This window comes from Amblyomma maculatum, chromosome 6, assembly GCF_055883805.1.
Source record: "Amblyomma maculatum isolate TAMU_Amacu chromosome 6, ASM5588380v1, whole genome shotgun sequence".
In the NCBI taxonomy this organism is placed as follows: domain Eukaryota; kingdom Metazoa; phylum Arthropoda; class Arachnida; order Ixodida; family Ixodidae; genus Amblyomma; species Amblyomma maculatum.
Window position 1 is genome coordinate 84,097,516 of NC_139349.1, and position 71,943 is coordinate 84,169,458.

Below are 71,943 nucleotides of genomic sequence, written 5' to 3' on the forward strand. Positions count from 1 at the left end.
GTTCGAGAGGCTTCGCGAGATGATGGAGAAACGAAAGCAGCGAGGAGGGAGAAATCCCCTTCCATTCGCAGGGGAGGAAGCTGAGGGCGTGTTAGACCACGTGGCTCGAGATCTGGCCTCTCATTGGCTCATGGGATGCATAAAGAATGGCGGACCCTAGAGATTCCTTCAAACCAAGTTGAACTACAGTGCTGAGCTGACCACCCCATACATGAAAAGTTGGCAGAGCGAACTCTTGCAACCATGGAAGGTGAGTAGACGTGCTCATGCACTTTCACCTTTGACCCCTTATCGACCGCAACGTCAGCGAGGCTTTTCGGCTTTGACTTTCAAACTTAAACAGTGATGTGTGAAGCTTTGTAAACGCGAGCTGATAACGTGCCACCAGCACATCTCCAGGCGGGTCAATGGCCGGCGGATCAGCGAAATGCATGCACAATAACCACGGGTTTTCGGTAAATTTTTGATGCGAGTTTGCAATATGGTTATCGTCTTATGCAATTACCGAATATTTTGCTAAACACTTACGTATACACTTGTCAGTGGCTTTAGACGAGAAATTTTGACTTAGTTGGACAGGCCCGGCACATTCAAGCTGTGTTTTAACTCAATGCAAGGTTACCGAAGTATGCGTGGTTATAAATGGACGTGTAAGCTTTTATAAGGTTTAACGTCTCAAAGGTGACATCGGCTATCAGGGACGGCGTAGTAGAAGATTGCGGTGACTTTACCCATCTGGAATGTTTAGCATGCATTGACACTGCACTGGAGAAAGGCGCAGCAGTCTCAGCAGTCGCGTCCCTTGACCACAAAACCATCCCGGCGGACTAATGAACAGGTGAAAGCAAGTTTGAGTGTTTGCGTAATAAGTCTAGAAATATAATGCAGTGACATGGTAAAGAAATTCAAGGTTGATTTGTGGCTGACATTGTCGTCTAGTGTATTGCCTTCTTCCTATGGGTTGGTGATTTTTTTTTTTCATGTGCGATGCACTTTTTGTTCTGTTCAAAAGCAGCTGCGCATGGGAGCATCACTATTCCCATCCTCATTGGGCAAGAAGAATGCCCAATATTAGATAAAGTATTTATCCTCTGAGTAACTGTTACAAAATTCGGTAGACACTGTGAGGAATTGCGCTACAGTCGCCCTTGCAGGATCGGGATTCCATACATGAGGCTCGCCTCAGAGAATTCTACACGTGCCCGCAGCATTACGACTGGGTTGTTCTGGGCTCGACTTGAGCATAATCGCAAACGACTTAACTCTCATCACAGAATCCAATATTGCCAGGGGCGTTTTCGAAAAACAGGCTTGTGCCCGACCGTCACGAACGCTTCATATGCTTACTTTTTCTTTTTTCTTCTTTCTTCGGTAGACTATAAGGCGCCCTGCCAAGTGCTTTCTATAAAGCGTCTCCACTGGACTCATTCCAAGCTATCGAGTCTGATAGGAAGTGATCCCAGAGCATGACTGCGCACAATTGTTTTGCAAGCGCTGACTTTTTCGCAAGCTCCTAGATAGCGAGTCGGGATACTCGAAAAAAATTAGGGCCCAACGTTGCCTTTCGCCGGCTGAGGAAAAACGTCCACTCAACACGGGCACAGCGGAGGGGCTGGCGCACCGCCAGCAACGTTCTTCGTTTTTGCTTCTCTCAACTGCAAGATTGTATACAGCTGCAGAGACCCGAGACTATGCGTTATCGCGTATCTTGCGCGCACGGCTAAGACGATACGCGCTTTCGGCCAACTATTCGCCGTTGGCTTTACGACTTCTAAATCCCAGTTACAAGACAAGGGAAACCGGACAGCTCGCGAGCGATAAGACAGGCCTCGAGAGAGTTTCCGCGGAACGTCAAAGTTGATACAGATGACGCCCCTTCACCGCTTAAATGGCTAGCCTCGAGTCAGTTCGTAGAACGGTAGGGCGGCTCCTTTGTAACTGAGACTTTGTAACAAACGCTGTGCGCTTGTTAGTACCTTTCACTTTCATAAGAGATGCGGTGACAATACTACGAAAGCTGCTGAACATTTGATTGTGAACGTTATGCTAGAGTTTTCGAAACAGGCAAGGGATATATGTAACAATTTCCTCTATGCTATAGAATGACGGCCTGTGGGGCGCGTTGGGTTATAGCTTGAAAACATTACGGCGAAAAGACAACACAAGAAAGAATAGGACACCACATGATCACAGTGTTTTCGCTCTGTATGCCATTACAGCGTTGCTAGAATTAAAGAAAGTCGAAGCAGCCACCGGTATGCATATTTCTCACTGCGACTGGGTCATTTTTGTTTCATTGCAATAATTTAAATTTGTAAAAACGTTGCATGCTTACGAGATCTCCTGTTTGCGTGTTTTCGCCCCAAGAGTTCGAAAACGTGAAACAATGTGCATAACAAGATCCAGTTCGAGCCTGACCGTGCACGATAACGAAATAGCTAAGAGCTTATCGTACCGTTTACACTGCACTCGAGTGTCATTCCTGCCGCCGTGCACTCAGAAGTGGCGTTTGCTATTTATTTTTCTTTCGATAATTTGTCTTTTTAATATCAAGCTGTGCTTGCTTTACGATAACCAGCACAATTATTGATGTTTTCACCGCGGCTTATCGAGCTCGTGTCAGAATCTTTGCTGCACTTTTACCTGATACTCTCTCAAACAGCCATTAGTCCCACGGCAATGATAACTGTTTGGCGCCTGGGAAACACTACGCTGAGGACCGCTGCCCAATCTCGCACTGCCACACGGCGTACGTGACATACGAGACCATATCAGTTTATCTAGCGCGACCTTCTTGTTTATCAGTTTTTGGTCTGAGAAGTGCACATCAAAAGCCGTTCAAAGGGCACGCGACCTGGAACGTAACAATGCGTTGAGTGGCAGGTGCAGAGTTTGAAAGTGCACACAAAGGCTGGCTGGTATAGGCTGTTAGTGGGTCGTCGATGCCCGATGTGCTAATAAATCAGAGAGACTGGAGCTGCCTGTGGCTATAAACTTTGTTCCGGCATATCGCGCCCCATGGGCTAGCTCTTCAGGATGTTGGTACGGGTCAGGAGTGAAGAGGGAGGGAAGGGCGGTGTGGGTCATCATGTGATGCTGCCTACGTGCGGATCTGGAAAGCATTCGTGGCATTTATCTATGTGTCCTTCGCGGCTCACATCACAGCCTGCGAATTGTCAAAGGTGATCGAAGGATCGATGCAAGTGCCGCTGTCGTCCCCGGAAACGAATAGTGGAGCGACCATACGCCAGAGGGGTATAATGGGAATATTGACAATGACATAATATTACAATCAATAAAGAACAGAAGTAAAATAAGGTTGTTTTCTTTTTCTACTTTCAGTTTGCAGAAAAATCTTTCTTTCTGGAACCGGGAGGCACATCCTGCAATGCTGCCCCTCCAGAATCGCTGTTATCCAGTCTGCAGGTAGGTGCTGAGTTTTGAGGAAGTTTAGTAGAGCTAGGTTATTCACAAACGTGTTTTAGACACTTACATTACTGATCCCTTGACTAAAGTTGAAACAAAATATTGAAATTAGTTCGCTGGCATGTTCAACTTTCCGATTTATTCGTGTTCATTATAAGCGTTACTGTTTTATTTATGAGAAGGCATCCGTTCAGTGGCGAATTTGGTAAAACCATATCATCCGAGCTGAAGAGCGGGATCTTTGGAGCTATTCTTCCATCTATAAATCTGTTTTATCGCAGACATACATCCACATTCTTATGAAGGTCACACGTGGTGTCGTTTGAATAAAGATCAATTTGATGGTCCTCTTTATAGAGTTTACCATCCCAAAGTGACTCGGGCTATGAGAAACGCTGTAGTGAAGCGATAAGGACAATTTTGACCACCTGGGGCTCTTTAATGTGGACTGACATAGCGCAGTACACGGCCGCCTGACCTTTCGCCTCCATATGGATTACTTCAGGATTACTTGCAAAGGTTGTTAGATGTGTACTATCTGGTGTGCTTATTATTCTTTTTACCTTTTTTTCTTTTCCCAGCAGCAAAGTCATCCCGTCCGATGAGCACGGTTCTCGCCGAAGAACTTGAAGAAATCTCACTTCCTCCACCAAAGATCAAAGATGTGTACAAATCCAGCGAAAACACCCTCTGCGTCACCTTCTCTGACAACAGCAAGTGCCAGTTTAGCAGCACCTGGGTATGTACCATGACAGCCTACTCAATAGCAAAACAACTGAAAGTAAAACAATACGCAGAGTATGAAATGTAAAGAACTCTTTTTACATTGCCCTTAACTTGAAGCTTCTTCTTTATTTCAAATATAGAAGGCACTACAAAACATGCGACTGAACGGATGCGCTAAATGCTCGAAGTACAGAGTGCTCATCATCAGCATCATCACCATACTGTTACGTCCGCTATAAATAAAAAACCTCTCTTAGCTCTGAAGTGGCCCTTAGTATATATTATTCTTCCTAATTTTATATGGACTGTCATGAACTTGGTTGAATTTTTCGGCGGATGTTCCCGTCTAGCGATACAAAACGAACCACTCATTAACCTCTTGTTGCGTGCAGACGCTTTTTTTCCGCAACTTATTTCGTTTCCCCAAATATTGTCTTCACCGGCGTAGTTGCTTGTTATTTGTACATGTTCAGAACATAGCCTAATAGGGGGAGATGAACACAAGAAAGCATATTAAAGAAGGCGCCGGTGCTTCCGCTTTTATGTGCCTTCTTTGTCTCATTATTTTGCACCCTCTCCAGAATGCGTTGATCTATTTTCCTTACGACTGCTCGCTGTGCTGTCATTATACCTGCCTGCACCTTCTGTGCCCCCTGCACAGTGCAGTAGCTGAATGTCGGCTGAGCGCAAGTGTCACTGGTCTTTTCAGCTCCGGGACAGCTGCAGATGCCAGGCTTGCGTGCACCCACCCACGCAAGAGAAGCAGCTCAACAGCGCTCAGATCGACCCAAAGATCCAGCCGCTCTCATGGGACGTCGAGAACAACGCGCAACTCCTAGAGGTCTTCTGGCCTCAGTCAGCGCGCCGGCCACCCCATGCAAGCACCTACTCGGCCGAGTGGTTGCATCAGTTCACGCAGGTCTTCCAGCCCAAGGATCGAGAAGCGTACGTATACATGCCGTATCTTACAGCTAATCAACACAAGGCGTACGACAGCCGCTTTGAACTTTATTCGCATCGATACTTACACCACGCTACATAGCAGGTGCTAGAGGCATGAACAGATGAAACTGGGAATACATAAACCAGCAGGTCTCTGAATCAATTCTTGCGGGATATTAGTGGCAGTTAGCTTTGACTTGAAGTTGTCGCCACCTTCGGCTCCACTTTCGTTGCTTTAAATCAGGGGTCTCAAACAAGCTGTCGTCTTTCGCGGGCCAGGATCGCAAAAAATAAAAAAACAAAACAAGATCATTGGACCCAATATAAACTAATAAAGTAACAGTTAAATAGCAATAAAGCAAATAACAATCAACCAACACACCTTGTTCTGAAACAATATCCTCCGATTCTTTTTGGAAAAGGAAAGCGGCATATGCTCTGTTCCGCGTTATTCCCGAAAGGGCGCCACTTCAAGATGGCCCAGAAAGAGCTACAAAAAGGGCACCGTGACCCTCAAAAGGAGCAATATAAACTTGGAGATGAAAGGGAGGGCGGGTTTCTCCCTTTGTCCTCTTGGAGGCAGCTGACGTCCGTCTGAAGTTAAGGCAGATTATTTACCCAGTGCCTCTTTTTACTTTTACGAAGAACGTGCGCAGCCTCGAGAAGTAGCTTTTGAGTTGATTTGCGTGGCGAAATGAATCTGGGGGTAAAGCCGACTCTTGAACCTGGTATATTCTTTTTTGAATCAAAGGCTGAAATTTTTGGAGCTGGCGGTTGAGACCCTTGCTTTAAACGCTCCAAAACAAGACCGTAGTGCACTCAATATTGAAACAGCGCTTCATAAAGAAACAACGAAGACGTGGATGTCAAGCTCTTTACGGAAATGCGATGCCTTGTAAAAAAAAGTGCATTATGCTAATGCACCCACCTCGTATTGGTAGGCACTCGCTGGCTTTCTAATCGGTACAAGTTTGCCTTGCCTGATGTTCGATTGGGTTTAAATGCTTGAAAAGCAGTATTGGGCGAACCTCACTCTTTCCTCAATAAACAAAATATGCACCCCCCATGTCGTTTGGCTGTAAGTGTCTTGAATCCTTGGAAGTCCTAAGTGCCGGAAGGGTGAGGACAATTGTTATTTTCATTTTCCTAAGATCTGATCTGGAACGTTGACAAATTAAGATGGGCCTCATTCTAGGGTTTCTTCGCTCGTCTGACTAAGAGACTAGCTTTAGGTTTCGCGTTTTTAAGTATGACTGCTGTAACAAACACGCTGCTCGAGGAACAGCGCTGCTTAATTGCGACACATTTAGCGCTGCTATAACTAATGAATGATTACAGCTTAAGACTGGTGGACGAAACGTTTATAGTAATGCGTGTACCTTTAATACCCGAGGCGTACAACTTCATTCAATGACCATAGCTTGTCTGTGGATTTGGCATGTGGAACAATATTTGTCTTTGTCACACGCAGAGAGCGCACCGCACCTGCTGTGGCACCTGCTGCTTCCGCCGTTGACGCTGAACCCATGGCTGTGCCACAGCCACACGACGAGATCACAGATGAGGCATACATCAACAAGAAGTCGTCCGTGATCCTGTGGAACCGAGATGAAATCGAGGAGAACCCGCCTGAGTTGGAATACGAGGACTTCATGGGCACCAGAGCAGGCCTCAAGAAAATGCTGAAGAATGTCTGCAAGTACGGAATCTCCATCCTCAAAGGTAAATTAATCCCATCTTCTTTGTCTAAGGGGCCTCAAATGCAAATGACGGAGATGTGAATATATGCAATATTAATGAGAAACTTGCGTACAGCACGCTGAATTAATATATGACGCGCAGAGGGAACGGAATATTTCTGAGAGCTATGACAGAACACTGGATCCTGAACAAGGTCACTAGAAGGTAGTGCACAAAGGTATAGGATCGAACCTATGCTATAAGGCATGTCTTTAGCGTAAAGAAAGGATTATTTTACCTGCGTGAGTTGGCCAATGTGCAAAGGAAAATTACATCTTTGGGCACAAAAGGCTGGCAAAAATTTGTCCATGAAATACAGAGGGAATGTAGGCTTTTTAGCTTCGCTAATTGTTGTTAGGGCTGCTAACGCAATATGCTGGATTTGAAATACTTGGTATAATTTTGTAACCGCTTTAAAACGGATTATTCTGCTGAGCGTAAGACAATTTCTTCTGCCAGTGCAGCAGGGAAGTTTTTGAAAAGTACATTCGAATCGTTTGTCAAGTCGTATGGAGCTCATGGCAGCAGGTTTCACTTAGGACACAGTTCTTCTGGGACACAAACTAGCAGAGATGTTCTACATCACACACGTGCTCAAAACATCTATGAGTGGACCCACTAGACAGGTTTTATGGTCGTTTTTAAGAAGGTGGCCACTTGCTTTAAATGTAAATGTATGTCCTTCTTGTCTTCCAGGAGTGCCGCTTCACGAGCACGAGATCATCAGCGTCGCACGGCGCATGGGCTACATCCGGGAGACCGGCTACGGCCAGACCTTTGACGTACGCTACAACGCCGACCCCAAGACGCACCTGTCGTACACCGGAGTGGAGTTCAGCCATCACACCGACCTAGCGTACCGGGAGCGAGCCCCCGGCGTTCAGCTGCTGCACTGTCTCAAGGCCGCTGACCCGGCAAAGTGCGGCCAAGAGGCCGGTGGCAAGTCTTTCTTCGTGGACGGCTTCTACGCTGCGCAGTGGCTGCGCTACAACTACCCCGAGCACTTCAAGATCCTCTCCACGACCCCCGTTATGTTCTCGTTCCTGGACGCCGAACGAGACGTGAGTGTTTATTTAGAAGATGATATAATTAATGCAGATTGTATTATATATTCATTAATTACACATACCATAGTATTTATCCTAATTGTTATTATTTATTTATAATAAGTCTAATAATTTACATCATTGATTTATATTAATTTAACACAGGTTGTATTAAATAATACCGCTGAGGAATTCTCAATGACGGTCCAAGCTTAGCAGAGTTCTGTATACTGACAGGTTATCTCCACACAAAGCATTTGCAGCCAGTGGTGTAGAATCGACTTTTCTTTGACAACTTGCCTCGTTAGATTATTATTATACCTACAAGCATCATTTAAGAATTCGTGTGGCTATGCACTGAGCTGATTTATTCACTAACATGATAGGCAACTTTAAGGAACTACTAAATACTTCGTTATAATTATCACTGAATGTTGTATTCCGTTGCCTACGGTTAAGTAATACACGTACGAATGCATTACCGCACGCAGAGGTGGTTCCGCGAAGCGTGGCCGGTGATCAGCGTCGACTACATGGGCAAGCTAAAGGACATACACTACAGCCTATTCTCCATGAGGCCACCACTGCTGCCCCAGGACAAAGTAGCCACCTACTACGAAGCGCTGCGACTGTTCGCCCAGCGCATAGAACGGACGACGCTCCAGTACTCTTTCTACCTCTCTCCCGGTGACCTCGTCGTGATGAACAACCGCAGGATTCTGCACGGAAGAACCGCATACGATCCCACCAAGGTCGACAGGTGAGCAAACCAGCAATCAGAGAATGAATGTTACAAATATCGCAGTTAATGCTAGAGAGGCTTTAAGAATACATTCAAAGTTGTCAGTAAGATTTCATTCTTCACTTCTCGTATTCTCAGGAATGCAGCCTGGTCCTCAGTGCCAATTAAAATCGAGCACGCCTTGTTTAGGTCACTGGGATTTATGTGCCTACATTACATCCATGTACACGCTTTATCAAAAGTTTACAGCCCAGAGGGTTTGCTTTTAAGCAGTATAGTATGACTTCCGTATTAATCGTGGAAGTCCTAACCACTGGAGAGGGTAGGACGAACAATCTTCTTGCCTTCAGCAAGTATGGAAACCTGGGAATGCATTACGAGCCACATAGTAACGCTCAGAAGTAGACCCCGTAAACTTTTGATAAAGGCTGTACTTTAAGCTGTAATGCATTTGGCCCTGAGAGCAGATAGATAGAGTCGTTCACTGTGTATTTGACATGTAAACCGGCGCTGCCCTGTGCCGTTCGATATGCACGTCAGAGCGAGAACCGCGAGAGACAGAACCAAACGATTACCTTAAACAACTCGTCATATTTAAAACGTTTAGCACTATGGTACCGGTTATTGTCGTGATCGTGCTGAAAGCATTTTGCTGCTTAGATATTTGCAAAATTATCATCGTCACTTTTCTTTGCTTTCCAGGCACCTGAAAGGCTGCTACATGGACCTCGATGAGCTGAAATCCCTTTACGAGAAGATGCGGAAAGATGACGCTTTGTAAATAGCCATCCATTCACCCATGTAAATACAATCATCATCCTATTTACGCGCTAGGAGTTCCAATTAAAAAAAAAAAAACAGAAAAGAAGAACATGGTAGTGGGACTGGGTCAATAAAAAAAAAACTTATCCCCCAACAAAATTCGTCGTCTTCATTTGCCTTGAAAGAATGCTCAAGGAGACACGTATCTGGGGTCACAGGGAGGTGTTTGTAGTGATCGTCACATTTTCAGCTTCTATGTTGCAAGCAGCCACCGTAACAACTTCCCATCATGCCCAGCAGCCCTTTTCGCGCTTCCTTCGCTTAGCAGTAGTTTTGAGCACGGCAAGTGTGCCGGTAAATTAACGCGGTAACTGACGTAAAGCCAGCAGTGTGAACTAAATTTAATAAATACGGCACATCCGTGACGAGCGAAAGTGTGAAAGAAGCAGGGTTCCGCGCCTAACAAGTGCAACACTTGCTTCGAGTAGTTTCACGGCTTAATTGCAGTAAATAAATAAATGCACAAGAGGTAACTTATTACTGTTTTTAACTCTTTAACTTACAAATTATGAATCAATAAAAGAAAAAAATCACTTTCACAATACGCCAGCTAGTAGGAACAAACTTAAAAGTGAATATTAAAAATTTATTACTCTCGCTGAAATGTCAGGACTCCGTTTACGCTACGAAGTCTAAACAAAGCTAACTTGCTGCTCTTTATGCAGCCAGTCCGAGGTCTGTCAAGGACTGCTTCGGGCGCCCAGCTAAAAGCGACATCTTTTTACCCAACAAATGTCCTCTATACTCATCTGGCACAAGTAGTAAATGAAGGACGAGATGTTCTTCAAAGCCGACCAAAATTCATGTTTTCACGAACCTTCTTTTATTTTTCACACACCTTCCTCACAGAGACGCTAAACATTGATTAGAAATAATGGATAATGAGAACCATTTGAAATTAAACTTCGTAGTTCCAGTGCACGGCATACCAACGGTATGTCTCATATTCGCGACAATGGGCTTCAAAAAAGTTACATGCAGCACTCCCCAAACGCCCAACTCAAGCAGCCTTTATGGGGCTTGCTTGGGCATGCGTACAATCAGCTCACGTTGCTGGTTTTTATCAGGTCACCGCTTCTAGAATCCGGATATTAAACTAAAGGTAAAGGCTAGATTCCATCGAAAACTGTGGTCTGACGAAAGCTACATTGCTTCGAAGTACGAAGAAAAAAGGGGTTATGAGGATGTTCGCTCATTAGGGCTGAGGGCAGACTACATGTTTCCAAATGACGTTTTTAAGCATTTGCGATTCCTGCACCTACAGAGCAACGAGGAAAAGTCGAGGCCTTCTCTCTACGCTATAAGGAACTTAAGTATTTCAAGATGCCATTATAAAATGCAGGAAAGAACCTTCACGTTCAACTGGGTGTGTTTTGGACTGCGACGAGCAACGCGTGTTTAAGGCGCGGTGGTTCTCATCACGAAAGAAAAGCAACAAAACAAGACGCGCTGTAGTGTACGCCCTGTTGCTTGCCCTCTCATGCCCAACCGCGCTATCATCTGGCAAGGTTAAGCTGCTCGCTCCACTGAGCTGCTGTGCTCACGGTAAACACTTGGAGTCACTCCAGGTAGCTAGGGTATCCTCAAGCCTTTTTCATAGCGTGGTCAATAACTTGATAGTACGGCGAGCTTCTTTTGGCGGCGCCGCGTTCCTCTGTTGAAAGCACATACCCTTTTTAAATGACTGATCGAAAATAGGTAAACCTATTATAAATATATTTCAAACCGCATTCCTGCAACTATTCCACCTTTCTCGCTTGGGTGTTCATTTTTTCGCGCAGTAAGCTGTTACAGCTTTCCTCTGTTTTATTTGCATATTCAGTGTACCTGATCTCGTATGCCTCATTTGTTCTGAAGCGTAGATAGGGTTTTGGAGCAGGTTTCACAGCAAATATATGATTTAGCTGATGTCTGAAGCCATTTCTTTGTTTTTTCTTTCTTTACGCTGCATGATATTCAATCTGCTCTTCAGGCGGCTCCTTTTAAATATTGCTTGCTGCATACTCCTGACTATGTTCTGTTGATGCAGAGGAAGGGAAAAATGTATTTACTGTACACCTCCAGTCTGAAAGAAACTAAGGCTTAACAATAAGAATGACATGGAAAGCAGTCGAGCCGGTCCAACTATTGAAACTCCGATCAATTCATCATTTGGATGACTTCTATGACTTTTTCGATGTATTCTATAAAAGGTGCATGTAAGAGCCTTGACAATACTTCATCATAAACAATAATAGCTGTAGAGGGTAACTTAGGCTCAGTATAACGTCGGTATGACATATTAGCCGTAGAGTTATGATTAGAAAGTTGGACTCTTCACACATTTATATAATCTCAGTGTATACTCCAAAATTTTAAGAGTCATTCGCAGATTTGCGCGGACAATTTCCGTTTACAAAGGTGTAACCAGTGAACGTACACGCAGGACAACACAGGTGACAGAGGACGCGCACACACCACACGGCTGGGTTTACAACTGATCTATCCTGAAGGAGAAACAGAAGAAATAACATGTATACGTTGTCCATGCGCAGGCATGTGCTCCCCGAACGACGAGAAAGAAGGTACTCGTAACAGAAAGCGAAACGTTTTTTCAGTAATAACTGAAGGTTCACTGGTGAATGTCTACATATTCTTGTTGATTAAAAACGCTTCCAGGAGCCCACGCTCACGTCTTGATTTCCCCCTAACAAGAATACTGGCACTGACCATCAGAGATCTGGGCGCATAGACTAAAAAGTTTGCGAGGGTCAGAAAACACTAAACACCGTATTTTTGCACAATTTTTTTTAGCCAATAAGAGGTCTTGTCGTAGTAAGGGACAATTGGAATATTTTTCTGCTCTCTTCCATTGGATTTAAAGTTCCTGCAAAAATCTTTTTAATTTTTTCGCCGCAAGGGAAATCCGGGAGCCGCTTCCACCGCTCAGCCTTCTCTGCGAGGCTCCAGTGTATAACATGAGGACATTTCTTTAAAGCATTAAAAAAAAAAAAAAAACAAATTCGCTACACTGGGCTCCACCAAACTTCGAATGTGCCAATACGACAAAACCGTGTTTTAGACCTATGGGCATAGCTTCAACACATGTGCCAGTTTGGTAAAAACAAAAAAAAAAAAAAAAAACTAAAAAAAATCCAATTCTATGAAGCTGATGGTCTTGTCAGACGGAATTTCTTTGGTAAAGGCCATGTTCTTATAGCACAAGCTCTAAAATCACTTAAAATCTAACCTGAAGCAGGAGCAAGTTGGTCACTATCCATTAAATCTAAAAATTACTTAAAATTTTCGTCATATATAAAAACCTTAACTACACGTTTGTCTTGAAGTGAGTCCTGTAGCGTTGAGTTGAACATCGCTACGAATACGTTACATAGAACCGACACCACACAAGGTCCGATACAGTTATCTGGTTTTGTGCCACGAAGTTATCACTGTGTTTTGCAGTAGTTGAATTCAGATACGTCTTCCACAGGAAAGATTCCAGAGTAAAGCTGCACTTATTCTATAATATTGAGAACAAACTATCACATCCATTAAGACTTTCCGTTTCGCTCGGGAACGTATCAGCAGCCACGCCAGTTATCTTATCAAAAGCTCTTAACGCTTAGAAGTGGTTTTCTGAACTGTTTCGTTGTCAGCAGCATCACTTCTCAGTTAGAGGTGTTACGACAAACGAAAAAACGTCAATTAATCAGAGCCTCAGTACCTAATATGTATACGTATTGTCCTATTCTCCTCTCAGGAACGTACTATCCTTTATCGTATATGTGCTCGTACATTAATCGATGTTTGCGTTTACAGCTCCGTCGCATCGACCATCGTAGTTTGTACTCCTGCATGGCTGAGCAATAAAAGAACAGCAACAAAAAGGCACTGACGTAAAGCATCACCGTGCCCTAATGTCGGTATTCGAATCAGTAGAAACATATTATTCACCCGTCAAGTCGACTCTGGTCACTGGGACAAGCGACTTCGTATGCACTAAAATTGCTTAGGGGCCGCGTTGGAATAAAGACGAATACTATAAAAGTGAACACGCTTACAACGTACAAGAAAAGATTACTCGAATATTAGCACGGTTGTTGATTCGGCTCCCTGATTTTTCTTGCGTTCAATTTCTATTTATTATCCCCTTTACACACAGAGAAATAAACTAAACAAACTTGGTTACTTATTGTAATCACTGTACGCGTGCTATTGAGTGTACAGTGCACTACATTTAGGAGAAGACAGCCGCGCTCGAAAACAATTACCGTCGGTGTTTCATACGCACAGGAAGGAAAGAAAAGTCAGTGATTGTATTGCGACCCTTTTTACCATTCACCTTGGACAGTATACGTCACGGTCCACCTCAGGAACGTGCCGGTGACAGGTGGTATTTGGCAGATGGCACGACCGCACATTGATTGGCTGGCGGTTTCTGTGAGGTTACAAATTATAAGCGAGAACCCTGCGTCGCCGCCCAATCCGGCCATCCGACTTTTCCAAAACTAAGGGGACAAATGCTGCTCATAGATGCCTGTCGAACCGTACAATAAAAACAATGCAACAGCAAGGGCAGCAAGGGACATCGTGTAAGGAGACGCGCGCCAGACGATGGGTCCTGTGGGTCGTGCTCGTCGCGAATTGTTTGCGGACAGTTTATGGCCTATTTCGAGTTGCCTGCTCTTGGGCGGAGTGTGACGTGTGACTCGTTGCGCTCAAATGAGATGGTTTATTATTATTTTTTTACACCTCGTCAATGGCAAATAGGATTCAGACACCGCGTGTATCTATCTGCCCAGTGAGTATGGCTGGTGGAGGCGACCTTTGAAAATGTAGCTTATTTCACAGTTGTTTTTGGGGACATTGAATCTGTATTTCGGCTCTTAAAAAAAAGAGCCAGAATGACTTCCTGGAATGCACGCTTTGTTCGCGAGGAAATTCTGGCGCATATAAGCACAAGGAAAACTCTCCGAATGGCTCTGGTGGGCGTATTTCCCATTGGTCACTGAGCTGATGGTTAAAGTGATTAAGAAACTGCTTTGGCGCCAAAAGAGCACACTTCGGCAGGGACTCTCGGCGGAGAGTCAAAGGAGAGAGCTCGGAGTAACTCAAGATTTGCGCTGGCTGTGCGCGGAATGAGTAACCCCTACGCACAGCGCAAGTTAAGTCGGTCAGGCAGAACGTGTTCTCGCAGCGGACGAACTGTGGCCTGACGTTCCCGATCATTCTGTATGGTAGCGACTGACCTAGTCGTAGTGTGAGACGGTATATAGTGCAATAAATTCATCTTTACATTTGCACCAATAACTGAGGGCATCCTGATCATCCTTCAATAGTGTGTCACACCAAAACGAACCCCCTCTCGCTGAAGACGTGATATATTGCGAAACTGCAATAACATCAAGAAGAGAGAGGGGAGGGGGAGTTTGTAAGAAATCTAACTTAACCTCCCTTAAACTTACTTGTCTTTGTGCTTGCTTACAAGTGCGTGGCGTCAGCAGTGATGCATTTGTCACGGGGTTTGACCGAATAAGCTTCCCTGCTGAGCCGACTGAATGCATTGTGCGTTGTAACGGAGAGAGAGCCTGCGTCCTTTCGTGTCCACCATCTACCAAAATGAACTGAGCCAAACTAATGCCTTCACATATTACTATACTAGTTTTAGCCATGTTATATTTCAGTCTTTTCTTTATTTTAAAACGTAGTTACTCTCCACACTGAGGCTCGACCAATTTTCTCCATTTGCGATCGAATTTGAAAATCGCGAGCGGGCTGATCTCCGACCGAGGCGTGGCATAAAAGAACACGAGGCACGTGCTTCACAGTATGAAGGGTTTTGATCATGGGCATCCCTGAACAATTTCCAGATTGAGGAATAAATGTGCAAAATTCTTGAAGTATAGAAGTTTACGTAATTACTTTGTCTATATTCTTACAACTTGTCTGGCTATTACTACTGACCAGATTCAATATGTAAACGCAGCTAGGTACATATCTGTGATGATAGAAAGCTAAATAGTAGTATCTAGCTAACTAGCCGAGTAGTCAACGTGATTGCTTGAATTTCGTTGTCCGCCAGCACTTATATTAGTGCACCTCGCAAGTGCAAGGATGTGCAGCTGCAGTAACCATCGAGAGTGACAGGAAGCTCTTAAGAAGGGTCACTAAATGAGCATAATACCGCTCTCCGTCTATTGTACACGTTTGGGTTGGAAAATTAGCAGCAGAGTTGTGTTCAAAAAGCACGGTTTAGCGTGTCACATCACGGCATGCACTCTGGCGCGAATGTCAGTACACACCATCCCGCTTTGCTAATGAGCACGGAAAAAAAATATGGGAGAGTTAAGCTCCGCTTTTACGTTTATGGCTCAGAAGTGTTAATGACTCCGTCCTGGGTCTCCCACTGACAATCCTATTTCACACAACCCGCTGACGTCACATAACACGCCGGCCAATCAGTTCCCGGAGATGTCGCCTGCCAACTACGACCTTCTAGACAGAGTTCTTCATACTACCAGTTGCGAAACTTGACATAGGGCCCAGACATCAAAAAACGGCGGTTTTGATTGATCAAAATTAGGTAGTAAACGAATAGTGATGGCGCCCGCGGCCATTAAATGAAACTGCGTCTATGTTGAAAAATTTGAGATTGTTGATAAGTGCACCGTGGAAAATAAAATGAGTTGAATGCTTGCAGTAGAAAAAGTGCTCAAATATAACAGCCATATAGTTAATTGAGATGGAAAAGAAGACAGGAAAATCTGATTTTCAAAAGGCAAAGACGACGAGACCAAAAAGCTTCCATTGACCACTTTCAGATGGCGCGCCAATTTGTAAGCACTCGAGTTTCGCAACTGGTAGTGTTTCGCAACTGGCTTCCAGAGACATGCCAATGATTTTTCACTCACAACGCCGATAATGCCAATACCGGATTTGCTGGAGAGCGGGATGTTTAGCGCTGTCACAATAAGGAGCGAACGACGAGGACGAGTGCCAAGCCATCGGCAGCCTTGTTTACCCCTGCGCTGATGCTCAAACAACCTTGAGCCGCAGCTGGTGGTGGGCCGAGCTGTCGTCTCGCATTTCTACGCTATGTTCGTGTTACGGGTCTCGGGCTAGACAGTTGCGCGTTCGGTTAGGAAATGAGCCGCAGTGGTACAACCAGTGAGTCATTCCGATTTCATTAATTTATTGGGTCACCAACAGCAGAGAGTGCAAAAATCTACATGGTGTCCCGGTGGTGTCACGATTGGGCTCCTGAGCAGGTGCTTCTCCAGGGAACATTATGGATTCGGTAAGGTGCATATATTGGGAACAACCTTGGACGAACGAGATCGGTATTTTGTCAATCTACGTTCCATCAAGTCCCCTAGACTTTTTCCTTTTGCGCGGAAACACTAAGCGCTGTTGGGGCGGTATTAACCCCTTTACTGAGCAGCACTCCGTAAGGAATTATCCTATAATGCTCTGAGCTATAGTTTACCCAAAAGTAAGAGCAGCAAAAGAGGAACAAAAGTTTTCTTCAGGGTGAGCAGCGCAAGGAGTACGGTGCGACACCCAGTCGCCGAGTCCATAGCTCCAAGTGGAACTGATATGTCGGACGCACAGCTACGTCAACGCTTCGCCGTCAGTGAGATGGGGAACATATCAATATCCTTTCGTGAGCCCCACTGACGGCTGAAAAAGTACTTTGGGAGCAAAAAATATCTACGGCGGCTGCAATTGGACTCTCTAATGATTACGATCGAGATGGAAGAGCAAGTGAAAACCTCAGCAATCACTTCGTTGTCAAAAGGCTACAGCCATGGAACAATAAACTTCATCATCGTTGTCGCACTTGGTATTGACTTAATCTTAGTCGCGCCATCAGTTTAGAGGCAGGGATCGGCCGCCAAGTCTTGGCGAGCAATAGACAGGTGCCATGGTGCTGCCATCTATGAGATCCTGAGTACACCCTTTGGTTGAATGCCATTTGAAGGCATGCTTGCGCTTTCTAGTTGGTACTTATTCCTGTTTACGATACAAAAAAGAAAAAAAAAATAGGGAAGAGGCAGAGACGCATACAGGCACGAGCACTATCGATATAAAAAATGCCAACTCCGAAAGGCATCGAATAGTCTTCGTTAAATGAAATTTATGAATATTTCCCTCCTAGGGATCTCAAGCATTTAAATAAATGTAGACCGTCTCCCTCTTTTCCAGTGTAAAACGAGTCGTCTCAAATCGATGCCCAGAGCTGTTAAGCTTTGGTGATATATGTAATAAAAATATGATATTTTTTTTTTTTTACGCGCCTGCGTTGAAGGCACCGCTGCCCAGAAAATGTGGTGTCGGTGTCGCTGTGAGCGAAAAATCACCGGTGTAATTCTCACACGTTCAAGTTGGAATTTCACATTGCTAATCGACTCGGACGCTCAGCATGAGCTCATGCTGGTGCAGCGAGCCAGAGCCGCTGCTGAGGCCAACGGAGTCCTGGACCAAAGACTGCCGACCATTGCTCTTTAATAATCCACTAACCCTAACCGCCAATTTCCCCCAAAAAGTTAATCAATCAATCAATCAATCAATCAACCAAACAATCAATCAATAAGCATTTGTATTCATTCAAACGAATTCCAAGGGAGTGCCATCTAGGATGGAATGTGCAACGCGCTCTGATCCCTCATTGCGAATTCGCAGTATAAAAACGGAACAGCTCACAGGAAGCTCATATGCATACGTGAAGTGGCAGGGAAATAAATGCACGAGCTCTACAGTTTTCATGTCAGAATGCGCAAATATATTGAAAAATGAGTGGAGAATTTCTTTACTCAGAACCATGATGACCTAAATGCAGCATTGGCGGCAGTGTTTGGGAACCACCGACAACAATTTTAACGAGGTTCGTGCCGAGGAGAACTGCGTGCAATATTCCGTCATGGGAGTCACGTACACAACAGTGACAAGACATACTAATCATGCCGCAGTAACCAAACTGCTGTATATGTTTGGTAATGCTAATGAAGTGCCGACTTTTAGGTTTCTAGCAGTCACTCCATTGTTGGTACTGCTTACATCATGTCAGACCCCTAGTTCAATTATTCTCTCTCATCCCCCCTCCCCCCACCCCTCCCCATCCCGGCTATATTTTGGAAGGATTAATCGCTGAATTACGATGGTGCCTCGAGAAAGGAAATGTTTAACGCCTTAACAAAACTTGACGGGGCATGCAATGTTGGATTATACAATGTGCACATCCTGCACAATATGCATAGCTGGGTGCGTAAACGCCCGGCCAAAATGTCCGTCTGTCCCACCTCTTTCTACTATTCATCTCTTGATAATGCTATGAAATCTTTACTGTATGATATACACTCCCCGATCATCTTGATATCTGATAAAAAACAACCTCGTCAACAATTCTCATGCTTTCACTGCCGATTTTGTTGCACGTTTTCATGCCGCCCATTTTTCGCCCCTAGGCGCGGCAGCAGAACCGATGCCACCACTGCGCTACAGGAGTACGCTGCTCGGAAACGCGTGACGTCACCAGCGCCTTCGGCCTAGAGGTGACGTCATGGGGTACGAGTACAAAAGCTAGAAAATAACCCCGCCCGTGCAAAAATACATGAAATAAATACTGCAGCTTCAGATAATCGCAACTTTTGATATCAAATTCAGCGATTTCACAGGAGCTCGCAATTTTTGGCAGTTATACATTTGATACAGGAGTGAATTCCGACCTTTACCGATTCCTGCATTAGGCTGATACTGAGCTTCACGCGTAGCAGCATTCAGAGTCAATGCTCTTCGTCGCGTGCGAACATTACAGATTGTTTGGTTTGGTTTGGTTTGTAGGGTTTAACGTCCCAAAGCGGCTCAGGCTATGAAAGATGCCGCAGTGGAGGAGTCCGGAAATTCCGACCACCTGGGGTTCTTTAACGTGCACTGACATTACACAGCACACAGGCGCCTTGCTTTTCGCCTTCATCGAAAAGCGGCCGCCGAGGCCGGGATTCGATCCCGCGTCCTTGGCAACAGTAGTAGAGCGCTGTAAACACTGCGCCACCCCTGCGGGGGATTACAGATTGTAGAAAAATGATGAGCTCTCAGTGCGTGCAACAAATTTACGCTGTTTTCCTTCTGATTGCGAGCTATAAAAGTACTTAAGAAATAAAGAGAAAGCACTTTATTTGCACCCGTCAGAGAGTATACGATGATCGGGCGAGACCCAGCTCTCCCTTTATTCGTCTATCTCCCCCCTAGGCGTCGGCCGGAATAAGTTGGCTTCCGGCGGCGGCCTAGGCTTGAGAGGATGTTTTCGCGGCAGAAATGCTCAAGCATTTTTGTCGTGAAAACATCCTCTTATCATTTATTTTACGTTTCAGTTGCCTTATTCCAAATTTATTCAAAATTCCATAAACAGCGGTGAGGACGCACAGTAGGCCGTGTACAAAGTACACCGCCTGCGCACGCCCTCCTCGGAAGGAACACTGTGTACGGGATCATTGCGTCCGGAAAGTCTTGCAGAAGAGAACATGGAGTATAGGTGACCTATACCGACCTCTATGATTCAACTTGCAAATCTGTTCACACAAGAACGCTATGGAGATACTGTCGCTAGTATGCAAGACCGCGTGCACGGCGCTCCATCACAGGAAGAGCCATTGCACCCATCTGTTAGCCTAGCCTTTTTAACGCGCACCTAAATATCAGTCTATAGATGTGTTTACATTTAAACCTCGCATATAAAGGGACCCACGACGACCGCGATCGACGACCTGACCAAGGGCTGAGGTTCTGAGCGGTTGCCTGACGGAAATGCCAAAGACAAAGCTCCTTGTTTAAGCACCGTAGTTATATATGTGCTGCCCTGATGACATAAAGAAGGACAACATAAACTCGTGCGTGTATGTGCTGTTCTCCTTTCGTCCCTCGAAAAAGCGCCTTGTTGATCCATAGTGTACAGCCAGAACACCACAAAAGAAAACAAAAATGTTCGCGTAAAGCTCCACTGGCTACGCTTCACATACGCGTTCGCCAGCTTTGAATGATCTCATTAACGGGAGATGCAAAATTATGAAGTCCGAAATAATACTTAAAGCACAATGAATACAAGTTTTGGATATCGATGTGCCTCATCGTGAATGCGGTAAAAGCATGGAAACATGAGGCAGGCCAAATATATATGATGTCGTGCTAGTAAGAGCATGGCATAACCTGACACAAAGTTACTGATGCTCGACAAAAGCTCAGAAAATGGATAGATATCAATAAAATGTATACCACAAAGTGTGCTTCAGCCGGCCCACTCCCTGTTTAAATTGGGTAGCGATATGCCAGCGTTTATGAAAGGACGTGAGAGCAAAAATGGTGTTGCCGTTGCACCACATAGTGACCTGATGGCACAGTGTTCGATCGATAGTACTGATCAACTGTCATTCGCATCATATGTTGAAGTTGACGAGAATACACGAAAGAGCATTCAGTTATTTCAGCTGAAATGTTTATTGGCTAACCAGTCGGCTGACAGCCCCGGTTGCAAAATAAATGCATGCATGTCATGCGTAGGAAGCAGAAATGTTAACCTACAACTGACGCGCGTCAATATTGGTCAAAATCATGATAACGTTTGCTTTCTTTTTGTGACAGAGCTGGAGAGAATGCACGGATACATTCGTTTCAGAGCCCTTTTTATCACATTTTATTGCCAACTAGCTTTGATTTATGCCTATCACGGCACGTTCTTTGCACTAAGCAGTCCCTGCCGTGCTAGCATCTGTTATCTGAGATAGGACATGTATAACGCTGTAGCCAGGCTCCATTCTTTTTTTAGTTGAAGCACCCAGCTGTTTAGGCATTGTATTTTTTACGCATGGTGGTGGTACAAGAAAGCAACTTTTAAGGAGAAAGTGTCTAAATCTGGCCCTCAGCGGTAATGGGGTGGTCAGCCAATTGAGATTCACGGGGCGAGTCAGCGCTGTATACTTTATCCGGTTAATTGCGCTGCGCGGGGATATAGGAATAAAACAGGAATAGCAGTGAAATACTATATAGGAACAAACTTACTCAGCTAGCTGTTTGTTTTTTGTTTGTTTCATCTGATTTATGAGTGGTATGCACCTTCACGTGTTTTCTCTCTCCCCTTACCCCATATTTACGGCATTCCTTGACTGTACAGAGCACGTGCTCAATCAGACCGACTTTAACCATGCCTTTGGGAAACGCCCCACTCCCCTATTCCACCCCGCGCCTACCGTCACTGCCTGCAGCTTGAGGATCGCTATAGGAGATATTGACTCGAACCTTGCTTCAATGAGCGGCGACCTATTGTCAGAATAGATTCGAGTTTTCTTTCTTCGGTCGCTACACTATGTGTTATAGTGTTTCCATCTGAAGAGGGGCAACAGCCGGCGTGTCCAATCATTGATTGAAACTCTCAGATTATGGAATGAAAGGAATCTATTTTCAATTCTTTTGGAAAACAGTATTCACTTTTCTGTTCCAATGCCTGTGCAGCAGGGGCAGATCACTATTTCTCTGCACTCTTTGGTCATTCGTTCCAAAGAGAATTGTCGCCGTAGTAGTCCTCGGCCCGCTCGCACGGCAGCGCCTCGTCCGGGTGGCGGCACTCGAACTGTTCCTGGTCGAACAGCATATCGTCCTCGCAGCGAAACGTGTGCCTCTCGAATTCCCGCTTCCCCCGGCTTCCGGCCCTCACGGTGCACACATGGAAGTAGACGCAGCCGAGCTCGACATCCGCGTAGTAGCCGTACTGGCGGTCGACGCAGTTGAAGCTAGAAGTCGGCGGCTGCAGGACGGGCCGCCCGTTAGACGCCGTCGGTGCGTGCAGCGCCATGGAGGTCTTCAGCCCCAGGCTCGCCAGCACTACCTCGGAGGACAACAGCTGGTCCAGCAGAGACGCGTCCATTAAGAGAAAGAAAAAATTGCAGCCGATTTATCTTCATTTGCCAGATCCGAAGTACGCACACCAGCATGTCGCTGTTCATCTCGCTTTCGGTTCGGAGTTAGGGTTTCAAGGTTAGACTTTAGGCAAAGATTGGAGAAATCGGCACTTCAGGAAGGGAAAGGGGGGGGGGAGGGGCTTAGTGGTAGCACGCTACAAAAAGTTTGGAACACTTAACCCGCCCTATGAGGGCAATGCGATAGCGGTTTGTCTTGGATTGATTGCACGCGCATGGCAATTGGTCAAGACGGCGGCACACAGTGCAGTTCCCGTTTGCGTAGAACGGTTGGGCACTTTTTAAACGTATCACATGAGCATCACTGCTCTGCGCTAGCGGAATACAAAGAAGAGGAGAAATCATGCGATGGCAAAGGTGAGCCCACCAATTTCTTCTGGCGGAGAGAGTGTCGTCTGCTAGGCCGTTCTTATTAGTGAAAAGTCACTCCTGCACATAACCGGCTGCTCTGCATCGAGCCTGAAGAAGCAACGACCACATTATTATCAGTATATAGAGAGCGGTCGATATATATTTCCGATAAACCGCGTAGTTGTGTCTAACTCATCGATGTCGGAGTTAATTCAGTTACATGCCCTCTGCACGACACCTGTAAACAAAACTGTAAACGACACCTGTAACTGCACGACACCTGTAAACAAACAAGCTGCGGCAGGTTAGCGCGACAATTCGGGTTCCCGGGGTTAGGAAACTGCAACGCATTGCCCGGGCGTGCGAGGCCTCAGAAGCAAGCAAAATGCGAAGAAACGCCTACGTTACAAGCGCGCTATTTACGCGGTATTCGAGTACAGTCGAAAAAGCAGCCACCGAGTTGCGCACCAGTTATCGTCAGCCGCTGTAAACGCACTGAGAGCATTATCTCGCACCCGACGACTATCTCTTCGCGGCGCCGGCGGCAGTCCAAGCCACGCTTTCCATTATTCGTATTAAATCTTTGAGCGGCTGTACGCTCTGTTCAGAAGAAGTGTCACGCTTGCGAATTGCCTTGGTACTAACACCACTAGATGCAAGCTTGTGCTGCGTGTGCGCGAAGTACTGTACTGGTCGCTAGCGAACTGTTCTATCTCAGGATGTGCGAAATGCGTTTTTCTTTTTTCACTTGCTCGTACCTGTAATGTTAAGACTATAATGAATCGTGTTCACTAGCTTGTTTGGATAACTTGCGTTTGCATACATGTTGGCAACGCATGGGGATTCATACCGGATAGTAGTACTTGGCAGGAAGGAAAACGTTGTAATCTCGTTTTAAGCACAAATCACGGCAGGAGCAGGAAAACGGATCTTTGCGTTTGTTAATGCCCCCTTGTGCGGATCGTAGCGCAACATCGTTGTTGCAAACGAAAAAGGAAACAATGGCTGCATACCTTATTGCCGACGGGGCTGTGGTACACCGAGTTTTCCGGCATGTCGGGTAAGTGGAGGTCTCCCCTCGGGGATAGATTTATTACGGGAGTCGGCTTACGGGCAGTCTTGTCAACGGACCCCGTAGAAACCATATAATACTTATGGGAGTCTTCGCACGGTTTCGCCAGGTCGGGATAGTGACACTCCGATGTTCGTTGGTCGAACACAGTCGGTACCGGGCAGGATATCTTGAAGGCGGTAACCGAGCCACCCATGGGCGTGCACGCGTAATATGACCTGCACCCCGAACGCACGTCGGCGTAAGGTCCGTCCGGAAGCCCGTCGCAGCTGAAAGCTTCCTCCGTGGTCCGCGACACCAGCACGCTTTCGCGAAGAGTGAAAGCCTCGTTGATGCCGTAGTGGAAGACAGCCTGCTGACAGGCTTCCCAGCTGGTCGCGTTCGCAGGCACGCAGGCAAAGTGGAGCTGGTCGAACACCTTCTCTTCGGGGCAGTAGTAGCTGAACTTGCGCTGAGCTGTCTTGGTGCCTATGACCTGCGGGTTGCAGATGTGGAAGACGCGGCAGCCGTACGCCGGGTCGGCGTAGAATCCGTATGATCGGCCCGTGCACGAGAATGGGCTGTCGATGACGGCCTGCGTCGAGTTGTCCCCGCGCACGCGACCAGCCGAGTCCAACAGGGCACCGATGAGCAACGTCAGCTCAATCCACTCTGCACGCGCAAGGCATCACGTGGTGAAACGACTTATCGGCGTAAAAAGACACCTTCCTATCTGCACATGGTGAGGCGTAAGGAATGGGTTTAAAAGATGAATCTGGCTCTATGTCCGCGGAATGAAAACCTGAAAGCTAAGAAACATCTCATATTTCGGTTTGGTTCTGCGTATCGGATTTGACGTCCCAAAGCGACTCAGGCTACGAGAGACGCGGTAGGGGAGGGCTTAGAAAATTTCGACCAATTCGGGTTAATAACGTGCATTGATATCGCAGAGAATGCGAGCGCCTTGCTTTTCGGTTCAATCGAAAAGCAGTCGCCAGGCCGCGATTTGATCCAGCCTCCTAACCACTGCGCCACCATGGCGGGGCGTTTCATGCTTCAAGGCCCATAAGAGAATGATTCTTAAATCTCATTAAATAATAGAATCAGTATTGAATAAACAATGTGTAGTACTTTGGTAGTACTGCTAATGCCTTCATTGTAGTATTGAAACTTAGCCCCGCGGTGGTGGTGGAGTGATTAGGGCGCTCGACTACTGTGCCCAAGGATGCGGGAACGAATTCCGGCCTCGGCGGCCGCTTTTCGACGGAGTCGAAAAGCAAGGCTCCCGTGTGCTGTGCGATGTCAGTGCACATTAACGGACCCCATGCTGTCGATTTCTGGAGCCCACCACTACGGCATCTATTATCATAGCCTGAATTTTTCTTTCGGACGCTAAATCCCCAAAAACAAACCGAAGCTGTAAATCAAGAAACAAATGCCTATAGCTTCGTAAACTTATGCATAGCATTTGGCGGCTAAGAGCGATTGTGACGTGTCAATCCTAGTAAATACCACGCCAACGGTTTCTTCTTGAATAATTTCAAGGAGCATAATTTTCGGATAGGGAAAGAGAATATAGGGTCAAAAATGCAAACCATTTGCAAAGCATACATTAGGAGCGACAGAAAAATAAACAAAGTATGTTCACGTTTAATTATCTCAAATAAGGCTTTTAGGTAGTTCTTAACTAGGTAAGTGAGACTAAAAGGTATATATCAATTATGTCGCTTTAACTACCCTATATTCTCTCGATAAGCACAGAAACATGCAAATCAGACTATGAGTGCTTCCGCGCTATAAGAATGTGACATGTTTTTCGTAAATCAACAAACCTATGATACATCTCAAGGGCGTAGTTCAAGAGTGTGCATAAAACACAACTCACCCATTGCGTCTTGTGCGGGGCAAGTCTGTCCACACACTGCCAGACCGCTCAAAAAAAGAAGAAAATAGAAAAAGATATGACAAAAACTGAGTGGCGAGGGAAATTAACGCGCTGACCACTTTCTGCGGTCATGCTGGCTCACTGAATGCCATGATACTTTCAGAACGGTCACAAGCGGAATTTCACAATTTCACTGTTCAAGTGATTGAAGTCCAGGCAGCAGGAATCGGGCCCCTAAAACCGCCCGGCAGCCTTGAAAAATACTTCTTTTTCCAGCCCTATTTGCAACATCGTACTATGGAAATGAGACATTAATTCAAAGAAAAAAGATAAAGCAATTAATCATCACACTCTGTCTATGCGCTTCCCTTCAATAGCCGCGCAAGTTGGTCGCTACAAAAAAGGCTGCGTTAAGTCCCTTCGAGTATCATGCAAGATACGCGATGTCCAAGTATATATCAGTAAGCGTACGATATGCGATCGATCCGATTAACGACGCAGTGCAACAAAAACGTTACTCTGTTACACCCTTGTTACACGGTCAGAGTTAACCGAGGTTAGCGTAACCGCGGTTACGCGATACCGTGGTTAGCGCATGTTACACGGCGGACCAAACCGTGGTTACGCAACTAACCGCGGTTATCGTGAACCGAGCTTGGCGACCTCGGCTTGCGTCTTTAACCGAGAAGATGGCGGCGTCCATGGACGGCGGCAACGCGACGGCAGCATCCGCGCCCGTGATACAAATTTTCCAAGCAATACTTTTGCGACACAAAACATACTTTTCACCGAAATTATGTTTTATAACAAATATCGTCTAAATACCGCACATATTTGCGTACGGCATTTCATTCCGCCAAAAATTCTTTTCTACCTAAGGGGGCGTTAGCTTCCATAACCGAGTAAAGCTCCTATAACCGAGGATTCTGGAGTGCTGTGTAACAACGACGCACCGCGATTTGAGATAACTACAGTTCAGTTCGGTAATCGCGGTTACGGTAACCGCGTTTAACTCTGTCCGTGTAACAAGGGTATTAAATAAACGGGGCCGTGCGTCGCTTATTAAGATCGTTTTAACCATATCGAAATAGATAGCTTTGAGGTACTGCTCTTCACTTACGACCCCCACGTACTGGTGATAGCCGAGACATGGTTGCAAAGTTTTATTTTTTACGAGGAAATTGTGCCACCGGGCTGCGTACCTATACCGATTTGATCGTGGCTCACGTGGCTGAGGCGTTGCTGTGACTGCCATGCAGGAAGCCAACGTAGAGCTCCTTGATCAAATTCATCAGCATAAAAGTTTGCTTTTGCGTCTAACAACGCATGCTTTCACTTTTCTTTTTTATCTTTTTGCAGTGTATCGCGCACCTGATGCAGCGGATATTATTTTATATCTGGTCTTTTCGATCGTCTAATTTGTTACTGAAATCGGCATTTATTTCTTACCGGTGATTGTAATTTGCCTGCTATCGACTGGGATAAACCGTCGCATGGCCTGTGTGCATCATATGATATTATCTTAGACCTGATGCTGTCATTAAACCTTAAGCAAATTGTTCGTGAATACACCAGAGAGTCATCTGTTCCAAACATAGTCTTTGTTATCCAATCTTTTTTTTTTTTTTTTTTTTTTTTTTTTTTTTTTTTTTTAATGGAGTACTTGAGGTTGAACCTGGAATCTCGGACCATCGTATTTTACACTTCTATTGGGATTTGCCGGTTTATTCCGAGATGCGTCCAGTTAGAATGATAAGGAACTATGTTCGTGTTGATGAAAATGCCATTATCGACGCCTTACAATCCCTGTTAGACAGCACTTGCAGCATCACTTAATGATGCAATAGAATACTGTACTGAACATTTTGTTCTACTTGGAAAGGTTCACATCAACCGTCAAAATACTTGGATAAGTCTAGAAATTCTTCAACTCAAGCGCACATTGAAACGATGCAAGAAGAAAAAAATACCTTCCTTACAAGTTTCAAGTACTAAAACAGAAACTTGTCTCAAAGTTAAAATTCGCAAAGTCTTATTATTTTAAGACAACGCTCCCTCAATGCATCAGAAGCGACCCCAAAAATTTTAGAATTTTCTAGGTCACAAAACTGATCCGTTTAGTAAAGTTCAAATTAATTTCGGGCGGTGGAGGCAACAATAGCTAGAATCCAATGCTAAGATCGTGATTATGGTCTAACTGTTTCTGTAGTGTTCTGTCTATGCTGCGAAAGCTCGCCGATTAAAAACGCGCTGGTGCCGAGAGGCTTTCCAATGCCTTCCTGAAACATTTTGCGGCACTGTTATCCGTGTTCTCAACAAACATTTTTCAAGCTTCCTTACTTTATGGTAATTTACCGGAAGACTGGAGCATGGCCCACGTTGCACCAATCCATAAAAAAAGGCGATAAGCTAGCTATATATAATTATCGATCAATTTCAATCACTTCTTCTTGTAAGCTAATAGAACATATAGGTTCTGACTATCTTATCTCGTTTCTTGTTGATAATAACATTTTATCCTCTTTTAAACATGGCTTCAGACAGCGCAGATCCACTGTGACCCAGTCAGTTACGGCAGTTAGTGAATTCCATCTTGTTCTTAAATTAACAGGAAGCAGTCTACTGGCGGAAGCTGCAAACTGGAACCTTCCCTAATTTACACATCTTAAGTAAAATGTTCCCGAACCAATAAAATGACGTTTGTCCATGGTGCGGTGCTATACCCACTCTATATCACTTCACTTAGGAATGCGTTAGAAGCTCTGCACAAACTAGAAAATCTGAGTGCGGAACAGTGGGAGAGTATGCTCTCCAGCGGCAACCCTATCCTCCAACGAGGATTGATCATCCATGCCCAGCGAGCAGCAAAACTCAGTGGTGCCAACCCTGTGAGACAGAGCTACGCCATCGACGCAAAGAAGATGGGGGAACTCTGTCGGCAATATCTCTAAAGTAGAGCAATAAAGTTTATCCTATCCTATCCTATCCTATCCTATCCTATCCTATCCTATCCTATCCTATCCTATCCTATCCTATCCTATCCTATCCTATCCTATCCTATCCTATCCTATCCTATCCTATCCTATCCTATCCTATCCTATCCTATTCTATTCTATCCATCTTGTTCTTGGCAAATCAGGGCAGGTCGATGTCATTACTTTAGACTTTTGCAAGGCATTTGACACAGTTCCCCATAGTAGACTCATTTAGAAATGAGAAAGTATTGGCGTCCCTACTTACCTTGATGACTATTCCTGCTTACCTTAAACATAGGAAGCAATACGTAGAGGTTAATGGCTGAAAATAAAACCAGCTCCCAGTAACGTCAGGTGTACCCCAATGGAGCGTCATATGCCTGCTGCTATTCCTAGTTTGTATCAATGATCTGCCGGTTTCCATTTCCCGAGAACGTCTCCTTAAAGCTTTTTTCTGACGAGTGTATACTTTTTAACAGCATAAAAGAGCAAAATGATCACTGAATTTTGCAAAATATACCTTTAGCAGTTCTTTAATGGTGTGTTTATATTGGGATATGCAATTAAAAAAAATACTGTCCTTTTGCGAATCTTCCGTAAAACCCATTTTCGTCCTTTCTCTTAGAGCCTGCTAAACTACTTAATTCAAGAATTTACACATTAAATATATATGAGAGTTACAATAACGCATGATTTCACATGGACGGCCCATATGAATGACATATTTACCTCGGCATTTTCCAAGTTGACGCGCCGAACAGAGCATTCACGAAGTCACTTGCTCGAACCCATTTTTGTAAGGACTGACACTTGCAAGCACAGTTTTAAGGCGAAAGCCTTTATGACTCATGCTCGCGGTCACGATCGGGTCCGTCCATCCGTTACTAGCACTAATTAATCATTAGTAATGACAGAGATGACTAATTATAACGCTATCACATGGTGACATCATCGGTCGTGACGTCACGATTAAATGTGACGCCATAGTGACGTCACATTAAATCATGCCTAATAATCAGAACTGACGTCATAATGACGTTGCATCCAGTCATGACGTCACGACTGGTCATGACGCCACCAGACAATTCATGCATAATCGAAGCTGATCCCGCCCGGCGTCCGATCAATTGGTCCGTGCGGCGGCCAGCGTTGGCGGTGCCTCGCTTCCTCGAAAGCCGCACCATACAGCCTGTAGAAGCAAACGCAGTGCCCCGCCGGGGTGGCACAGTGGTAAGACACCCGACTACTGTCCGGAATTCCCGGGTTCGAACCCGACCTCGGCGGCTGCGTTTTGATGGAGGCGAAACGAAGAGGCGTCCGTGTGCTGTGCGATGTCAGTGCATGTTAAAGATCCCCAGGTGGTCGAAATTGCTCCGTAGCCCTTCACTATGGCTCCTCTTTCTCTCTTTCCACTTTAACTCCCACCTTCCTCCCTCCCCTCACGGCGCTGTTCAGGTGTCCACAGAAAACGAGTGAGATAGTTACCGCGCCTTTCCCTTCCAGTGAACCAATTATTAATTAAGCAAACGCAGTACAGTAGGCATCAGCGGTGTTTCAAATTTGTTTACATGAAGGAAAAGCGCTGAATCAAATTTTTTCGTGGGCACCTGACCCGAGACGCAAATAAAAGGTGGAAGGCGAGAGCGAAAGGAGAAAGAGAGACAGAGGTCCCATAGTGGAGGGTTACGGACCACCGCGCTACTAAGTATTTCGACTCATCTCACTTTAGGGGTCGAAAGTGCCCCTAGAATTTAATATCTCCGCGGACCGTTGCCGATTGGAATCGTCTTCCTGTGGCCATTTTGGTTGGTTGGTTGGTTCATGGGAAGGGAAAGGCGCAGTATCTGTCACACTTGCTCTGTGGACACCTGAACCGCGCCGTAAGGGAAGGGATGAAGGTGGGAGTGAAAGTGGATAGAGAGAAAGGGGAACCGTAGTGGAGGGCTACGGAGTAATTTCGACCACCTGGGGATCTTTAACGTGCGCTGACATCGCACAGCACACGGACGCCACTTCGTTTCGCCTCCATCGAAACGCAGCCGCCGAGGCCGGGATTCGATCCCGGGAACTCCGGCACAGTAGTCGGGCGTCTTACCACTGCACCACCCCGGCGGGGCGGTGGCCATTTTCCAATCTTCCAATTTTAGTAAAGCTTTAGAGGAGCATTGTCTTGAGTAAATCAGTGCTGTATTTTCTGTTATTGGTTACTGATTGTAACCGCATGAACTTTTTTTTTTAATTTTTATTTTTATCTGTTAATTTTTAAATGTCTTATATTGTCCCTACTGCATGAGCCAAAATATTGGTCTGCAGTATTTTGAAATAAATAATTAATGGGCGTAAGTGTGATCAGCACGAAAGAATCGTGGGATGGGGGTACGGGGAAGGAAAGCTATTTAATCACAGTCACTACACCATGAGCTTGAGACTTGAACCTTTCGCATCTCAATTCATTCGTTATCCTAAAGGTTTCTTCACTACAGCCACTTGTCTGAAATGCCTGCTGAGGATGTGCGTGCTCCATCCACTCACTGTTTTGAACAACAGGTGACTGGATTGCTTGCGGCAGCGTACTTGTTCCTGAGCAGGCATGTCGCGCCAGCTTTCTTTAGGAGGATAGCGATTCTTGTTAAAAGCGGAGTAAACTAACGTGTTTTTCTATCTTTCTTCGCAGCTACTGTAGAAAAATTAGATGTGGTTTAGCTTGAGGCTAAACCTGGAGTTATGCGAGAGCAATCTGCATGGCTACGCTTAGGTTCGGCTTGAAAGTAAAGACATGGCTTCTGCACGTGGTTTCAGCTTTATTTATGTCATAGGCGGCTCTTTTGACCAGTAAAGTGCGATGAAGGGATAGCTTCTATCGCGTGGTGATCCGAAGCCCTCTACTACGGCACCTCGTTCTCTCTGTTTTCGCTTCCACCTTCGCGATAGCGTAAGCTACCAAGCAAAAGCCCGCTTTAACCGAGCCGTATGAACGTGGCTGCGTGGCCTAGCGAATCGATAACGTCAATGCTAGGGTATTGGCAGGCTGATTGTGGTATCACCCTCCCGCATGAAAGGAGAGGTCCGACTTGGCAGCTCCTGCCAAACGTAATGGCAGGAAGCCCCATGTCCAATTAGTGCTCGGCAATATCGTTGTTGTTGTTGTACCCTCAGATAATGGCACATACCCACGAGGGAGATTGGCCACATGAAACCAGTATTAAGGGAGTTATGCTGTTAGATATGAGAATAAAAAAAAAAAACTATAACATATAAATATGCAATATGACAGAAAAAGGCCCTACTGGTCAGAAAACAAAAATGAATAATTTCAACTCAATAAGAACCTGAAGAGGAGAAACGGCGGAATCGGTACACCTAGCAAGGAATCCGACTAGAAGCATTAGCAAATTTGTGTACCGCCGAGCGTACTGTCCCGCTGCTAAAACCCAGCTGAGTAGCTCCAAACGAAAGTAAATTTGCAACAGTCAAGGATATAGATAAATGTTTGCAAGGAATTTCAAGGAAAAGTTTTCGGAGAGAGACGAAACGGCGACAGGTAGGAAAAAAAGGTTCCAACGTCTCGGGTTCATTGCAGTATGAACACATGGCTGAAGGAGCACAACCAGATCTATGAAGGTAAAAGTTAAGGGGAAGAATCCTACACCTGAAATTTGTCAAACACACCTCGCAGTGTCGGGAAAGGCATTGTCCAGGCATCCATTTATACCTCAAGTGCCGGAAGTCGTCAAAAGATAATAAGACCGAATTTGAGGATTTCATACAAAGAAATTGTTTGAATCGCGCCGCCACCCATAAAGAGAAGTGTGGAATTATAGACCGAATAGGTCTATATTCAAAGAAGCGGATGGGCGGAAATTCGCGGATTCGTTCATTAAAACTTCAAATTGACCAGGAACCCACACAAGTCTACCTTCGCGGATATGACACGGTGCGAGGTCATAAAACTGGCGACGCAAAGAAGATGCAGTCCAAAAAGTCAAGGCAGTACAAACTGAGAGGGCGTCCGTCACTGCAATAACGTTGCGGTGATCTAAACAAACTCTTCGAATGGCTAAAACAATAGCAAAAATTCCGCAATAAATATGGGAGTATAATCGGGAAGGCGGAGTGAAAACGCCCATCCAAGTTGAGAAGAAAAAATCCAAACATCCGCTTTTTCCTCGCGCTGTGTAGCATCAGTGGCAATTACAACATGCGAATGGAAATGTTACAGGTGGTCATTCAAAATGGAAACCAAGGTAGACACTGGCAAATAGTTGGCATGATTGGGATAAATGTCATCATGGACTAAATTACCTTGAGGCTGATGAGAACCGGCTTGTGAAAGAGAGCACACATCTACTGACAACGGAGTTAATAACGACTGCACATATACAATCTGCGGTCTTTGATAGCGAGACCAATGCGTATGAAAAAATAAATTAGGTGACCTAATGAAAAATGTTTGTGAACACGATAGGTAAGAATCATATAATTTTAGAATGGGCTGCACCGTAAGTTGCTGAAAAACGGGAATCCAAAGGAAGTACCGGAGCCTCAAAGTACAAGACATTTATTGCCACAAAACTCGGAAGGCCCAGACAAAGCCGCAATGCTTGCCGTTCAATCAAGAGAAGTGGTCGAAGTTTGTGAGCAGCGCAGCCTGTAAACAAGACGCAGCCGAATTCGATAATAGGGCGCACATAAAGTTTATAGATCATAGCAAAGGCAGGTCTTCTCATTCCATATCTCCTGTGGCTGACGCGACGTAGCAGGTCCAAGGCACGCTCCCCTGTGTGCTTAATATGTTCAGTATGAGGTCTCCAGCTCATTGAAGAATCATAGCAAACGCCCAAGTACTTAGGAGTTGTCACCTGAACTAAAAGGCTCTAGATGGTACAAAAGGGAAATAAAAACAGGTTGATTGACCGGAAAGACCAGAATGGAGCATTTATTGGCATTTGGAGTAAAGGAAAGATAATCTAGCCAGGATTCAAGAGCATTTAGGTAATTCTGTAAGGCACGATATAAGGCCGCCAGCTACAGCCTCCCATGACTTCTTCCTCTTCGGACAGGCACGCACAAGCAGCGGAGAGGCACGGCGAATGGCGAGACTGTGGCCAATGTAGCCCTCGCTACAAAACATAAGCAAGGGGACCAGGAAAAACACGACAGGGACATCGCATCTATTTCCATCCCGAAGCCACGCCGTTTTGGTGGCTCGATTGATGGGCACTATGAGTAGCGGGCGCTGCGTATACGAACACGTGCCCTTCGGATAGCCGAATGTAGAAGACAAGGAGAGGCCAGAGCACTGGCTTCAGAGAGCTTGCATGCCGCAGCGATCCATCCATACAACTTCAGGTGATAAGAAGTAGTCACAAGATGTAAGAGGCGGTAGAGGAGAAAGAGAGAGAGAGAGAAAGAACAGGGGAAGGGACAATGCTGGGGCATAACCACTTAAAGCATGTTTTTCTGTTTAGAAATGTTCGCCGCAAACAAGGCGGGCAAAGTTGGCAGGTATGCGAAGGATGTAATGAGGGTACAGTTGGCACGGAAGGAAGTTTGTATCAACGCGTAATATGTCAATGCAAGGCAAACCACGCTACACTGGCAGGACCTACTGAGAAAGGGGGTGCTAACGACGAGTCATTCGTTATCATCCCAAAAATTCTTTGAACGTGCCTAACACCACTCCCACTCGACAGCAGGTTATGATACGGTTTTTCGTGGCGTGAAAAATGCGTGTTGAGTTTCTTGGTGGCTAAAGTGCAAGCGACAATGAGGCGAGGCTGGCAAGAAGAAAAGAAAAGGTAAAGTAAAGTCGATCGTTATTAATCTGCGCCTGTTACTCTATTTCTAGCCTTTTTTTATTTTCGGGGCAGGGGTGTAACATGAATTTCACCGTTAAAGCCCAGCCACAGGCAACTCTTCCGGCGATTTGGTTTCGGTAATGAGTGAACAAGGCCCCCGCAGAAAGGGGCCGAAACGTCATTGTTTTTTTAACGATTGGTCGCCGCTCAATGCTTTCCGCCCTGAGGTTTGCAGTCCGAAAGCTACTCAAGCTGGGAGGGTGTGGTAGAGGAGGGCTTCGGGTAATTTCGGCCACCTAAATTTCTTAACTCTGCACTGGCATCGCAAAGTGCATGTGCTCCCCTCACCGCGGCGTCCTAACCACTGAGCATGGATGTGGTTTTAGACCACCGCTTTTCTGCTGATGAGCACATATTCCTTTTTGCCTGGTGCTGCCTTTGCGCGCGTCACTGTGCTTTCCTGCGCAAATAACGTTTAGTATTTATCTAGTTTCTTTCCGTTGTATATTTTGTTGCCCATTCCGTTAGCTGTTCACTTTGAGCGCATATAATATTCAAGCGCGTTAAATCTTGACTATGTATAATGTTCTCCACATAATTTTTACCTGAACAAAGTATCCCCATAATGGTGCAAAATAATTTCGTGCATTGTTTCGTTCACGCATCTTTAAAGCTCGAGCGCTCTAAAACGATGAAAAGATTGCTATCCTTTAAATTTTCACAACCTAGTCGGAGAACGTCAACGTACCAATAAAACGACACGGAGCACTTCGCCCGTAGGTAGCTCAGGTGGAAGCGCGCCTAGTTTAAAATTTCACGGTGAGCTCGCACTTGTTCATCGATGGTGGCCACCTTAAGTGAATGTGGATGGGAAAATGCGAGCAACAAAAATGAAATCGCAGTCTTGAGGTTAAAAACGGTCGTCGTGAAAGCTGAGGGGAGCCAAGCGATGTGCGCTATGGCAAATAAATGATCAGTCCCATTTTATTTATTTTTTTTTTTGTAAAGGCTTTTGTATAGCTAACACGTAAATGAGAAAATTTTAAACGCTGATTCCTCATTTATCACTGCAAGTAAGCCGGACCCGGCAATCGTCCCCGATTTGTTTGGCATTTGCGCAAGGAATGAGATAGAAAAGCTCGGGCGACACTTAAGTTCCCCTAGAGAGTATGCATGACACGATAGGTGTAAATGGCCCCTATGCAGTCCATTGGGAGTCCCCTGTGACACAATTTCGCAGGCATTGCCACGCTTGTTGACATCGCATCGCATTGTCTTTTTTTTTTTTTTTTTTTAATCCAGTCGAATGAACGTTTCACCATCTGGCTGCCATTATTGTCTGAGTGCCTGCCTACCCGAATGTTTACGCCTGAGTTTAGTAATAGCACAATGCTGACAAGACTATGTATTACGGGTTCGCGGTGTGCAGCCTGGTTATGTAAGATTAGAAGCCGGACGCTGTTGCACTTCCATGCCGTCGATAAGTGTCTCATTCGCGACCCAGACGTTAGGTTAGTTTTTAAGATTGAAAGCCCCAAAACGACTCAGGCTATGGGGACGCCGTGCGGGGGGCTCTAGGAATTTCGACTACCAGGGGTCCTTTAACTGGCACTGACATGGCACAGCATACGGGCATCTTCCTCCTCAACTGCATCGAACAGCAATCGCCGTGGTCGGTGTCTAACGCACATCCTTAGGATCAGCAGTCAAGTGCCTTAATCAATAAATCACGGCAGCTAAGCCAAAGGGTTAGAGGCTCGATTCGACCGCTTCAACTCTTTTTTTCTTTTAAGTAACTCATTACAAGTAACTTCATGACGACGTCGCGATGTATTTAGACAAATAAGACTTTTCCTTTCCCAACGCCGGCATAAATGCTCGATTTTCGCATTAAAAGACTTTCAAAAGCTTCAAGCCTGTCAGTCAGTCTCACTAGGTCTACAGTTGGTCGAGATCCACCCTCGCGTTTCTGCAAAGGAATTTTATTAACCGCATGCTACTTTACTTATACATGCAATATCGGAGATAGAAGTTTCTGTAACGCATCATAATCATCATCAACAACAACAGCCGGACAATATCCACTACAGGGCGAAAACCTCTCCCATATTCCTCAAATTATCCCGGTCCTATGCTAGCATGCATCCACTTGACCCGTGCGTACTTCTTAACCACATCCGTCCACCTAACCTTCGGCCGCCCCTTCTACGCTTTCCTTCATTTGCAATCCAAATTGTTACCCTCAGCAACCATCGGTTATGCTCGCTTGCGCGCTACATCTCCTGCCCATGCCCACTTCTTATTCTTGATTTCCACTATAAAGTCATTAACTTCAGGCATTTCTCTGACCCACTCTGCACGCTTCCTAGCTCTTGACTTTACACCTACAATTTTTCGTTCCATAGCCCTCTGGGTTGTCCTCAACTTAAGTAGAACTCTCTTGGTTAGCCTGCACGTTTCAGCCCCATCTAGGCTAGTACAGGTAGGATGCGACTGCTATATACTTTCCTCTGGAGCCATACCGGTAAGCTGCTAGTCACAATCGGCGAGTACTTGCCAAATGCGCTCCATCCCAATCTCATTTTCCTACTTATTTCCCTTTCGTGGTCCAGATTTGCGGTAACTACCTGTCCTAAGTAGACATAATCGCCAACAACATCCAGTGCTTCGTAACGCGCGCCTGCATTAGACTAGAACACGTGGTGAATGAAGAATTTCTTTATTTCTGCAGCAGATATTAGACAACTCTAGGATTACCTTTGATATCAACAAGTTTAGTCTGAAACTACTGGCTAATAAACAAGCTGTGTAATTTGGTGGTCGTTCATGTCTTCCATCCCCGCTAGTATTCGTCTCATCACATGCACAGTGGAAAGCGAGAACAACAAGGTTTCTTTTCTTCCCGTACTATTTTGTGAACAAAGGGCACAAAACACACATTGAATATAAGGCCGCTATGATGAGACTCTTTTCGTTCGTCTTGATTCCATAGTTACGATCCGCTTGTCTTTCTTTCACATTACAGTTACAGACAGCGAGGGCATAGCGCTATACCAAAGGAAAAATGACTTAGAATGAACCACAAAGAATCTGAATGAAATCATGTAGCCTCACTCTCCTTTCATGACCAACAAAGCACCTTCTCACAATAAACGCATGCCGTAATAAGATTTGGTTCATGGAGTCCAAACCAACTCAGGCTATGACGGACGCCCGTAATAAGGACTGTCATGCGAAAACCTCTCCTCGCTCAAGACAGGGCTACCAGCCATGCACATGTGTTCGGCATTATTTGTTATCAAACAGCGCCTCGTATTTATACTTAACTCTTCGAGACCAGGCATATTACCATATTAGAAGCTATAGGGGGCTTAAGAACTGAGTCGTCATGATCGTGCAGGACTGCTTTAACGGAGAAAGCTTCCTCCTCTCAACACGCACGCACATACACACACAAGGAGAACGTAGGCTAGTGATGAGTCAAAACCGGGGTCTGGAAAGCACACACACACACACACACACACACACACACACACACACACACACACACACACACACACACACACACACACACACACACACACACACACACACACACACACACACACACACACACACACACACACACACACACACACACACACACACACACACACACACACACACACACACACACACACACACACACACACACACACACACACACACACACACACACACACACACACACACACACACACACACACACACACACACGCACGCACACACACACACACACACACACACACACACACACACACACACACACACACACACACACACACACACACACACACACACACACACGCGCGCGCGCGCGCACGCGCACGCACGCACTCACTCACTCACTCACTCACTCACTCACTCACTCACTCACTCACTCACTCACTCACTCACTCACTCACTATAGGGATGAGGCGTAACCAGGGTCTAGAAAGTAGACTCCGCAATAAGAAACACTTTTTCCCGAATATCAATAATTCGATCCTCTCGATCGCCTCCCCACTCCTTTGGCTGGAGTTTTGTTAACTTCGATGACATTGAGACTGAGGCTACAAGTAAGGGCTATTATCATTTTATTTTTTCGGCAACCTTTGTTATTCGCCAGTTGCATTCGGTCCTACCCAAAAACTTCTTTGTACACAGGACGCTCTCACGGTTCGTTTTAAAACTGAATGCTTTAATAGCGGTTTCGGTGTCGGTGCCGCATCGAGGCACTCTATGTTGCGTAGACATGTCGCGCCATCTGCCCTCTACTCAGAGAACAAAGCCTAGGCGTACCACTCGCGGGGGTTTTGATTTGCTTCAACACTTACCTCCAGAAAGGTGAGATGGTTGAAATGCAAAGACGTTGTTATTATTATTATTATTTATTTATTAGTACCTCAAAGGCGCCAGTGGTACCGCGTGAGGCAGTGGATTTCGCCGCACATAAAGCTTTCAGTGGATGATCTGAAAGACGATGGGCGGCATGAAGTACGAAGATGTTGGGCAAGTCATTCCAGTATCTTGAGGCGAAAACAAAAAATGATGAGAAATGCACCGATGTCCGGGAAAATGGGGAGGATAAACGCTCTTCTTGTGCTTCGTTCGGCTGGAGGTGAGATAAGCAGGACTGATAACTTGAGGAGGGGATAATAATAAAGCTTGTGAAAAAGAGAATCTTGAGATGGTGCTACGGATTACTAAGTTTGCCAGGTGAGCATTACGTTTTAGTTCGGTGGCACTTATAGAAGTAGGCGGAGTAGAGGAACCTTGCAGCGCGGTTTTTTTGTAGCTTCGAGGAAATTAGTTTGGCTTGGTTTGGGGGTTTAAGGTCCCAAACCAACTGAGGCTATGAGAGACGCCGTAGTGGAGGGCCGCCGCGGCCGGAATTCGATCCCACATCTTTGGGCACAGTAGTCGAGAGCCCTAACCACTGCACCACCACGGCGGGAATTCTAGAATATTAGTAAGATAACTTTGATGATGGTCCTCAACAGCACTCGCGTATTCCAGTTTCGGTCGAACAAAAAGTTGAATAAATTTAATGGCTTCATTGATGGTTTGGTTTGGTTTGTGGGGTTTAACGTCCTAAAGCGGCTCAGGCTATGGGAGAGGCCGTAGTGGGGGAATCCGAAAATTTAGACCGCCTGGGATTCTTTAACGTGCATTGACATCGCACAGCACACGGTCGCCTAGCATTTCACCTTCATCGAATACCGCCCGCCGCGTCCGGGATTCGTAGAGGCGAAAAGCTAGGCGATGATGTGCTGTACGATGTCAGGTGGGCCGGGATTTGATCCCGCATGCTTGAGCAAAGCATTCGAACACCCTAGTCACTCCACCACAACGGCGGGTTCATTGATAGAGGTGCCAGACACAAGGATCGACGAAAATAACCCAGTGCCCTATTAGCTTCGTTAGTAATCTGCGTTTTGTAGTGTGTTCATTAAGGGCGCATTTAGATGAATGCCTAAGTATTATATGTTTATAAAGCAGTAATTTCTGAGTTGAAGGTGAGCTGCTTTGAAGATAGCAGAATGTGACGTCAATGAAAAGGTAGGAAATTCCTTTTCGTGTTTAAGGACATTATCTGTTTGTTACACCACAACAGCTTATTAGGCATTCAGGGTTAATTGAAGGAGAGGGTCATTATACTTTTTTATTGAAAGGCGGCAAGTAATGCAGTCATCTACAAACATTCACACATTCGAAATTAGGCTGGCTGGTATGTAATTTATATTAAATAAGGAATAGTACCGATTCAAGGACGATGGCCTAAAGCCCGCCAGATGTAACTGATACAAGAGAACAGGAATTCATTAGCCAGGACAAACCACCTCTAGTTAGTCCGAAAGTTTGGTATCCAATCAAAGTCAAAACAATTAAGATTTAGGAGTGAAATTGTTAGAAACAGTCGTTTACGGGGAACTTTGTCGGAAACCTTTTAAAAGTATAAGAATAAAGCTTAAAAGGGAATGTTATATTGTCAAAGCTATAGCTTAAGTCGTTAATGAACCGTTCTAATTGACTGTCGCAGAATGAACCTTTCAAAAAGCCGTGTTCACTAGAATGAAAAAGACTAACTATTCCTAGGAATTTAAGAATATGAGAAACTATCTCTAGTTGCTCCATAACATAGAAGGAATGCTAAAGATTAACTATGACGCGAATATTAATAACCGTGTTTTGAATGACTTTGTCCACTTCTCAGTCATTTGGTGCAACACCTGATATAAGAGACGTTTAAAAAGAGAAACATGAGACAGTATGACGCTAGCAGCATGCTTTTTGTTAGAATTTTGCATTAACGTTGCCTATACCTGCTGTAACTGTTAGCTTCACAGTGTCAGTGATCTTAGAAAACCGTTGGGCTCAGGCGTTGTACTGGGCATAGCTGGGAATACAAAGGAAGAAAAAATCTGAAAGTTAACCATCCGGTTCGTGGGTAAAAATAGAACAAAAATAAAGTTTAGAACTTCTGCAACCTCATGTTCGCCAATTAGATTTTCACCCTCGCCGCAAAGTTTCATCATATAGAACTAATAACATGCCGCACATCTAGGAACACCTAGCTGCTGTACGTGTTCTAGGTGCAGAAGTTTTGTTGCTTTAGTTATTTTCCTTTTCATGGTATTAAGCTTTTCAACCGAAAGAGCAAAGCACTCGAGACGCGCTTCGTGAGGCAAGCTCAGCAGTGACGCATCTGTTCTTTCTTTTGACTGCATCCTGAAGACAAGATAACATTTTATGAACGCCAAAGTTATTCTATTGCCCCTGCGCTATCTGGTGTCCAAGTTCACGGTGTATGTGCAGATAGCGCATGTATATAGTCTGCTAGCTCAGCGAACTGCGCTGAGGTTGGAGAAAATCTCTCGCTGCATTTTTTTATTCATTCTTTGGCTATTATACCGACAGCGTCAAAAGCCCCGTTCTCTCGATTATTCATAATGGGCGCTGTAAGAGGAATAATAGCGTGGGTTTAGCTTCGCTTAAACCGATCAAGGTGTTCGAATGCACTATGAGATTTCTGCTACGATGGCTGATAACACGTGCAGAGTCGATGAGCTCCAGTCTGATGCCGAGAAACTGGCTTTGAAGGCAGATGGTTCAGAAAATAGGAGTAGGCGAGGCAACCTCACTGTACGTGACAAAGAAGAAACAACTGAAGAAAATCACATTCCCTCGAACAGGCGGTTTCTACAACATTTTTGGCTAACATACTGAAGGTTCCGAACGTGGCTATTCGGCGGGTTCATAGAAATGGCCGTCCAGCTGAGGACAAGTGTCTACCTGTCATTTTTAAACTTTCGCACGGCAGAGATAAGCCTAATGTTATGAAGAAGTGTAAGAAGCTGAAGGACACAAGCTATAGCATGTAGGAAGACTTCTCCCGGCGTGTACAATCAATTTGGAAGAAGCTGTGGGCTGCTGCCGCTGATCACAGAAGCAATGGTGACAAAGTCATGCTGTTGTTCGGAAAAACCAAAATTAATAGGAAAGTGTTTCGAAGGGATTGCACTAAAAAGACAAATAGTCACATTAACTTCGTAATGACCACTTCGCTATAACGTCAGAACAACGGGTGTTTGTAAAAGACGGAACACTGTCCGCAGATATAAAACTCAGACACTTTCGCGTTTGAATATTAATGCCCGCAGTATCTTGAATAAAACTGATACACCCCGCCGGGGTGGCGCAGTGGTTACGGCGCTCGACTGCTGGGCTCAAGGACGCGGGATCGAATCCCGGCCTCGGCGGCAGCTTTTCGATGGTGGCGAAAAGCAAGGCGCCCGTGTGCTGTGCGTTGTCAGTGCACGTTAAAGAACCACAGGTGGTCGAAATTTCCCGAGTCCTCCACTACGGCGTCTCTCATAGCCTGAGTTGCTTTGGGACGTTAAACCCCCCAAACCAAATCATACCAAACTTGAAGTACTTCTTTTATTTACGAGCCACATGTTGCACTGTTAACCGAAACTTAGCTGCATGGTAGCATTCCGGACAAAGACGTGGTAACTAATACGCATGAAATTATCCGCCATGACAGCAGTAATAGAGGCGATGGGGCAGCTATAGTGATAAAGAAAAGGAACCGATTACATAAATATACTACTCTCCACTAGAGCGAAATGGTCTGGATCCTGATTTATGCTCACGAACACAACATTTTTATTGGCACCTTTTATAGGCCACCAAATTCAGATCTCGACACCCTTGGAACGCTATGACTTCTTGGATAAACATAAAAAAGGACATGCACGTGTCATTTTGCGCGGTATGTACCAAAGATAAACTGGGAATCATTAAGCGTCTCATCTTCATGTCGGCAGTCTGACTTGCTACTAGATCTTGCTTTTTCATTCAATCGGAAGCAGGTTGTCGCTGAAACACCGCGGGTGACTGAAACTCAAGCTAGCTGTTAGATGTAGTGTTTGTTTCTGAGGCAATTGACAGGCTGGGTTTTACAGTGGAGATTTTGCCTGGTATATCCGTTCATAACCTAGTGCTTTTCAACACCGAAATGGCACCAGGAACAAGCAAAAAAAAAAAACAATTTTGCAACTTCGATAAGGCTGAAGACGAGAATATTTTAGATCTTCTTGAACATGACTACGACTCGTTTTCTCTAAGGCACAGTGGCAGCCACTTCAGTCCAAATGAGTTGCGGTTGGTTTTAGAAGCATCGTGCACAAATGTATTTATCTGTACGTCCGCTGAGAGATAAAAAAATCTAGAGCCGAAGGCGATGGATAACACGTGAAATATTTCACTTAATGTGGCGTGTAAAGCGACTTTCCCATAACGTGTAGAAGGTCGGACGGGAGTGCTCTAATGTCGCTAGGTAGAGAACTAAGAGGTAAAATAAAGCTATAACAATAAATTTCTTTAATATAAAGCTGCACAACTTTCTCGTTAGCGATCCGCAAAAGTTCTGGACTTGTCTAAGGCAAAAAAGAGTCCTGTATGTAAACTGACAGTGCATGATGTGGTCGTTAGTGACAGCCAAGAAATAGCGGAAAATATTAATGCCTACTTTTCTTCTGATGCTCCTGCCGGTCGATGACCGGAGTGCTGATTTCAGATAAATCAGCCTTCACATAACTGATCTAACAAGAAGGCATTTTCTCGGCTCTTCTCAACATGAATACAAAGAAGTCATCCAGGCCACATGATATTCCGAGCGCACTTCTTTTCAGGTACGCGGAATGATGCGCGAAATTCCTGTTTAAACGAAGAGTCGTCTGTATGCTGTCTGATGTCGACGCACGTTAAAATCCTGATGTTCAAAACACTCGAAGCCCTCCACTACGGCTCCTCTTTCTCTCTATCCACTTTCACCCCCCTTCCTCCCCCCTTCCTTCCCCCCCCCCCCCCTCTTTCAACCCTTCCCTTACGGCGTGGGTCAGGTGTGCACGGAACAATTGTCACAAATACTGCGCCTTTGCTTTCCCGTGTTGCTCCGCCGCGGTGGTGCCGTAGCAAGACGTCCTACTACTGTGCCGGAGTACCCGGGTTCGATCCCGACCGCCAGGGGCTGCGTTTGGATAGAGGCGAAACTAAGTGGCGTCCGTGTGCTGTCTGATGTCAGTGCACGTTAAATATCCCCAGGTGGTCGACATTACTCCGGAGCCCTCCACTACGGCCACAGTGCAAGAATATTCTTGCACCGTGACTACCGGCACCCCTTTCTCTCTTTCCGCTTTCACATCCACCTTTCTAACTTCCTTTACGGCGCGGTTCAGGGCCCGTATTCCGAGTTTGCGTCATTATCGAAGTGTCGCTATCTCACGTGACCTTGAGTCATCTGATTGGTCGAAACAGAGCAACCGGGTGTTGCCACTGCGGAACCGGAAAAGGTGGCAACATTATGTTTCGGCGTTTCCCCTAATCCGATGACTCAGGTCACCTGAGATACGACACTTCGATAACGACGCAAACTCGGAATACTTGCCCAGGTAACCTCAAAACAAGTATGACACACTGCGCCTTTCGTTTTCTGTGAACCAATTATTATTATTATTATTATTATTATTATTATTATTATTATTATTATTATTATTATTATTATTATTATTATTATTATTATTATTATTATTATTATTATTATTATTATTATTAATTTCCCGTGAACCAATTATTGTGAGGCGGGAGGAAGCACAGGCAGGTTCACGTTTCTATTGTCAAACGAGCCGATGCAGCAGCTAACGGCGAGCAGCAGTTCGTCGACACTTCGTCTTCTCCAGACGAGCTGACCGATGATGGATGTTGGATGTGTACAGATACATTCACAGAGCTGCTTGTGTGCTCGCCGCACACAATCCTGAGTGAATACGATGATCTGCGTCATTGTGTGAATGCAACCACGTTAGAAGGGCGAATCCCTTCTTGGTGGTAGGGTGGTAGGGCAGATTGGCGGTAGGGAATAACAGTCAGGCGTTCCACCAGTGACGAAGGGCGAGGTCAAGAAAGCAATAGAATGGGAAAGCAGCTGGAGAGGTTCAGATAATCATAGATTTGTTGAAAAACGAGGGGGGGGGGGGGGGGGGGGGGGGGAGGGATATCGTGCTGAAAATTGCTCGCGTTACTCTAATACACAAAGGTGGTAAATACAATCAGCTAAACAATTACAGGCCAATCTCAGTGTTGTCACTGTTCTCCAAAGTTGCAGAGCGAATCCTATATAAACGATTTAGCACTTTTTTATCGTCAAGGAAAGTGATAGTTGAACAGCAGTACGGATTTCAGAAGGGGAAATCGACTGAAATGGCCCTGCTGCATATTAAAGATAAAATCATTCGTAACATCGAAGCCAAGTTATTTACAGTTGGAATCTACCTAGACTTTCGTAAGGCGTTTGATTCTATACAACACCATATCTTGTTCAGTAAGCTTGAGGCATATGGTTTTAGAGGCACAGCACAAAGTCTTATACGGAGTTATTTACACTCGAGGGCTCAGTTTATTTCCATACATGGTATTACGTCAGGAAAAGAAAACATTAAATACGGCGTTCTTCAGGGCTCTATACTCGGCCCGTTGTTATTCATACTGTATATAAATGATATAATTAACATTTCAACTGCGGGTGAGGTGTTGCTGTACGCTGACGACACAAGTGTCTTTTTTTCTGGGCAGAGCCTTGAGGAACTTGAGACCACGTCGAACGCATGGCTGAATGACCTTGGTTTATGGGTACATACAAACAAGCTTCAAATAAATACTAGCAAAACAAAATATATGATATTTTCTGCAAAAAACAAGCCCATTCTCAACAATGTGAACCTGTACTATAATGATGCTTTGCTTGAGCGTGTAGATTGTCATACATTCTTAGGTGTTACTTTCCAGTCAAACCTAACATGGTCCCACCATGTGGGAAATGTAAGAATGAAAGTAGCAAGATGTATTGGAATGTTAAGCCGCCTTCGAAATCTTATCCCTGTCAGGCTCAAAAAGCAGCTCTATTTCTCACTAATACACTCTCTCTTTAATTACTGTTGTTTAGTATGGGGTACCGGAATTAAGACTGATAATGACAGACTATTTGCCCTGCAGCGGAGGGCCATTAGAGCATTATATAAGGAAAGTTTAGACACCGTAACGTTCATGGCAACACATAATATCCTACCTTTCCACGATATATACAAGCAGAAATTATCTGTGTACGTATTTTCTGAAGTGTCGAGCAATTATAATAGATTTTCTAGTCATTATCTAAATAGGGATACTGGTCACAATCTGCGGAGGACTTTCATTGTTGTAGATAAACCTCGGACTAATTATGCTAAACAGACAATTGATCATCAAATCATGAAACTATGTAATAATTACCCAGACATACTTGATATCGCAAGAACAAGTAGAAGTCTGCCAACTTTCAAACGGAGAATAAAACCTCTTTTCACTTCAATAGAAAACCAAATACATGACTAAAGTAGATGCGAAATCGAAATGTATTGTGCTATTCCTTTACATTGTTCCAGAGTTTCATAACTGTTGTTACATTTCTTTATGTTTTGTCATTGGCACGTGTCTGAATGCGTATTTTGTACTGCGGTGATAGTTTTTAACTCGGTGTTTTTGTTTCATGTGTTTTTGTTTCATATACGGTGAAGATTGTTATATGTAGTTGCATGTGCATTGCCTGTACTTTGTACCCGCTGCTGTTGTGCCCAGTGGGGCCAGGACCTCGTCAGGAGACTAATTACCTCCTTTTGTCCTGCCCCACGGGCAGTACCATGTATTGCCCACACAATCACTGAATAAAATAAATAAATAAATAAAAACTGGCCACCCTGTATACGCAGTGGCTGGTGTCATCGAAGGTACCGGAACCATGGAAGAAAGCAAACATTATCCTCATTCGTAAGAAAGGGGTCGATAAGGACCTTAAAATTTACAGACCAATCAGCTTACTGTCTGTTACGTATAAGGTATTAACTAAGGTAATCGCTAATAAAATCAGGACAACCATAGACTGCAATCAAGGAAAGGATCAAGCAGTTTTCGGAAACGGTACGCTACTATCAATCATATCCATACCATCAACCAGGTGATAAAAAAATGCTTGTCATATAACCAGCCCTTATACATAGCATTCATTGATTACGAAACAGCATTTGACTCAGTAGAAACTTCGGCGGTGATGCAGGCATCGCGAAATCAGGGGTAGACGAGCCCTACGTGAAGGTGCTGGAAGATATATATATTGTCGCCTACAAGGTAATTGAGGATATCAAGAATAGCAAGGGGTTAGCTCCGATACAACCGCGCATGAAGCACATCGACCCAGACTACGACGGACAACATGTGTGTGAACGGTGCAGTGATCGTGTAGACTTAAACCATATGCTGTGTGGTTGTGCATCGAGCGACGCCTACGCGAAGAACAAGGAACGTTGGGACAAAGTTTTAAAAAGTGCTTCCCTACATGATCAGATTCGGGCTGTCCAGGAGGCCCGCGCGGCGGCGGAGAGCTTCGGGCTCTCTGTGCCGACGTGGGAGCTGCCCTCTACACCTGGCGCCTAGCCGAGTGTCCTCCAGGACCCTTACTGTGGGAAATAAAGTTTTACCAAACCAAACCAAACAGCGGTGAGCAGCCCAGACGCAAAACCCGCAAGCGACACTTCGTCGTCCTTCATAAAACCCCTTGATGTTTTGAAAGTAGCGACACTCTCCTCCTTCGCGGCGCATTCCTCCTCGTTTCTCCTCGCCCGCCAGCCGCCCGCTCTGCACACGGCACTCTTTTTCACCCAAGCGCCCGCCGGCCAGCCGCGCCTTTGAACGCTGGCGTGCTTTTTAAGCACCGTTTACAGCTTCGGCAGTGAAAGTAATTCTCATAAACGGTTACCCAAGCGATTAGAATGCTGAGAAAAAATTCTGTGGATTTTTTCTTTTTTTAAGGCACTTAATTTCTAAATATTTCCCAGAAGAAAACATTCTTCTGCGGGTGTCATTTACGAAAACCGTCTCTGAAAGGAGATGTGATGTTTTGCGGCGTGTAATCAACTAAGTAGTGCTCCAGGCATAAGTTATTGCGTATTAAGCTTATCAGTGCAAGACATCTAACGGTTTGCTAGTGTTTATGGCGGCGTACAATAAATTAGTTGTAAGTGCTGTGCAAGACGATGTGTTTAGTTTCCTGATGTGAAAGCAGGTGCATGCAGTGAGATGTGCGGCGCAGAAGTGATGGACTTAAAAAAAAACTTACAAAACTGACAGTTCAAAACACAACACAAAAAGCAAGCACAATTGTACAAAAGCAATATCACGCTATGAATGAATCGGTTTTAGTGCGGCTGAAAAATGACCAACACGGTACCAAGCATGAACTGCTTACGATTTCCAGACATGTAATGAAGCCGATGCTACGTGGTGCAAGGGCCAGCACATTATTTGGAGCCGAAACTCTCCAGGAAAAGGAAATTCAACGCACGGAACGCAGTTTTCTTTAACGTTTAGTGTCTCTCCTTCACCCTTTGTCGACGTTCTGAAGTTTTTTTTTTTCTTGGTGCACTTTACCATTGAGCCCCTTCAGTTTTATGTTACAGTAAATTGAAAGCGGATTGAAATAAAAGAAAAGTCTTTTCTGTTGTGAACAAAATTTATTTCGACATGAAAAGCGAAATCCTCACGTTAGATATTAACTACACAGTGGCTGTAAAATTTTAAAATTTATCCCAGGCAGTGGCTTGCTGCTTATGAAAGATATTTGTTTTAAAAGTATCACATAAAGGTCCTTTGCTTCGCAAGCAATGAAGCGTCTACACATCATTTAATGCTTGAAACAGCAACGCGCATGCCAATGCTTTTACTGGCACATTTGGAACTCTCAATAGAAGATATTTTAGCCGCTTCACATTTCACTAAAATTTCCATGCGCAGTTTGCCGAATATTTTAACAATGTCTTCAAGTAAGTTATGGCAAGAAGGAAAGCATGTCTGCGAAGTTAGGCTTTGGGTAATGGCTTTTTGCACCTCCGACTCATGTACAGAATTACGGATTAGCTTTTTCTTATTAGTGCGGAAGTAGTTCTCTGCTATTTTTATAACTTCAATCACCGCTTGCGATGGAGTGGTCAAAGACTGCTGGTGCTTTGAAAAGTTTTTGAGCTCTATCAGCGTCGTAGAGCTGTCTCGTTCAATCAGAGAATTATAGCAATTCTCACTGTACTCGCTTCACAAGTTTTGAAGCAACGTAGCCTGCTAGGTACGTTAATGACTGCTCTATTTCAGGGCTCAGGTCAAGAATATCATCCGGCGCTTGAATAGCATCTGTGTCGCTTCTTGCTTTACTTGTGTCGCGTAAATGTAATAGTAAATAACCTTCCTCCTCGGAGTAGCTTCCTGATTTGCTAGGCTTCAAAAATTGACCTAGTGTTGCGTTCCTTAAGCTACATTTAAACACATATAGTCTCGGGATGGGGTTTTTGGCGCGTAATGTAGAGAAAGAAAGACAAGACGTAAAGAAAGACAACGGGCCGATGGCGGGATGGCGCCATCGGCCCGTTGTCTTTTCTTCCGCTTTACTTTTTTTTCTTTCTCATTCAAATCATTACAAGACTGATTCAGCTCAATGTAAACTACTATAAAAATTACAAACAAAACATCCCCATGCGTCCACCTTGGAATCGTAGACTGCTCCCTCCTTTCGTTGTACCTAATTAAGGTGATTATACAATACCCGAACGTAGTTCACTGTCTACTTCAGCTCATATCTCGTGATTCCAAATTAAGGAACACTCCTTCCGTAAATTTACTAAAAGAATATTTCTGCATGGATTACACCTCGTCTAGTAAACCTGGGAAAAGCGGGAAAGTGAGAGAGGTGCCTTACCTCGCACGCAACGCTGCTTCTTGTCGGCACGAAGTTTTTTCTCCCGAAATAATGAAGCCATTGCTTCGTCTTCAAGCGATCCCGCTTTCCTTGAGGTACCATGAAAACTGCATAGCCATCCTCAGGCCAGTTTGAACAGTTATATGCGCAACACTGTGGCATTTGGCGAGCGCGCCGCAAAGGAAAAACAACGTGCGCAAGGTCTCCTTTGCTTGAGTGGGTGAAAAATGGCGCGCGAAGAACGAAAAGCTTCACAAAGAATGCAAAAAGCGCGCGTGTAACCATGGCGACCCCGGGGACAGCCAGAGTGGCCAATTAGCGCGAAGCGGAACGCGCCGCGCGTCTGCGCGCGGCGTCGCGCAGAGGTGCCCGTCGCGCGGAGATCTGAATCCGAGTAGGTGGCGAGGAGGTGAGGAGAGGAGGTGATGCGGCGGCGGCAAAGTACAAAGCGTGGCGGTACTTTGTCCTTCACTCACTCATGCGCCACCTGGCAACGCTAGGTGGCATTACCCCCCTTCCGAAAAAAAAAATGGAAAAAAAAGTAGAGACGGCCGGTGAGAACGGTGGGCCGAGTAAAGCCAGGCTCACACTAGCGGGAAACTTCCCGCAGCGGCGCAACGTTCATGGCGCCGCAGCGTCGCAGCTCCTCGGAAGGACGCTCACACTACGCCCGTTTTCTCGCTGCGTTTGTCGTGGAATGTAGAGGAGGCGAAGGCGAGCGGAGCGAGAAAGAGTAGTCACGTGACAAGAGCGAAGGGAAAGCACGCGCTTTTCTCGTGCACGAGCGGGCTACCAAGCGACACCAGCGATGCTCCCGTCGCCCGCGCAGCCGCCGCCGGGAGTCATTGAACTTGGACTGACGTCACGGTCTGCGCTACGACTCCCCGTTTCCGATGGAAATAAAAAGTTGTACAACCAACCAACCAACCGCTCCGATTGGCTACTCCGTTCTGCGGGACGGGAAAAATAGCTCCCGACCCCATCGCTCCGCGGAACGTCAAACAAGTCAGCCTGCGGGAAAAAAACCGGTTTCTGCGGGAAGCGGCGCGCGGAGAACATCCAGCGTTGCACGTTTTCCCGCTAGTGTGAGCGTGCCTTAAGAGAGTGCTCACAGGAGGTGGCCGTGCGTTATCGTTGGTAGTACGGCTTCAGCCGCACAATGTGCACAATGTCCGAGCTGGGCTTACGACGTTTTGAAAGTGCGGCGCCGCCTGGAATAACTTCATAACTGAGGTCACTCACACGACGCAACACTTTGTACGGCCCCATGTAGCGGGAAAGGAGTTTCTCTGACAAGCCTGGACGGCGAACTGGTGTCCACACACATACTTGGTCCCCAGGTTTGTAGTGAACCTGGCGGTGCCGGAGGTTGTAGCGGTGTGCGTCAGAGGTCTGCTGCCGCCCGATGTGCACACGGGTAAGCTGGCGGGCTTCATCAGCGCGGATGGCATACTGCTGGGCATCTGGGGGAAGCTGTTCATCATCTGGGCACGGGAGCATGAAATCGAGCATGCTCTGAACTTCACGTCCGCACACAAGTCGAACTGGTGTGAAGCGCGTTGTTTCTTGTTGGGCTGTATTATACGCAAATGTGACGTACGGCAGCACCTCGTCCCAGGCCTTGTGCTGCACATCGACGTACATTGACATAACCGCAATCGTTTTATTTAACCTTTCGGTAAGACCATTGCTCTGCGGATGGTACGCTGTGGTCTGACGATGGGTCGTGTAACTCAACTCAAATATGTGGTCGATGAGCTGCGAAGTGAAAGCTGTCCCTCTGTCGGTAATGACATACGAAGGGGCGCCATGCCGCAAGACTATGTTATGCATGAAAAACTCGACTACTTCGCAAGCTGTGGCATGAGAGATTGCCTTTGTCTCAGCGTATCGGGTCAGGTAGTCAGTAGCGACTACTATCCATTTGTTTCCGGCCTGCGACAAAGGGAAAGGGCCAAGGAGATCCATGCTGATTTGGTCGAACGGAATGCGTGGTGCTCTAACGGGCTTGAGAAATCCGGCAGGCTTCAGGAGCAGTGTTTTACGGCGCTGGCATTCGCGACAGCTTCTTACATAGCGTTTCACAGTTGCGGAGAGTCCTGGCCAGTAATACATGTTGCGGACTCGAGCAAGCGTCCGTGAGTAACCCAAATGACCAGACGTCGGTTCGTCGTGGCAGGCAAGTAGAATATCCGCACGGAGCTCGCATGGTACTACCAGAAGGTAAGCTCTTTCTTGGCCTTGGGAGTTTCTTTTATACAAGACGCCTTGCTGCATACAGAATGAACCAATGTGCCGAGATAGGCGTCGAGGGAGTGTCGTATCACGCCCTTCCAGATAATCGATGAATGGAAGGATGTCTGGATCAGCTCTTTCTCAATCCCTGAGCTCAGATGCACTGAGAGCTTCTAGGAAGCCGTTGTCGCCATCGGCTGCAGCATCGTCAGTGTCAACGGGGGCTCGTGACAGCGCGTCAGCGTCTTCGTGTTTGCGGCCTGACTTATAAACAATAGTTATGTCAAATTCCTGAAGCCGTAAACTCCAGCGTGCAAGTCGTCCCGATGGGTCTCGCAGATTTGCCAACCAGCACAAACAATGATGGTCCGTGACGACTTTAAATGGTCGGCCGTAAAGATAGGGGAGAAACTTCATAGTGGCCCACACGACCGCCAGGCATTCCTTTTCCGAGGTGGAGTAGTTCGTTTCGGCGCGAGAGAGTGTGCGGCTAGCATAGGCTATTACTCGCTCGATCCCGTCTTGATGCTGAACAAGGACCAGGCCAAGACCGATACTACCGGCGTCAGTGTGCACCTCTGTGTCAGCCGCTTCATCGAAGTGCGCCAGAACAGCGGATGTTTGAAGGCGCTCGCGAAGCAAAGAGAAGGCCGTCTGCTGCTCAGAGTTCCACACAAAAGAGGTGTCCTTCCTTGTGAGGCGCGTCAGAGGTTCCGCAATTTGAGAGAAGTCCGCAATGAACCGCCGATAATATGCGCACAGGCCGAGAAAGCGCTGAACAGCCCTCTTGTTAGCTGGAACTGGAAACCGTGCGACGGCAGCAGTCTTATCGGGATCCGGGCGCACCCCATCAGCGCTCACAACATGGCCAAGGAACTTGAGTTCTGTATACCCGAAGTGGCATTTCTCGGTCTTCAGCGTGAGATCAGCAGAACGGAGCGCTTCCAGTACAGCTCGAATTCGTTCGAGGTGTTGGTCAAATGTTTCGGAAAAAACAACTACGTCGTCCAAGTACACAAGACAGATCTGCCACTTGAGGCCAGTGAGGACGGTGTCCATCATCCTTTGAAATGTAGCTGGGGCAGAGCACGATCCAAATGGGAGTACTTTGAATTCATATAGGCCATCTGGAGTGACAAATGCGGTTTTTTCTCGGTCTCTTTCGTCTACTTCGATTTGCCAATAGCCGCTTTTCAAATCAATAGATGAAAAATACTTCGCACGTCGCAATCTGTCCAGTGAGTCATCGATGCGCGGCAACGGGTATACATCTTTCTTTGTCACATTATTCAATTTCCGATAGTCGACGCAAAATCGAAGGCTGCCGTCTTTCTTCTTGACCAGGACTACTGGTGAAGACCACGGACTTTGTGAAGGCTGCACAACACCATCATCCAGCATCTCCTGAACCTTCGTCTGGATCACTTCTCGTTCTTTGGCAGACACACGATAAGGCTGCTGTCGTATAGGGCGAGCGTCTTCATAAGTAATGATGCGATGTTGTGTGATGGGCGTTTGACGAACCTTCGAGGAAGAAGCAAAACAGTGCTTGAAATCCAGCAACAGTAGCTCTAAGGCCCGCCGTTTCTCCTTCGATAAGTGGCAGTTAATGTCGATGTTGTCAAGAGATGGCTCATTAGTTTCGACTGCCATGGATGCAAAACAGACCGGATCGTGCATAACAGGGTCAGCGAAAGCGATAGCAGTTCCCGGAAACAAGTGCCGGTGCTCATTTGAAAAATTTGTGACAAGGAGTGCAGCCCGACCATTGTGAAGTGACAATAAACTTCGAGCAGCGCAGATGCCTTGAGAAAAAAGGAGTGAATGGTTCGCTTCCGCTACAGCATCGAAGGCACGGAAATCGTCACAGGTAACTTCCACAAGAACACGCTTCGCGGCGGCAGCGAGACGCTCTCGGCGGAAACGCGAAGTGCGGCATTGCAAGGACTGCTACTATATCGTTCGGCAGATTGTCCCATCGAAAATGAGACGCTTCTATTTCGCAGGTCGATAACTGCTCCGTACTCTCGCAGAAATTCAATGCCGAGGATAATGTCACGGGAACAATTACTCAAAACGACGCAACTAACGACGAACGCATATCTGTTAATCTGAATACGAGCCGTGCACATCCCCTTTGGGGTAACTATATGACCGCCGGCGGTTCGAAGGTACACACCTGGCCAAGCAGTGAGCACCTTCCTCAAAACAGTCGCCATGCGACCACTCAAAATCGAATAATCCGCACCAGTGTCCACTAATGCATTGACTGTAGTACGACCGTCTAAAATATCAGGAATGTCCAGAGAAACGCTTTTGGCTTCCCTAGGGGACGGTACCAGCAGCTCGCGGTCGGATCGAAGCGGCGACGACGGGAGGTCTTCAACGCAGCGACTACCAGCGGCCTCGCCCCCGAAGGTCGCTGTTTTCAGTTTTCCCGAGCAGGGCTAGACGAGCGGCCTTGCCCCTCTCGCGAGGAACCTTGAGTGGACGTCGACGAGCGCCTTGGTGAAGGGGAGCGGGACTGACGCTGCGAACGAGAGGAACGCTGTTCCGCCAGGTACTCTTCAATAACTCGGGGTCGTTGACAAAACCGGGGAGGAGGCGAGTCGTTGCGGAAGCCATGAAGACCGAGGCGTCGATAAGGACAATCCTGGTAGAGATGGCCTGGTTCACCGCAGTGGAAGCAGAGTGGACGGCGGTCAGGCGTGCGCCAAATGTCGGCTTTGCGTCGGGGCAGGGGACGTTCGTCGAAGTACTGCACTGGCTGTACCGAGGGCAGCGGAACTGTAGGCGGCGCGGGAATGGGTGGCGGTGGAGGGGGAGCCTGACTCTGCAGGACTTCCGCATATGTGGGACGATTTTCGGTCCCCGACAGCAATGGCGGGCTCATAACTATAGGCGAAAGAGGGCTCTTGAGCGCCTGTCGTACCTCCTCCTGCACTATAGCAGAAACGGAAGCTGGCGATTGCTGCAGTGGGTTCCAGAACTTCCTCAGATCTTCGCGCACGACACTGCGAATTAGTTCACGCAAAGCATCAGGATGCCGCTCGGAAGATGCAAATGACTCCGCAGTTGTGCCAGTATGGAGAAGTCGGTTATAAGCCGCTGCACGTTGTTGTGGCACCCTTTCCATTGTGGCGGCCTCCCCAAGGAATTCGTTTACAGTCGACGGTGGGTTGCGCACAAGGCCTGCGAACAGTTGCTCTTTCAAACCCTGCTTCAAGTGCCTGACCTTTTTGTCCTCGAACATGGCGGGATCGGCTCGCCTGAAGAGGCGCGTCATGTCCTCGACGTACGCTTGGACACTCTCATTCGGCATCTGGATGCGAGAGTGAATGGCACGTTCTGCATGTTCGCGACGATCCGCGCTAGTGTAGGCCTCGAGCAGTTGACGACGGAATTCCCGCCAGGATGTTAACATTTGCTCTCGGTTCTCGAACCAGATCCGGGCGCCATTCTCAAGGCTGAAGTAGACGTTCCTTAGTTTGGCAGTATCGTCCCACTGGTTAAAAGCAGCGACACGTTCGAACTGAAGGAACCAGTCCTCCACATCCTGAAAGAGGTCACCATGGAAAGACTTCGGTACCCGAGGGGCCTGCAAGGTGTAGTTACAGGCCGGTGCGACGCCCGTTACCTGCTGAGCAGAAGCACCAGATGTCATGGCGGCGGGTGATGGCTGAAAATCCGGAGACAGTCCCTGGAGCCGTCGACTGGAGCGATGCACGGGGGTGTCCAATGGCACAGGGCTGGCGCGACGTCTTTCATATGGAGACTCTTGCATAGGTGATCTTACCCAGCACCTCCACCAGAATGTCACGTACAAGGTGATTGAGGATATCAAGAATAGCAAGGGGTTAGCTCCGATACAACATCGGTGAGCAGCACAGACGCAAAACCCTCAAGCGACACTTCGTCGTCCTTCACTCAGTCATGCGCCACCTGGCAACGCTAGGTGGCAATATAGTGGCTGCACAGCAACCATAGTTCTGCATAAAGAAAGTAACAAAATTCCCATGAAGAAAGATGTGAGGCAATGAGACCCGATCTCCCCAGTACTATTCACAGATTGCTTAGAGGAAGTATTCAGAGACTTGGAATGGGAGCAGTAGGGATAATAAGCATAGATGGAGAATACTTCAGTAATCTGCGATTTTCTGATGACATTGCCTTGCTAACTCAGGAGATGAACTGCAAAGAATGATTGGGGGTTAGCAAACCAACTTTAATGCAACTAGATGAGCACTAGCTTTATTTGAACATTTCCTCGTTTTTGACTTTTACTCCATCCATTTACTTGTTTGGAAAAACGCGCGAAATAAATCTTGATATGCGAAGGTAAACGGAGAAGAGTTTTCAATATATATAGTGTTTTCTCCCTCATCCTTCGTCGTTAACTACGAAATTTTCCGTCTTCGATGCAATGGAAGTTCATGCTACGAAGCGATGCAACCAGAATTTATTACGAACCTAATGGGTGTAAACCTTAGTTCGCACGAAATAAGTAAAAGCAAACAAGCATACGCAAGTAAAGCAATAATTTAGCTGGCACAAGCGCCTGCATCCCCTCGTCCAGCTGCAGTGAAAATTTCTTCCGCGCATCCCCCACGACAGATTCCTTATCCTGCAACTAAACTACAGACCAAAACACCATTTATTACTGGCTTGGCAGTTTACAGTTTTTTCACTCTATCTGGTTTCAGCTACTTTCCAGGAAGAAACGCATCCGGACTTACGCTGTCCTTCGACCTACGGTTTGAAATCTAAGGTATGCAGCAAATGAAGTCGTACTTGATCATCCAAAACTTATTAGCGTACATCAAAAACGTCAGATCCATCATTCTCCGCTAATTCTCTAATAATTTAGACCTTGCCTTTCTCCGATCATTTAGACCACCTGAGAGCCCTTACCGTAAGCTGAGATCGCACAGAGGTGGGTGCTTTGGGATGATATGCCGCCGAGGAGAAAGCAACGCAGAACCTGAGAACACGGGGGTGAACCAAATAACTCTTCTTAAACGAACTTGGGTCGCCTCCGAAGGAAGGAAGGAAAAACTTCATTCTGCCTTGTTATTTTTGGGCGGTTTTTGGGCCGTCTTCAGAGCTCCTTGTTGCATCCCCAGGAGTCTGCTCCGCCGATCTCGTCCACTTCCACCCAATGGTCGGTTGCCCTCAGTCCAGGGCTTCGCTGGCCACTGCCGCCCGTTCAGCTCGCTGTACTAGACCTTGCTGGTCTTCGCAGCGGTCGCTGGACAGCAGAGTCTCCCGTTGCTCCGCACTCGGGTATCGAATTTTGGGGAACACGTCCATGTCTTGACAGGCCCATGTGATGTGATATAGTGTGGGTTTTTCGTCGCACCACAGACATCTGTCCGCGTATATAATAGGGTACATTTCGTTTAGTATGTGTAGGTTTGGGTATGAACCTGTCTGTAACTGTCTCCATATGACAGCTTCCTCTCTGGTGAGAGAACTGTGCGATGGGGGATATCGCATTCTTCTGCCTCTATAGTTTTCTATAGTATGGCTGAGTATAACCTTGGGTGCTGGCAAAAGTTTCGTGAACTCGCCGGATGCTCGGAAGGTAGTGTATGCTCCAGCTATCCTGTCGGCCCCTTACTGCCCTGCCACCCCCATGTGCCCCAGTACCCACATAACTTTGTATGTGATCTTGCTTTCGTCTTCGTGAAATTTAATTCTGCTGCTCGCTTCGAGGAGTATACGGAGCGCGTGACGTCCTATCCTGCCATTCATGTAATTTCTACAGGCTGTTTGAGAGTCCGTGAGTATTGTTAGCGACCGCCCGGTTCTATAGCCCTCCGCCACCGCTAGAGCAACGGCTACTTCCTCGGTTTTTTCTACCGTGCAGTGTCGCATAGAGGTTCTGGTCAGTGCGCGTAGAGACGAATCGACCGCCGTGGCCACTGCAATTTTGTTGTGTCCTCCTCTCGAGGGCGCGTCTGCATACACGGTCGTGTCTCGAGGAGCATATTTTTTTTTATTGAATTAGGCCCTTGCTTCTCCGGCATGATGCGCTGCTTTCAGAACAACGCATGCGCCAAGAAGTTCCTTCCTTTACGGCGCGCTGGCTTAATAGTGCAAAGTAGAAAAATTGCAAAACTCCTTTGGTTGACAAAAGAGAGATGTGCCAAGGCAGAAATGAGATGCCCTCGAGCAATGTACACCTTTTCTTCCCATTAATTTTGTGCTTACATTTACTCTAAACGGCAAAATAACCTTCAGTTACTTTCTATTAAAAGCCTAACATGTCTCATTATAAGGAAAGCCGGCAGCGTTCATGTGCAAGAGGTGGTCATGAAAACATGCCATCAAGTGGCCGTACCACACAACTATGGCTGTTACGTACCCATCCGTGACCGAGGGCACAATCCTACAGAAGAACGGCTCATTGGGCGAGTTGGTGAACCCTGACGGACAGTAAAATACGTGCGCAAAAAGACATTATTTCCCCATATTGTAATAAAACTTGAGGCACAACGTTTCGAGTGCTGTAATACAATTTATCGTAACCCATACATGATACATTTTCTGGTCAGGTTGGAGGCCAGTTAGCGAAAGGGATTTGCATCGGCTACGTGCGTACTCCAACAGTATGCAATAAAACTGAGGTTCTGGCGATTATAGCTCCCTGAAGTCAGTGAAGAAAAGCATGTCAGTCAACTTCGATTACGCAGACACATACATCGAACAGAATGCCAGCAACAAGAACTTTAACGCAGGTACATATCGAAAAACTTCACCAGAAAACATTTCCCTCGCGGGACTATAATGATTTCTCATTCATTCACGTTAGCAGTCTGAAATGCCTCTGGTAAATGTTTTTCGCCTTTATTGACCACCATCAAAATATTAATTGGTTTGGTTTGAAGGTTTTAAATTTCCAATACTACTAAGACAATGAAGGAAACCATAGTGCGGGGTTTCGGAAGCTCTCGCCTGGGGGCTGATATGCTCTGACATCGCACAGTACAAGGGCGTCTTGCTTACCGCCAGATTGTGGATATTAGAACGACATTAATGCATTTCCTTTTACTATCGCGCGCGTTATATTTTACTCTCAGAGCTTTGCGCTTAGGGCATGTAACGCCTTTGAAATAACAATCACAATGAGAACATAGTGATTTCGGATAAGCACAGTATTCATGCAGATTATTGTATTCGTATATCCGCCTCTTAACATCCACGACTACCTATTGGCTCAGACACCCGTTCACAAGTCTATAGGCACTTCAGGTTTAGAAATGCCATAGGTTTGCATTAAGCTTCAATTTTGACTGCTTCCGTCACATTTAACGCATACTACGTTAGTTCCTTTTTTTTTTTTTTATTAGATCAGCTTTAAACTTAAAAGGCATCAGTGCTGATGTTTAGAACCATACGCGTTGCTTCTCTGTCAAAGAAATCGCAGTTACATCAGTGCAAAAAGGAAAAAAATAACTTCCACATATAAGCTGAAGCTTGGCTTGCGTGAAGTAATATCTATTTTGAAGACGGCAAGCCGATGAAGAGAGATTATGACGCATGATGGTGAAGCGCAATCGCGCTCTCCTTCCTGCGGCAGTTCCCGCTTCTTCGTCGTCCTCATAGATGTCAATATGGTCGCGTTCGTTTTGCTGAATATCGTCTAGGAAGTGATTAGGAGGCGAAAACTTCACGAAGGCTCTCTTAAGACGTCACATGCTGTCGCGGAAAAATTGTTGGCCCAGGTGTAGTTCCCTGGCTGAAGCCACATAAAGTCGGGGTGCTCGGATGAGAACCGTGGCCATTCCTTGCCGTTAGGAAGGACCGGTTTCCTATGAAGACAAGATACAATAATAAACGCTTATTAGAGCACAGATATTAGGCTGGCGCCTGTTTGATCGTCAATCCACGTCGTCTGGTCTAGTATGCGTTTTATTCGGCAAACCGGTTTTTTTTCTGCTAATTCCAGTACTTTCGTGATAAATGCTCTCGGTTACCACCATGGTGGGGAACTATGATGAAAAACCCTAACCTCCCATTTTTTGAGATTGTACGCGCTATTTTTCTCTTTTACTGTGCGCTGCATACTAGCTCGACAAATGACGCCTTACAGCAGTCTATGACTCAGCTTCTAGTGCTTCAGCCGGCGTTTTATTTTGTATTGAAACAGTTGTGTTTTTCAAAACACATGTCCAGCAACGTACGGGTGCTTGAAAAATATAATTATGCGCTCTTATTAATTAATTATGATCGCTACCTTTTCACCTGTACATTTTCCTATTGTCATCTAATTCTTCAAAATGCTGCAAAAACAAATTTTCTTATCGCTTTTCGAAATGAACAAAGAAATTAGTGTCCACTTTCATTTATGTTTCTCGAATATGCAATGGTGATTTGTGCCAAATATGTAGAGGATATGGTGATAGGAACACGACCCAGTCATGTCGCAAAGCGACAAATGTTCGCTGATGGTCCAGGTACGTTTTTCGTACAGTGGCCGCATATTGAGAAGGAAGTGGTTTCATGCGTGCTATACACGCGTGGATGCTGTAGTGATTTCGTTCCCTGTTTTCATGACTGTGCAAGACAGCGATGCTGTTTAAATGCCTAGTGTTTCAGGAACATTGGCACCGTTCTCTAGGAGAAACATTAGCAGCAGCAGCACGGCGAATTTGTAGCCAAAATTTTCAGCCACTTTGTGCTTTTGTTCTTCTTTTCGCTCTCAGTTCGCGAGCATGCATAGGTTTTTTTTTTTCTTTTTTTTTTGCAGTTCCTCTGGATGTCGCCTCGCGACAGTCTCAATAAAAAAATATAGTTGCATCAACACATCTCGAACAGAACTCTGTGGTGGCAAACTAGGTCGTCGTGTTTGTCGTCCTTGCCATCGTTGTAGCATAACTAGGTCAATTCTCCTGCAGGTAAAACGCCTCTCACGTGCAGATTTTTAAAAAGTCCTACATTCGCCAGCTGTTGCCGCGCGTTGCTTGCTTAATCATATATACAGTATTACTTCACGCTCGCTTTAAGGTTTTTGATCAATATCAGCAGCTATTTGAATCCTATCTCATCATTGAGATTCATTTTCTGGCATTTCTTAGTAAAGTTATTTGTTTCCTTATATGCTAGAGTAGAGGTATAGCCTTCCTGTAGGTGTCGACAACTTCTTGTACTTGTCTACTGAGTGAATACTTCAAAAAGTTACCCAACGCTGCCTCTCCAAGGTCATCTCCACCTGTTAAAGCCAAATATCTGCATTTAAGCGAGATCCACAGCGGCTGCATTTTTCTCTTTTACTACAGCTTGGTGACTCTTTTCTTTCCGACTGCCTTTTCATATTTTATTTTTTTTTCTAATTTGCTTCAAGAGTTGCGACTGCTATTCTTTGGCTTGTCTGATACCTCTTCTTTCGGCATCGTGACCTGATGGGCTAAAACTGCAAAGGCTTCTTTGATAATTGGATTCTCTATACGGGTATTTTTATGACCACTTCCTGCCATTACGTCTGCGGAAGAAGGCAGTCATGGCGTGCTCAGCGCGGGTTCTACCCCACAAGCATTATTCTACTCAGCGCTCGTGTTGTAGCCGACCAGTGGCGCAGACCTAGTGTGGTGGCATTTGTCAGCGAAGAAAAAAAAGCACATCCATAGGTACCATTTGCCTTATTTAAACGCATGAAACAAGACTATAGCATCGTGCAAGCAGTGATCCAAGAGACACTATTGACACTGTGAAGCGGACCTGAACAGATGTATTGTCGCGCTGAAATGAAAAAAAAAAAAAAGTTTTACTTTTAGTGAAAATAGAGTTATATTCGCCACTAGAGTCGAATGAATTAAACATAAGGTCGCCATGATTGAGTCATTTTACCATCAAATCGTGATGAACTAGAAACAAATCGGATGCGGATTTCGGATGCTAGCTGCAACCTCATTCCCTTGTTAACAGTGATCACGGGGTTCTTTTCGGCATTGACGTCACGAATTTACATAGAACGGCGAAAGAAAATAGGCTGTTACATTCTTAATTACGATATCCTAAGTGATAAATACGTACTTTTATAGGGAACAACAAACGTCAACACAGCCGGACAGAGACATATGATTACAGTGGTTTCTGATATGTCATCCGCTCCCGCTGTAGAGTCCACTGGACGTAAGCTTTGTGAACAGACCTTTTTTTTTTTTTTTTCTTCTGCACCAGTCGGCATCAGGCGCATAATCTATCGGGACAAAGTGTGCAATCAACGCATAAAAATGTATGTAAACCTCGCAACAGAAGAAGTTTAGTATTTTGTGCGACACTTGCTGATGTCGGGGAAAAAAAAAAAATACGATACTGTTCGCCCTCAAAGGAATAACTTTCAATTTTTATACAAATATGTTGTCTCTGCGCTGTATATCAAAAATACCCACTAATTTTTACCTATGTCAGAAATTGTACGCGGTTTTTCATAATGTTTTCTTAAGGCAGGTGCGCAAGTAGAAAAGCTGCGCACGTACCCAGTTCGGGTGAACTCCGCCAGGTTCTTCATGACGTACGCGCTGAATTCTCTGTCTTCGTCGGTGTAATTAGCCGGATCCGTGAAAGGAATGCCAAACACGAACGGCAACTCCTGCATATGCGTAACGCCGAACCATTTTGGTTGTTTTGATCTTTCAGATCGGTGCGCGAACACCATGGCGTAAATGTTTATGCCCCTATTTGAGTATTTCTCAGCAAACCTTCTGGTCGGGCAATAGAACAAATAGTTTCCTGAGAACTCTGCCGCCCTTTCTCTCAATGCAGTCACGTCATCGAGGGGCACGTCCTTCATATAGTCAATGGCGAGGGGTATGGCACTGTCCTTCAATATGGCACGAAAAACATCTTCTATTGAAGATCTGAAATCATCCACATCAAAAGAGCTCAAGTCGTCTTGTAAATGTTTATCGCCGGGCTGAAAGAGGAAAATTAACGGTCCCTCTTTGGCTGTTACACTGAGCATTGCTTCAAATTTGTTAAAGTAACCTTCTTCACTGGCAAACGACGGGAGGCAGGGTATGAACTCGGTCTCGAACGTTGGTCTAAACGTTAGCGCTTTTGCAGTGCAAAGCGTTTGTGCTGGTCGAGACCGAAGACAGTCCAGCGCTTGCGCGGGATTTGTTACAAGGTCCTCAGCAGCGCAGCCGACGGCTGTTGCAATGGCACTGGTCTTGGCGACGGTCTCGGGTACTGAGTTCACACAGGAGTCGCTGCTCATTGTTCCGCTCATTAGAAAAACGCGACGAAAAAGTCCCCGGCTGTGAGGTGACAATATGTGAGCGTGAGCCATCATGGCGCCGGCGCTCTCGCCGAATATGGTTACCATGCCAGGGTCTCCCCCGAAGGCTCGTATATTTCTCTGAACCCATTGCAAGGCGAGCAGTTGATCCCACAGGGCTAAGTTAGCAGGTGTCGCAGTATGAGTAGCGTACAAAAATCCGATCGCCGACAGGCGGTAGTTACAGGAAACGACTACAACGTCATTAAGTGCCGCAAGTGCTGAACCGTCGTATCGGGCCTCGTACGCCGAACCTGCTTTGAAGGCTCCGCCATGAAACCAGACCAGAACCGGGAGTTCCGACCATTCCGATGCCAGTGGGGTCCAGACGTTGATGTAGAGGCAGTCCTCTGACAGATTTCCAGGTATATCGACTAGTCTTGGAAAGCGGGGCTGCATGCACGAGGCTTTAGCTCTGGTCGCGTCGTACACTCCATCCCATTTTGAGGGAGGCTGAGGTTTTTGGAACCGCAACTTTCCCACGGGTGGCATCGCGTACGGGATTCCCATGAATACCTGGATATCTTTCTCAAGTATCCTTTGAGACTTTCCGCGCAAGCAACCCTCGGTCGCAGTGATGATAACACTACTTGCGGCGTAAGAAAAGGAAAGAGCAAACGCCACCAGAGACAGTATCATGGCGCCGGTGCTTCGGCTGTTGTCACAGCGCATCCTGCGAGCGAAAAAAATTGAGCATTTCTTCATTAATACAAAACTAAAGCACACAAATGGATGAATTAAGTTTTTGAAATTAAATTTCTTTTTTTTTTTTTTGCAACCGTTCAGGATAAACATAAGCGACCGACTGTGCACTTGTCCCGGCAATGACTACGCTAACAGCTGCTAACAGTAGCGAAAAGCGGGATGATTCATTTTTGCTCACTCTACAATACAGCGAGGAGAAAAGGCGAGGGCCACTTCTGTATTGTTTTTATTTTTGTTATGTGATGGGGTGCTGTTAATGTTTAGATAAATTAAGTAAACAATGCATTTCAAAGAAAGAAAGAGAGGGGAAAATTTAGTAAAGCAGAAAAAAAAATGTTCAAAACATATAATCATGTTATTCTATGCCCCCCCCCCCCCCCCCCATATCACGCTTATATCCTATAAATGTTATAAATCCACAAAAGCTTTTTCCGAGCCTATTCCAGTAACAATAATGTACACATGGCGAATAAAGATGCAACAGATGTATCAATGCCACTAATCTAAAAAAGACAAAGGTTCTAAACCACGAGAGAGAGAGAGAGAGACAACTTTATTTGCCCCAGATGTTGTGAATTAGGGCAGATGGGTCCTGTGTGGCCCTCAGGTGGGGGCGACATCCTGGACCCACGAAATGAGTGAAAGTTGTGTGTTCCTGTCTGGCTTGGTAAGGAGTTGGTGCCAGCTTTCCGCAGAGGGAGCTGGCAGGACCACGAGGCAGCACCTCGCGGGCTCGATTCAGTTTAACGTAATGCTGCTGTAAATAAGAACTCATTATCGAGGGGAATTTTCAGTTACCATGCACTGGCATACCCCACATCGACGGAGGGTCTTGTGCAGAGCATACTCAGACGCCGAAATAGCTAAAAGGTAAAGCATTTAGCAGGTACCACAAACATCGTTTCAAAATTTTGCACCACGCATTTACTTGCATATCAACGCCTTTTGCAGAGTGCGCGTTAATAGGTTAACAGTGAAAATATGTGGAGAATAGGCTCGTGTGCGGCATGATGAGAAATATTAGGTAACATGCTGAACTGACAACGTTCGCCAAGCATGTACCGGTCGCTCTCTTTTTAACTGCTTAGACAGTCATTTTAAGCCCAGATAAAGATATGTGCCTGTGGTCTGGGGAGGTGGATTATACGCCAAAGCGGACATTGTGTATGTGAAAGAGCTGGGTGACTAAACGATGAATGAAGTTATATAATCGATTTTCTTACTTTTATTTTACGGGACAATACTAAATAAAGGTATTGAAGGCTGTCAAGGTAAAATCTCACACAAGTTTCTAAATTTTCTTAACCGGTGTTGCTGTTCGAAATACATAACTTCAAAATTACGCTTTTTAGCTCGTAAAGTTTGCATTCCGCCATGCAGATTTTTACAGCACCGTTTCCAATACAGCAAACATGAAAAGCCGATTTATTGTTCTATGCTGTAAACGCGATTACCGTGACAATACTATGCCCAGCGACACCATTTTAAAAATGGTCACTGCGGAACTTTACGAGCTAAAAGTGCACATTTTTGACATTAAATATTTCAATACGTTCAATTTCACAATATAATTTATGGCCATAAAATCAAAAGTAAAAATATAATATTAATTAGTTCACGGGAAGAGAAAAGTGTAGTATCTGTCACACTTGTTTCTGTGGACACCTGAATCACGCCCTAAAGGAAGGGAGGAAAGTGGAGGTGAAAGTGGAGAGAAAGAGTAGCTGTAGTGGAGGGCTACGGAGTAATTTTGACCACCTGGGGATCTTTTATGTGCGCTGACATCACACAGCACACAAGTAAAAAGATAATTAGTTAATTTTAGTTCATTGATCGTTTTATCAGTAAGCTATGTCACGTGCAAATGCCTTTCAGAGCTCGCGTGGAATTCGCCCTGCTGTACAAGACGCCTGTTCAGACTACAGTGATGTACCTCTTGCAGGGTTTAAGATAACTATCTGTGTACAGTTAAGTACGGGGCTGGGCCGGCAGGTCAACGCCGCTTGCGGCGGGGGCTAGCCAGCCACCAAATGTTTATCTGTTGTAGGCCGTCATTGCACCCACCACTGCTTAGGTGGTGAACGACGGCTTAGGTGGTGAATGACGTCAGTGTCAGCGAAGCGAACACCGATCGTCCAGGCACCGAATAGTAAAGAGAACACACCATGCCTTCCCCGCACACACAAGAACATCGCGCCAGCGTGTTTTCAGCGCGTCCCAAGTAGCAGGTATTATGTCACTAACTGCGGCCACAGACAAGCACAACTCTCGGCGTATATCAGTGAAGCACTGTTCATCGCGTAGTACCGCTGCATCCATGCGCCATATCAGGAGGCTGCTTGCACGACCCGGGGCTGCTCGCAGAGTAACCGTGACCGGGAAGTGATCAATTAGTTTAAGGCCGGGTGGGAAAGGCAATACCTCACACTGTAGCAAGTCAGGTGCCATGGCGAAGGGGTTGTAAACTCGATCTATTCGGCTCGCGCACCCAGAAAGTGTAGGTGAAAGTAGAGAGAAAGAATAGCTGTAGTGGAGGGCTACGGAATAATTTTGACCACCTGGGGGTATTTTATGTGCGCTGACATCGCACAGCACACAAGTAAAACGATAATTAGTTAATTTTAGTTCATTGATCGTTTTATCAGTAAGCCATGTCAGGTGCAGACTCGTGTTGCCTCGAAATGGTCTCTGTGAAGAGTAACCCATGCGTCCTCTATGATTTAAATTTTTGTGATCAACCTGCGATGAGACACTCATGTCGAAGGCCTCCGAGTAGTCTAAAAAAACTATTGTAATAGGGCGTTTATTGACGCTCAGATAGAGAGCTGTGAGGAGAGGACCTTGCAACGGCGAGCCCAGCGTACTTCTTCTTTGTCTTCGTCGCACAACGCACTGGTGCATGTCGATGGCTGAAGTGCTATCACAGTACATTTTCCCCCCGGGTAAAAAAAGGAGCCATCCTGGCGACTTATCGCGCGGAAAGCACAGCGGGGTCATAGAATGGCTTCAATCGGTTCACGTGAACTGTTTCACGACCACGGCGACGCAAGTCCGCAGAGGGCGTGACGGGCTCAACTACGTAGTTGACTGCAGATGTTGGCTGGAGGACCCTACATGGCCCATGGTAGCGAGCAAGAAATTTCTTTGAAAGGCCAGGGGTTGTGGAGGGCACCCAGAGCCACACCAGAGAGTTCGGGAGATATGACGAAGCTTCGCCGATATCACGGAGGTATTTTTGTTGTCACTGATTTTCTGTTGTGAGAGAGCGGGCGAGCTGACGGCATTCTTCTGCGTACGTGACGGCATCGGATAGCGGGGAAGATTCGGAAATGTCAGGGCGATAGGGAAAAAGTGTCCATAGTACAGGGTGGCTCGCGCCCGTAAAGGAGAAAGAATGGAGAGAATCCAGTAGTGGTCTGTGCCGCGGTGTTATATGCGTAAGTTACAAACGGTAGAACTTGGTCCCAATTGGAATGGTCGCTGTTCACGTACATAGCCAGCATGTCACCGAGAGTGCGGTTGAAACGTTCTGTCAGTCCATTCGTCTGAGGGTGGTACGAGGTAGCGGTGCAGTGTATGATGCGGCATTCTTTCAGGAGAGCCTCAAGAGCGTCTGATAAGAAAACGCGTCCGCGGTCACTGAGCAGTTCGCGAGGGGCACCATGGCGAAGAACCAGGTTTTTCAGAATAAAGGCAGCCACGTCGCGTGCGGAAGCAGAGGGCAATGATGATGTCTCAGTGTAGCGGGTCAGATGATCCACTGCCACGATAATCCAGCGGTTGCCAGCTGAAGTTGTAGGAAGGGGACCGTATAGATCTATGCCGACACGATCAAACGGACGGGCAGGACAGGGCAACGGCTGCAAAGAAGCAGCAGACTTGAGAGGAGTTTTTCGGCGTTGGCAAGACTGGCAAGAGCGGACAAAATGGCGGACAAAGCGGTACATTCCACGCCAGAAGAAGCGTAGACGCAAGCGCGTGTAGGTTTTCAACACTCCGCCGTGGGCGCACTGGGGCTCAGTATGGAAAGCAGCACAAATTTCGGCGCGGAGATGACGGGGGATGACTAAAAGCCACTTCCTTCCGTCGTGAAGATAATTGCGGCGATAGAGCAGCCCGTCACGAATTGAAAAATGGGGAGCTTGGCGGGCAAGCGCCCTAGACAAACGACCTGGAGAGTGACTTGAAAGAAAGTCCAGAAGTGTACATATCCACGGGTCGCGCCGCTGTTCCATGGCCATGTCGATAGTGGCAAGCGAAGACAAATCGTAGGCGCAGATCTCATCAGACAACGAAGAGGGAGGCAGCGGTGAGCGCGAAAGAGCGTCCGCGTCAGTATGCTTGTGGCCTGAGCGATATATGACACGAATGTCATACTCTTGGAGGCGAAGAGCCCAGCGAGCAAGGCGGCCGGACGGGTCCTTGAGGGACGCCAGCCAGCACAGAGCGTGATGATCAGTGACCACATAAAATGGTCGGCCATAGACATATGGACGGAATTTGCCGATGGCCCAAATAATGGCCAAGCATTCTCTTTCCGTAACAGAATAATTGGACTCTGCCTTGGTCAAGGTGCGGCTTGCGTACGCCACCACATAGTCTCGGATACCAGGTTTGCGTTGGGTGAGAACGGCGCCTATCCCAATACCGCTAGCGTCAGTGTGAATCTCAGTTGGCGCATTCGGGTCGAAGTGGCGGAGGATGGGAGGCGAAACCAAGAGACGGCGTAAAGTGTTGAAGGCGTCATCACAAGCAGGTGTCCATGCGCAGAGGTCGGAGCTGCCGGAGAGGAGCTGGATGAGAGGAGCAATAATAGAGGCGAAATTTAGGATGAAGCGGCGAAAGTAGGAGCACACGCCGATGAAACTTCGTAGCTGCTTCAGTGATTTTGGGCGTGGGAATTCGGCAACTGCACGAAGTTTGGTGGGATCGGGAAGAATGCCATCCTTAGAAACGACATGACCTAGAATAGTTAGTCGGCGAGCAGCAAAGCGGCACTTCTTCAGATTCAGTTGGAGGCCGGCGGTAGCGAGACAAGTGAGAACGTCCTTCAGTCGGAGCAGGTGGGATTGAAAATTGGTAGAAAAGACTACGATATCATCGAGATAGCAAAGACAGGTTCGCCACTTGAATCCACGAAGCACAGTGTCCATGAGGCGTTCAAATGTGGCCGGGGCGTTGCAAAGCCCAAATGGCATGGCGTTGAATTCATATAATTCATCTGGTGTGATGAAGGCAGTTTTAGAGCCATCCATCGGCACCCGCCAGTAGCCAGATCGTAAATCCAACGAGGAGAGAAACCCGGCGCCCTGCCAGCAGTCCAGTGCGTCATCGATGCGTGGCAGAGGATAGACGTCCTTGCGCGTGATCTTGTTGAGCCGGCGGTAGTCGACACAAAACCGGAAGGAGCCATCTTTCTTAGGTACCAACACAACTGGAGACGCCCAGGGACTGAGATGGCCGAATGACACCACGACGGAGCATGTCGTCCACATGATCAGCAATTACTTGGCGCTCCGAAGCCGACACGCGATAGGGGCGCTGGCGGAGAGGTGCAGTTTTGCCGGTGTCGACGGTGTGCTCTACGACAGACGTGCGGCCCAAGTCAGTTTGAGGAAGGTCGAATGAAGAAGCGAAGTTCTGCAAGAGGGCGACAAGTTGATCACGTTGCGCAAGTGGAAGATCAGCATCAATAGCATGTTGGAAAACGTCGGAGGGCGTCGAAGCGGTCGCAACATCGCAAGAGCACAGACTAACGTCGAAGGAGGGGTTTGAGTCAGCAAGAGTGGTGATATGACCGGGATCAAGCTCTTCAAGGCGTCCAATGCATTCGCCACGGAGCAGGACTGCTGGGCAAGAAAATGGGTTCGAGGCGTAAAGTGCACTTTTGCCGTCTTGAATTTCGAGAACTGCGAACGGAAAAAGGAGGCAGGGATGACGGGAGGCGGCTTCGGAAGGTGTAAAAATCGCAGTCAAAGGAGTTACCCACTCACAAGACAGTGGTACGAGGGCAGCAGAGAACGGAGGAATGTCGGTGTCATGGGCGACGAGAAGTTTTGCAGTGCGAGGAGGGGTATCACAGAAGGGGGCATCACAGAGGGGGGCGAAGGCGATTTGCGCACGAGCACAGTCAATAACGGCTTGATGAGTCGATAGAAAATCGTATCCGAGGATGATATCATGCGAGCAGTTCGGCAGAACAATAAACTCGATGGGGTACAAGACGTCTTGAATGAGCACACGGGCTGTGCAAGATGCGGAGGGGTGAATGTGCTGTGATGAGGCGGTGCGGAGCGAAAAGTCGGAAACCGGAGTGGTCACTTTGCGAATTCGCCGGCAGAGCGCTTTACTGATGACGGAGACGGCTGCACCGGTATCAACGAGAGCGAGAACTGTGGCGCCTTCTACAGAAACGTTGATAACATTAGCGGGACGACACTGAGGACTTGAGGAATTCGAAACAAGCGCAGTTCTTGCCCCCGGAACTGTGACTGTTAGTTTCCCTCAACGGTGCTGGTAGAACGTCGCAGCATTGGAGAAAGCGATCGGCGCCGAGGAGAATGTGATCGACGAGTGGCATAGGTTTGGCGATCTTGTGAGACAAATTGAGAACCGGGCGGAATCATTTGCGAGCGTGAGTCGGTATCGTACGGGTAAAGTCGAATGTCAGGCTGTGAAGGTTGGAGGCGCTGGCGACAAAGGCGTGCAACATGGCCCGGCCGACAGCAGGCATAGCAAATCGGAAGGTTGTCCGTAGTATGCCAAGGTTTCATAGGATGTGGGCGGAACCTTGAGGGTGGGCCTTGGAACGAAGGCTCAGCATGCGGCGGTGAACGGTAGGCAGGGGCCTGCACCTAGGAGCCAGACGTGGGCGAAGGTGGCCTAGCCGTTACTTGGGCATACGTGAGAGGTGCCGTCACAGGCGGCACCACGGGGTTGGACGGCAAGAGATCAGCGACGTGTTCTTGCACGACACGGCGTATAGTAGGGGCCAAAGATGGAGCCAGTTCAGGAACGAGGCGGCCCGAGTCTTGAAAATGGGGAAGGAGTGAGATTTGACGTGCGACCTCTTCACGAATAAAATCTTTGATCTTTTGATTCAGCGGGCTCCCTTCAGAAGTTGGCGAACCACCCAGGGCTAATGCGGATACGCCTTCGTCGCACACACTGGAGCGGCGCCTAGAAGCGCGCCGCTTGCGGAGCTCGTCGTAGCTCTGGCAAAGCTTCACGAGTTCACTAACGCTGGTGGGATCTTTCGCTACCAGCATCTGGAAGGCGTCCTCAGAAATGCCCTCGAGGATGTAGCGGATTTTGTTCGCTTCCGGCATGGCCGGGTCGACTCGTTTGCAGAGATCAACGATGCCTTCTATGTAGCTGGTAAAGGTCTCATCAGCGCGCTGAACACGATCGTGTAAACGTTGTTCGGCACGAAGCTTACGCACTGCCGGGCGGCCGAACACTTCCGCGAAATTCTTTTTAAATGTCGACCAAAATGACAGGTCAGCCTCATGGTTGCGAAACCAGAGGTTCGCCACGTCCGTCAGATAGAATATGACGTTACTGAGCTTGTATGAGTCATCCCACTTGTTGTAGGTGCTTACTCTTTCATAGGATGACAGCCAGTCGTCGACATCTTGATCGGCCCTGCCACTGAAGAGGCAAGGGTCACGCTGGCGCACGACGCCAGAACACATGATCGTGGGTGGAACGGCCGGCAGCGTCGAAGTGGACTCGTCTTGCATGGCGGTCGTAGAGGGTAGTGTACGGCTTCGCAGTTCCAGTTTGGATGGGATCGTACCCGGCACCTCCGCCAATTGTAATAGGGCGTTTATTGACGCTCAGATAGAGAGCTGTGAGGAGAGGACCTTGCAACGGCGAGCCCAGCGTACCTCTTCTTTGTCTTCGTCGCACAA

The 71,943-nt window shown here is 46.4% G+C and overlaps 3 protein-coding genes across 4 annotated transcripts in view; 1 reads left to right on the forward strand and 2 right to left on the reverse strand.

The window, feature by feature from the left end:
- The first annotated feature begins 170 nt into the window (after positions 1-170).
- LOC146186161 (uncharacterized) lies at positions 171-9,543 on the forward strand. 2 transcript variants are annotated; one of them, XM_084607064.1, is made up of 8 exons: positions 171-250; positions 3,343-3,426; positions 4,008-4,165; positions 4,862-5,097; positions 6,566-6,816; positions 7,531-7,895; positions 8,372-8,640; positions 9,325-9,543. In XM_084607064.1, exons 1-8 carry the CDS (start codon positions 244-246, stop codon positions 9,401-9,403), a joined length of 1,449 nt encoding a protein of 482 aa, XP_084463190.1. In that variant the 5' UTR covers positions 171-243; the 3' UTR covers positions 9,404-9,543. The 2 variants fall into 2 exon arrangements, with proteins under 2 accessions (XP_084463190.1, XP_084463191.1); XM_084607065.1 differs by having other exon boundaries at positions 4,011-4,165.
- Positions 9,544-21,554: 12,011 nt separating this feature from the next.
- LOC146186162 (uncharacterized) lies at positions 21,555-50,092 on the reverse strand. Its single transcript, XM_084605633.1, has 3 exons — positions 49,810-50,092; positions 23,756-24,465; positions 21,555-22,315 (listed from the first exon to the last, which is right to left on the reverse strand). The coding sequence occupies exons 1-3, from the start codon at positions 49,868-49,870 to the stop codon at positions 21,962-21,964; spliced, it is 1,125 nt and encodes a 374-aa protein (XP_084461759.1). The 5' UTR covers positions 49,871-50,092; the 3' UTR covers positions 21,555-21,961.
- An 8,467-nt stretch (positions 50,093-58,559) lies between these two features.
- LOC146186163 (cholinesterase-like) overlaps positions 58,560-71,943 on the reverse strand; it is a 21,983-nt gene continuing 8,599 nt past the window's right edge. The window contains exons 2-3 of the mRNA XM_084605634.1: positions 62,526-63,998; positions 58,560-59,858 (exon numbers count right to left, since the gene is read on the reverse strand). Of these exons, the coding sequence (XP_084461760.1) occupies positions 59,717-59,858; positions 62,526-63,997 (1,614 nt within the window). The 5' untranslated portion in view covers position 63,998 and the 3' untranslated portion in view covers positions 58,560-59,716. The remainder of the gene's footprint in view (positions 59,859-62,525; positions 63,999-71,943) is intronic.

Coding starts and splice junctions, on each gene's coding strand:
- LOC146186161 (XM_084607064.1), top strand. Junction 4,166..4,861: donor GCCAGTTTAGCAGCACCTGG/GTATGTACCATG, acceptor TGGTCTTTTCAG/CTCCGGGACAGCTGCAGATG. Junction 8,641..9,324: donor GATCCCACCAAGGTCGACAG/GTGAGCAAACCA, acceptor TTTGCTTTCCAG/GCACCTGAAAGGCTGCTACA.
- LOC146186162 (XM_084605633.1), bottom strand. CDS start 49,870: ATGGCTTCATTATTTCGGGAGAAAAAACTTCGTGCCGACAAGAAGCAG. Junction 24,466..49,809: donor GAAGCAGCGTTGCGTGCGAG/GTAAGGCACCTC, acceptor TTGCGCGTGCAG/AGTGGATTGAGCTGACGTTG. Junction 22,316..23,755: donor ACAGCCCCGTCGGCAATAAG/GTATGCAGCCAT, acceptor CTGCTGGACCAG/CTGTTGTCCTCCGAGGTAGT.